General features: G+C 44.6%; 6 protein-coding genes, 1 non-coding gene and 1 pseudogene across 7 annotated transcripts; 1 reads left to right on the plus strand and 7 right to left on the minus strand.

Annotated features, from left to right (window-relative positions):
- Window positions 1–21,218: 21,218 nt before the first annotated feature.
- LOC124678123 (plant UBX domain-containing protein 7-like) lies at window positions 21,219–27,558 on the minus strand. Its single transcript, XM_047214048.1, has 10 exons — window positions 27,454–27,558; window positions 27,219–27,370; window positions 27,003–27,128; window positions 25,352–25,511; window positions 24,157–24,234; window positions 23,991–24,059; window positions 23,243–23,386; window positions 22,980–23,082; window positions 21,836–22,104; window positions 21,219–21,741 (listed from the first exon to the last, which is right to left on the minus strand). The coding sequence occupies exons 1-10, from the start codon at window positions 27,556–27,558 to the stop codon at window positions 21,574–21,576; spliced, it is 1,374 nt and encodes a 457-aa protein (XP_047070004.1). The 3' UTR covers window positions 21,219–21,573.
- A 5,827-nt stretch (window positions 27,559–33,385) lies between these two features.
- On the minus strand, window positions 33,386–35,041 carry LOC124670038 (cytochrome P450 89A2-like). The gene has a single exon (XM_047206558.1). It carries the CDS (start codon window positions 35,039–35,041, stop codon window positions 33,386–33,388), a length of 1,656 nt encoding a protein of 551 aa, XP_047062514.1.
- Window positions 35,042–35,760: 719 nt separating this feature from the next.
- On the minus strand, window positions 35,761–38,436 carry LOC124677306 (peptidyl-tRNA hydrolase, mitochondrial-like). The gene is made up of 8 exons (XM_047213310.1): window positions 38,215–38,436; window positions 38,045–38,129; window positions 37,850–37,917; window positions 37,685–37,735; window positions 37,507–37,580; window positions 36,875–36,933; window positions 36,725–36,801; window positions 35,761–36,115 (listed from the first exon to the last, which is right to left on the minus strand). The coding sequence occupies exons 1-8, from the start codon at window positions 38,380–38,382 to the stop codon at window positions 35,984–35,986; spliced, it is 714 nt and encodes a 237-aa protein (XP_047069266.1). The 5' UTR covers window positions 38,383–38,436; the 3' UTR covers window positions 35,761–35,983.
- Window positions 38,437–40,402: 1,966 nt separating this feature from the next.
- On the minus strand, window positions 40,403–40,476 carry TRNAN-GUU. The gene has a single exon. It is a non-coding gene; the product is annotated as a tRNA-Asn (tRNA).
- Window positions 40,477–46,736: 6,260 nt separating this feature from the next.
- Window positions 46,737–49,749, plus strand: LOC124677799 (probable arabinosyltransferase ARAD1). Its single transcript, XM_047213753.1, has 3 exons — window positions 46,737–47,310; window positions 48,227–48,480; window positions 49,066–49,749. The coding sequence occupies exons 1-3, from the start codon at window positions 46,737–46,739 to the stop codon at window positions 49,597–49,599; spliced, it is 1,362 nt and encodes a 453-aa protein (XP_047069709.1). The 3' UTR covers window positions 49,600–49,749.
- A 117-nt stretch (window positions 49,750–49,866) lies between these two features.
- On the minus strand, window positions 49,867–51,533 carry LOC124671150 (annotated as a pseudogene).
- LOC124675528 (probable phytol kinase, chloroplastic) lies at window positions 51,510–53,338 on the minus strand. The gene is made up of 6 exons (XM_047211606.1): window positions 53,054–53,338; window positions 52,513–52,580; window positions 52,302–52,433; window positions 52,091–52,206; window positions 51,912–52,026; window positions 51,510–51,827 (listed from the first exon to the last, which is right to left on the minus strand). Exons 1-6 carry the CDS (start codon window positions 53,336–53,338, stop codon window positions 51,632–51,634), a joined length of 912 nt encoding a protein of 303 aa, XP_047067562.1. The 3' UTR covers window positions 51,510–51,631.
- Window positions 53,339–55,451: 2,113 nt separating this feature from the next.
- On the minus strand, window positions 55,452–56,873 carry LOC124671151 (cysteine protease 1-like). The gene has a single exon (XM_047207566.1). It carries the CDS (start codon window positions 56,871–56,873, stop codon window positions 55,452–55,454), a length of 1,422 nt encoding a protein of 473 aa, XP_047063522.1.
- Window positions 56,874–70,652: the final 13,779 nt, after the last annotated feature.

Genomic DNA, 70,652 nt, shown 5'->3' on the forward strand with positions numbered 1-70,652 from the left:
CGCCATACCCGTACTCACACAAGGGGATCACCGGCCGCTGCGCGTGGCACTCCCCCGCGATTCTGCTCGTTCGGCGGGGGCACTCCAGTCACATCCGCCCAGAGCATACTCACGGCGGCAGGGGCAGTTCCATCTTCACGGCTATACTATGAGTGAACCGTGTGTGTCAGCATTCAGCAATTGCTGGTTATCTACATGTATGGCTGTGGTTTTCGCTTTCAAAAATAAAATAAAAATACAGAGATGCATGCGGAGCATACTTCGTCAAGAAAACGCGTGAGACATGCATAAAACTATCAGTTCAACGTTAGTGCATCTCCAACGACGCGACGCATTTCGGACACTTAAAATGTCCGCGCGCCCCGTTTGCGTCTCCTGGCGGACGCGCAAATAGTCGCGTGTCCGTTTACGTCTGTGCCTAGCTCCAGCGGAGCGACGCATTTTCGGCGTAGGCCAGATTAAAAAAAAAAAGATTGTAGCCTAAAATTTGCACAAAATTACAGCCCCAAATTGAGGTCTGCAATATGTTCATCACACTTTGCATAAGGTACGGCGCAAAGTGGAGCAAAAGGGCACAACAAGGCCTGAACAGCAATAAAAAAAGTCCAAAAGGAGGCCAAGGTGCTAGGCACATGGCGATGGCGATCAGGCGTCTCGCGCGCAGATTTCGGCGCGCCTCATCATGAACCATGCCCTGGTGTCGTCGTCGACGCCGCTCAAGTCGGCAAGCATGACCCTTGTGTCTTCTGCACGGGTCTTGGCCTCGACGTCCATCCTCCTCGCCTCGGCGTCACACAATTTGGCCTCTGCGTCTGCCTTTTTGGCCTCGGCGTCCATCCTTTGAACCTCAATGACCTCCTTCGCGAGGTTGTGGTATATGGCAGTTACGGCCTCTTTTTCCAGACGCCTCTTCTCGTCCCTAGCAGCCAAGCCGGCAAGATTTCCGGCCATTATCTTCTCCATGCTTTGGGTGAATGCAATGGCCTGCGCCTCCCGGGCTAGATCGGCCTTGGTAGCCTTATAGACTCGGGGACGAGGTGGAAGGGCTATTAGAAGAGGAAATAGAAGTACAATTCTTACTAGAGTTTTCCCGAGAATTTGATATAAATGCCCAGTCTCCCCTACGGGAAGAAGCCATTGCTACATCACTTTGTGCTCGGAATCTCAACGAATTGCTATCTAGTGAATATGGTGCCATCACCCGCGTCGTGGAGCTCGCGCGAGTAGTCCACCGGCACATACATGTGGTTCCTCTCCTTCTTGCGGATGAGAGAAGAGCTAGCCTCATGGTCTTTCTACGTATTGCGGAACGACGAGGACTTGCCCATGACGGCACTCGCTAGACTGCGGAGGAAGATAAATGGCAATGGTGATGGCATGGGCGTGGGCGAAAATTGCTGCAAACACTTTGCTTAAAGAGCAAGGGCACTTGTCTTGCAATCAATGCCTTACGCGGAAGCCCTGCACCACCCAACAATGTTGGCATGAAGAAGTCGAAGCAAGGCCATTAACGTGGTACTGAATGTCGTACCTGCGCCGCCTGCTCACACTGACACGCAAAAGGTGAAGCGGTCGTGGATCATTGGTAGATACTCCATTTCGGCGGAGGACACGCGCACGGTCATAGCCCTGTCCCCAGTGATACAATTCCAGCCTAAATTTGGGCCACGAATAGTCAGGGCCACGGGGCTGGAGCCCCCCCCCGCAATTGTGCGTGAAGGATCGCTGGAGATGCCGTAAGATGAAACCCATTGATCGATATGTACTACAAGAAAATTTCTAAAGTATGCTGCTAGAGAATGATCATCAAATTTAATGAAACATATAAATTCAAAAGAGATAGAACCGGTTGAGGCTATCTGCACTAACATGTAAACATATCGTGCTAGTATGTTTTCCATCTTAGTTTAATAATAAAATTGAATGAAATGATAATAGAAATATAAATAATTGTTGCTTTTAAAAAGAAGGGTAAATAACGACATTTATTTTGTTCTTAAATGATACATAATCCACAATATATATAATAAAAATAATATCTAGCATTGAAATCTTAGTACACGAAAAAACGAAGCCGTTCAGATAGAACGTGCCTTAAGCTCAAGGAGAAAAACACTTTTGGTCGTTGTCGCACCGCCTTCTTCTCGATGATGTACTGCAATAACGTTTAGGAGCCATCTGCCATCAGATACTCCATTCGAACACCACACTCGCTTGGTCCCAGATCGGGCTTCCTGGGTGAGTCACACAGGTGCTGCTTGTAGCACCTCGGGCACCACCCCGTTATTGTTGTAGGCCAAGATGGTGCATGCTAGATCCCATGGGATCCCCGCACACATCTCCTAATCAAACAGGGTGCGTAGCTCCTTGCCCACAAGTCGCTTATCATGCCGGCCATGGACAATGCATGCTAGATCCCATCAGATCCACGCACACATCGCCTAATCAGGTAGGGAGTCATAGAACTGCCCGACCTTGGCCAACACAGGCTGGATCCAATAGATCCTTGCACATGTCGACTAATCAAGCAGGGTGCATAGCCCCTTGCGTATGTGTCGCAGATCCGCCTAGCCCAGACCAACGCAGGCAAGATCCCATCAGATCTACGGATACATCAACAAATCAGGCAGGGTGTATAGGCCCTTTCCGACGAATCGAAAATGGTCGCCGCCCCTCCAACCGTTGATCGGCTATCAAGCTTTGTGGAAAGCCCCGCCGCCCCCATCATCGGCAGGCGCATGAACAGCAGCCTCCGGAGGCGGCGGGGAAAATATGAGTGAAGGAGGGGTCGAGGGAGATCTAGTGGTGTTGTCCCCTGCGCCGCCAGGAGGAGGGCGACGCGATGGGTGCTTTTAGGAGTGATTTCTCTAGACTAGGTCACGCTGTGTTTTATAGAGAGAAATTAATATAGACATTTAATGTTGATTGGAATTAATTAATTGGTACTTAAGGTGATGGTAATGTGTTGATGAGAAAGTGTGCCCGGTTGGCAACAAGGATGTTGGTCTCTTGTGCGTAAAGCAACATATCTTTGCAGAGTGTAAATAATTGCTTCATGTCACTCCCTATCCGGGAAGAAACTGTGAACACGATAGAAAAGGAACTCCATGAAGTTCTAGACAGCCCGTGAAGACTGACGGGCATAGCTTTTCATAAAAAACTGAACCTTTGAAGAAATGGTTATGAAAACTGCATCAGCCTACGGTTTCCTAGTCAACCAAAACAGATGTTAAACTTTTTGCTGTACTCATCCCACATCTTGAACCCTTCCTAGATTTGAACAACACTGAAGAGAAGACTACTAGAGAACCATGGTGAGGGGGATCTAATATGAAGAACCAGATCTTTCTAGAGGCAATGAATAGATGGACTATGGCATAGTCTATGGAGAAGATAACCTAGAAGGAGAAGAAAAGCAGCAAGGACCTAGTTAGAAATAGTTATAAATAATTAACCGAGCTGCACCGAACACTATAGGATAGGCTGACGAGCTATCGTGGTACTTAGTTTAGTCGTACCATTAGTTCTAGAGTTACTTAAATTAGAGTTCGAGTCTTACGGAAATCCACAATGGACTGAAGGAGGATGTTGAAGTGTTTGTACACTTCCGGCTTGTATTAAGTGTGTAATTTTGGACCTGCAATGTTTCAGTTGTACTACTCCGAGGGATGCAATAATTATGAAATGGTAATTTCATAAGTGTTATATCAATGACTTGTGCACTACAAACTGCAGAGGTGTGTTGGGTCACCGCAATCGGTCGGCCGCCGCCTGCAGGTTTTGTCGCCCACTAACGAATTGTCCGGTCACCGCCCATTTGTGTGTGTGTGTGTGTCGCGAGCGTGGTTGCCTCACCTCCGCACTACGCCCACCTAGCCTGACCCCACGGAGGCCAGCCTTCTCTGCACGAGCTCCCCCTGCGAGTGTGTCCTCCCGTCCGCATCAGAAGCTCCTCGCGCGAGCGCCTCCTCCTCCCTCGAGAGATCCTGCTCCGTCATCTTCGCCACTCCTCGCCGCCCCTAGCCGAGTGAGGCCAAGACCTGCGCCTCCCGCTTCACCCTTCGTTCCCTGCAGGGTGAGGTCGGCTCCTCACCTGGCGGCTGCTTGGCTCCGAGCGGCGGGCGCGGCTCCAGCTTGTCGGTGTCACCGGAATTTTGTAGGATTTGGTGTTGGTCCAGCGACGGTTTGGCACCATCCAACCGGAAACTTCACTGACGCCAACGGTTTTCTCTTTTGCAGTGAAGTGAGAAACTATCCCTCGGAATCGGGCTGGATATGTGGGAAAGTAGAAAAAGTTTTACGGGTCGAGCTGGATTTGTTATGGACGTCACTTTTTATCAAAGCAACAAACATGTGGTTATTTTGCAGTTTTGCTAGTTATTGGTATTTGCTAGAGATGGTTGGTATTTGCTAGAGATGATCTAAGGTGCTAGCACCTACCTTTGTGGCTATACTGAGAAGATGTGTGAAAAACCCACAGCTAGACAAAAAACATGTTTAAAATTTCTGAAAAAAATTTGACAACATAGATCTATGTTATATATGCAACACCAAAAAATCTCGGCTTCAAATTGAACATACATTTAGAGAGCCAAAAAAGATAAATCTGGAAATAAATAGTGTAAAATACTATTCACCCAAAGATGGCACTATTCATAGTAAAATTTATCTTTTTTGTTTCTCTAAAAGTAGATTGAGTTTTGAACTGATTTTTTTTTTGAAGTTGTAGATACAATTCATAAGTATGTTGTATAATTTTGTCCAATTTTTTCGCATTTTGTAAATATGTTTTTTATGATCTGATCTTATGATCTCATCTAAGGAGGAGATCCTATATAAGTCTACCCCTAGCTGTGGTGCCCTTGGGCGTGGCAGCCGGGGCCTAATCCGCCGGCCGCGCGATTCAGCACGCAAAGCAGCTTGGGAGCCGGCATGCGGCCGGGTGGGTGTGCATGTCTTGCTCGGTGTGCAGCGGCGCCATCGTCCCGGCCGGCGCTGAAACCCACACGGAGAGGAGACGGAGGCACGCCGCCGACACGGGACATATGCGCGTGCATGCATGGCCGCGCTCATCCATGAATACAGCTGTGCGTCCTACTACACTAGCCTTTAAATTTGGAAAGTACACTTATTATTTTGGCAACATGCATGTCAATATTACAGCAGTGGCAATGGTAAACCTGCACACCTATCACAAGGCACGAAAGTACGTACTGTACTATTTTCTATCTATATATTCTCGTCGACGTACAAGCTACACGTCAATATCTCGGCCTTTTTCCACGAGCAGCGAAAAGGCGACGGCTGTACGTGCAAGTGAGTCAGTAGAGGACGGTGGCATATACTCGTACGCGTACGGGCGGACGTGACGGGAATGCCCCCGCCGAACTGGTGAAATCGTGGGGCAGTACCACGGGACCTGCGAGTGGGTACGGGTACGGCGTCTCGTGGGTGGCTGGACGGGGAGATGGGTGGACCGCTGCCTCGTCGGATTCCGCCAAGCCAGCCCGACGGGACTCGTTTGCCAGGCCAGATCGGCCCACAGGGTACGTAGGGGCACTTCCGTCTTCATGGCCCGCACACCATTAGTGAGCCGTGGTGCTTTCCTGGTCGAGATGTGGTGCAAAGAACCAAGATAAATACTTGACACCCCAAGCGTTGCTGCGAGAATGATAGATGATTTTCAGATATGAAAAAAAATAGTATGGACGGGCTAGTATATAAATATATGAAGTGTTATTTGTTTAGTATATGCAAGAAGATGACAACGACGTGATAAGAGTTCCTTTTTTGAGATCCACATGGTATGAGTTAACCCCCTGAATTTAGGTACTAAAAATCATGTGCATAATTCATAGCACAATAAACAATAATAGAACTATAGCAGAATATGTCTAATTTGTCATGATGAAGTGATTAATTAGTATTGACTTCTCACTTTAGGAAAATATTATGCAAGAAATATATGGATAATTTAGCTGTCCGTATTGCTCCATCCTGTTTTCTTAGCCTGCCCGTTTCTTGCAACACTCATCTCACAATGTCGTCTTGACGAATGGAAGATGATTTTCTTTAACTTGGTTCTCATGGTGAAGCTAGTAACTGAGAGGTACTCTACGATATGTATGTCATTTTCAGCATGTAGCAACAAATGTATATTGTGTAAATATTTGTATTGTACTACTTCCTCCGATCTTTTTTAATTGACTCAAATTTATTATAAAGTTATACTAAATCCAAGTCAATTAAAAGAGACCAGAGCAAGTACGTGAGAATGTAAAATCTTGTCAAGTAAAGAGATAAGGAAATCGCCCAAAGATAGGATATGTTTAGAGACCAAGGGACAACTACTACTGAAATTTGATGTTGATTGGAAAACCAAATGGAGAACCCTCAACAAAAAGCATAGTTCAACGTGACTATTAAATTTCATCAACTTGCATGTCGTTTGTGGATACATAATACTATAAGTATTGGATAACTCGGAAGATGTCAAACAAAAAAAAGGTAACTTTGGCCTTCATATTCTCTAGCAATTGCATTTTTCGTCAGCTCATAAGGTTTAACCATCATGTCAGAGTTAAACCATTGGGGGATCTAGGGATTGATTTCATACAACGTCTTTGATTCCCATGACTAATAATAAGACAAACGAAAGTATGTATATAACATCTACTAAGATTCAGATTACATGTGCTGCAAGAATACTAATCAGAATAGAAACGCCATGGGAGGGGACTCGCCTTTTGTTACTGCTCCACCAGAACAATAATCAGATGTGAACCAAGAATACTAAACAGAATAGAAACGCCATGGGAGGTGACTCGCCTTTGGTTACTGCTCCACCAGAACAATAATCAGATGCTATAATTTTTGCTTGCTTGGACCGTTTGTAAGTTTTGTTGGGTTGGATCGTTCGCGATAGTCTGTGTCCTCGGAATATATCATGAGACAGATCAGGGCGTGCGAACTTATATGATGTCATCCTGCAAACACTACAGGAATGGCTCGCTGGCCGACGGCCGTGGCGTACGCCGACGGCCAAATGTCGGGGCCGTCGGCGTACGTCCGGTCCATGGCAGCAGCCCACCGAGCCCCTCGGCGTATGAATACCCTCGGCGTAGAGAGAGCTACGCCGACGGCCACCCTCGGCGTACGCAAGGCCATCGGCGTAGCATAGAGAGAGCATAGGCATGTGCTCCGGCCTGGACGGCTCGGTCACGGCGTCAGCGAGGCGCCGAGGGCCACCCTCGGCGTAGGGCATCACCCACCTATGCCGACGGCCACCCTCGGCATACATATTTTTTTTCTTTTTTCTTCTCTCTCATTTACTTTATATTATGTTTGTTTTATTTATGTACTAGTATGAATTATGTAAAAATAGTTACTTTTTAAAGGAAAAAATGGTAGATGGCTTATGTAGATCCCACGAGTGACGCTCTTCGTAGACGGGTCGACGGGAGCCAGTAGGCCCAACATCTGCTATCGATGTACATATGTCCTAAAAAAGGAAAAAAGTTCATTGCTAACCCTAACTCAAACCCTAACCCTAACCCTAGGGGTAGATTTGCGGGGTCCCCGCCCTAGGGTTTCCCTAGATACAAACCACCGGAGCGTCCGAATTGGTGGAAACTCCTGCTACGGCTCATCCGGGGCCTATTTCATTCCAAACCTATGGTTTCCATGTGCATATGTCCTAAACAAAGCAAAGCAAATAAAAAAATCGATTGATAAACCCTCGCACGGAAAAAGCTATAGGGGTAGATCTGCAGGGTCCCCGCCCTAGGGTTTCCCAAGATACAGATCACCGGAGCGTTGGAATCGCTGGAAAGCTTGCATTTGTCCCTAACATATGTATAAAACTGTGATGTAAGGTTTGTCTAACCTTGCATGTACCCGCGTTGATGATTTCCGCATACATGGGCTAGCACTTGGTAATATCCGGGATCCGTATGTGGAAACTCTCGCTACGGCTCATCCGGGGCCTATTTCATTCCAAACCTATGGTTTCCATGTGCATATGTCCTAAACAAAGCAAAGCAAATAAAAAATCCATTGGTAAACCCTCGCACGGAAAAAGCTATAGGGGTAGATCTGCAGGGTCCCCGCCCTAGGGTTTCCCAAGATACAGATCACCGGAGCATTGAAATCGCTGGAAAACTTGCATATGCCCATAACATATGTGTACAAGTGTGATGTAAGGTTTGGCTAACCTTGGATGTACCCGTTGTTGACGATTTCCGCATACATGGACTAACACTTGGTAAAATCCAGGATCTGTATGTGGAAACTCCCGCCACGGCTCAAATGGAGCCTATTTTATGGTAAAGTATGCCCAACCTATGGTTTCAATGTACATATGTCCTAAATAAACCAAAAGAAGTAAAAAATTACATTGGTAAACTCTCGCACGGAGAAAGCTATAGGGGTAGATCTGGGGGGTCCCCGCCCTAGGGTTTCCCAAGATACGGATCACCGGAGCGTCAGAATTGTTGGAAAACTTGCATCTGCCCCTAACATATATGTACAAGTGTGATGTAAGGTTTGGCTAACCTTGCATGTACCCGGCGTTGACGATTTCCGCATACATGGGCTAGCACTTGGTAAAATCCAGGATCTGTATGTGGAAACTCCCGCCACGGCACAAACAGAGCCTATTTTATGGTAAAGTATGCCCAACCTATGGTTTCCATGTACATATGTCCTAAAAAAACCAAAGCAAGTAAAAAAGTCCATTGGTAAACCCTCACACGGAGAAAGCTATAGGGGTAGATCTGCGGGGTCTCCGCCCTAGGGTTTTTCAAGATACAGACCATCGGAGCGTTGGAATCGCTGGAAAACTTGCATATGCCCATAACATATGTGTACAAGTGTGATGTAAGGTTTGGCTAACCTTGGATGTACCCGTTGTTGATGATATCCGCATACATGGGCTAACACTTGGTAAAATCCAGGATCTGTATGTGGAAACTCCCGCCACGGCTCAAATGGAGCCTATTTTATGGTAAAGTATGCCCAACCTATGGTTTCCATGTACATATGTCCTAAATAAACCAAAAGAAGTAAAAAATTACATTGGTAAACTCTCGCACGGAGAAAGCTATAGGGGTAGATCTCGCGGGGTCCCCGCCCTAGGGTTTCCCAAGATACAGATCACCGGAGCGTCAGAATTGTTGGAAAACTTGCATCTGCCCCTAACATATATGTACAAGTGTGATGTAAGGTTTGGCTAACCTTGCATGTACCCGGCGTTGACGATTTCCGCATACATGGGCTAGCACTTGGTAAAATCCAGGATCTGTATGTGGAAACTCCCGCCACGGCCCGTTTCACCACATAGTTTGTCGGAACGAGGCCATATTTGGCACGTGCGTGGGCCTTAGGATGGGAAGCAAGGCCCCGGTCGCGGATTTCCAATCCGAACCACGGGCGATGGGTTTTCCATTTTCGGGGTGCCGGAAGGGCTTTTTTTTGTGAAGGAGTTGCATGGTGCGCATTTTAGTATTGCGCGGGACCTCCACGCGGCGCTAGGATACCTCCTACGCACCACCTATCACATGCCATATGCGCGCGGAAGCCATCTGGAAATCCCTCCCGCTTCCTGCGGTGTCCCGCCGAATCCGCTGGAAACTGACCGGATTTGAACTGGGGCGACACTTTCCTTCGCTCAATAAATGGAGGGAAAAATGTTTTTAGGTCTAGGACGCGTCATTTTATGTGCTAAATGTTTTCCGTTTCGCGTGTTGGCGGACGGGTGCACGCGCGCGCCCGGTACGGCCATACCGCATGTCCCGGCGGCCCCGTTTTGCGCAGCTTGGCAAAGCAAACGGAGCCAAAAATTCGAGCGGAGCCGTGTGGCGTCATTTTATGTGTCCTAGTAAACTGAAAAAGACGGAACTGGGATACGGCAATTATCTTGAAAAACCCTTCACGAATAGGGCTATCACGTCCGAGTTTTATGGCTTTTAGGGGAAATGAGTAGGAAACGGCCCGTTTCACCACATAGTTTGTCGGAACGAGGCCATATTTGGCACGTGCGTGGGCCTTAGGATGGGAAGCAATGCCCCGGTCGCGGATTTCCAATCCGAACCACGGGCGACGGGTTTTCCATTTTCGGGGTGCCGGAAGGGCTTTTTTTGTGAAGGAGCTGCATGGTGCGCATTTTAGTATTGCGCGGGACCTCCGCGCGGCGGTAGGATACCTCCTACGCACCATGTATCACATGCCATATGCGCGCGGCAGCCATCTGGGAATCCCTCCCGCTTCCTGCGGTGTCCCGCCGAATCCGCTGGAAACTGACCGGATTTGAACTGGGGCGACACTTTCCTTCGCTCAATAAATGGAGGGAAAAATGTTTTTAGGTCTAGGACGCATCATTTTATGTGCTAAATGTTTTCCGTTTCGCGCGTTGGCGGACGGGTGCACGCGCGCGCCCGGTACGGCCATACCGCATGTCCCGGCGGCCCCGTTTTGCGCAGTTGGCAAAGCAAATGGAGCCAAAAAATCGAGCGGAGCCGCGTGGCGTAATTTTATGTGTCGTAGTAACCACTGCAAAAGACGGAACTGGGATACGGCAATTATCTTGAAAAACCCTTCACGAATAGGGCTATCACGTCCGGAGTTCTATGGCTTTTAGGGGAAATGAGTAGGACACGGCCCGTTTCACCACATAGTTTGTCGGAACGAGGCCATATTTGGCACGTGCGTGGGCCTTAGGATGGGAAGCAAGGCCCCGGTCACGGATTTCCAATCCGAACCACGGGCGACGGGTTTTCCATTTTTGGGGTGCCGGAAGGGCTTTTTTGTGAAGGAGCTGCATGGTGCGCATTTTAGTATTGCGCGGGACCTCCGCGCGGCGGTAGGATACCTCCTACGCACCACCTATCACATGCCATATGAGCGCGGCAGCCATCTGGGAATCCCTCCCGCTTCCTGCGGTGTCCCGCCGAATCCGCTGGAAACTGACCGGATTTGAACTGGGGCGACACTTTTCTTCGCTCAATAAATGGAGGGAAAAATGTTTTTAGGTCTAGGACGCGTCATTTTATGTGCTAAATGTTTTCCGTTTCGCGCGTTGGCGGACGGGTGCACGCGCGCGCCCGGTACGGCCATACCGCATGTCCCGGCGGCCCCGTTTTGCGCAGTTAGCAAAGCAAACGGAGCCAAAAAATCGAGCGGAGCCGCGTGGCATCATTATATGTGTCCTAGTAACCACTGCAAAAGACGGAACTGGGATACGGCAATTATCTTGAAAAACCCTTCACGAATAGGGCTATCACGTCCGGAGTTCTATGGCTTTTAGGGGAAATGAGTAGGAAACGGCCCGTTTCACCACATAGTTTGTCGGAACGAGGCCATATTTGGCACGTGCGTGGGCCTTAGGATGGGAAGCAAGGCCCCGGTCGCGGATTTCCAATCCGAACCACGGCGACGGGTTTTCCATTTTCGGGTGCCTGAAGGGTTTTTTTTGTGAAGGAGCTGCATGGTGCGCATTTTAGTATTGCGCGGGACCTCCGCGCGGCGGCAGGATACCTCCTACGCACCACCTATCACATGCCATATGCGCGCGGCAGCCATCTGGGAATCCCTCCCGCTTCCTGCGGTGTCCCGCCGAATCCGCTGGAAACTGACCGGATTTGAATTGGGGCGACACTTTCCTTCGCTCAATAAATGGAGGGAAAAATGTTTTTAGGTCTAGGACGCGTCATTTTATGTGCTAAATGTTTCTCCGTTTCGCGCGTTGGCGGACGGGTGCACGCGCGCGCCCGGTACGGCCATACCGCATGTCCCGGCGGCCCCGTTTTGCGCGAGACCACCCGCGCGCCCGATAGACATGTCCTATGACCTAAAAATGTAGTACCAATATATTATATTTGTACTACATATTCAATTATTATACTATATTATAATAATAATTGAGAGCAGAAAAATTGAAAAAATGAAAAAAAAATATGGGGATATGCCGAGGGCAGCCGTCGGCATAGCCTGGCCCTCGGCATAGCTAGGGATCGGGATCTGGGAAAAAGCACCTGGTCGACCGCGTTTTTCCCCAATCCCGCTCGCGTTTTTCCTCCTCCCGCTCGCGTTTTTCACCTGAGCTGCCGCCGCCGCCCCTCCTCACCTGAGCTGCCGCCGCCGCCCCTCCTCCTCCTCACCTGAGCCCCGCGCCGCCGCCCCCTCCTCACCTGAGCCACCGCCCGAGCCCCGCGCCCTCCTCCTCGTTTCGACCCGAGCCCCGCGCCCTCCTCCCGTCCCCAACCTCGCCCCCGGCCCTCCTCCCGGCGCCGCCCTCCTCCTTGCCCCGGCCCGGCCTCCTCCCGTCGCCGCCGTCCTCCCGTCCCCCTCCTCCACCTCGCACCCCTATCATCCCCGCCCTCCTCCCGTCCCCCTCCTCCACCTCGCACCCCTGCCGTACCCGGCCTCCTCGCCCTCCTCCCGGCGCCGCCCTCCTCCTCGCCGGCCTCCTCCCGGCGCGGCCCTCCTCCTCGCCGGCCTCGTCCTTGCGCCGCCCTCCTCCACCTCGCACCCCTGCCCAGTACCCGGCCTGCACATGGTAATTAGCCCCTGTTTTTTTTCATTTTTGTTATGCTTTAATTGTTGTATTAGAAATAGAATAGTGGGGATAGAAATAGAATAGTGTAAATAGTAGAAACAAATAGAAAATAGAATTGATTTAAAATAGTAATAGAAATAGAATAGTGGAAATTTGGAAAGAAATAGAAATGTGTAATTGAAATAGAAATGTGAAATGCAAATGTGAATTTCTTCTAATAATATGTATTTGTAATAGGCCATGCCGTGACCGCCTCGTCTTGAGCACCCCGGCGTGACGATCCCGGATCTTGACGCGCTTCTCGACGGTCGCCGACATCGACGATCGGTTGTTCGACTACTTCCTCTACGACCGAGGGTGAGCAAAATTTCCAACTTCTTCTCCGCATTTTATTTATGTCACTAGATTCATTTTCCAAGTCAAGTTGCGTAACCTAGGTGTCACTTCCCGTCCTCAAGCGTTACGCGGATAAATATGCATTAGTGGTCGGCATATTTTCAACCGTAACGCTTGCGGCATTTACGGGACAGTCGGCGGATCCGTAGTTGGGTACGCTCTCCATGCTCTGCTCCGGTCCGAGTCAGAATTTCGGTAGCGCCTCACCGTTGTTCTGCGGATGCACATCCTCTTGTCTTTTTGGCGAGACGTGTATCGGGAGAGCAGCGGGGAGGTGCTGCCGAAATTTTGACTCGGACCGGGGTAGAGCATGGAGAACGTACTCAATCTACGGATCCGGCGGCTGCTAGGAGCCCACCTAGTAGAGATGTAGGTTGATGCATTCATTTTGCCTAGTAAAAAAATTAAAATATGATGCATTTTCCTATTTGATATAAATGCTATGCTTGTCGTTTGGCTTCCGGTAGAGAGCAGAGGATGGCTGATAATGGATGGATGTACACCGGCCGTGTTAGTGCGACTAATAAAACAGATGAGTGGATAAGGAAGACTTGGCATTTAGTGAAGGAGTTGGCGCGTGGTACAAAACAGAATGTTCAGCCACTTTGCCCGTGTAATCGTTGCTTGAAGCATCACTGTCGTGGAAAGGATGACATGTTTAAACACCTTCTGCAATATGGGTATATGCCTCGTTACGTCACGCAGATCGACTTTGATGAGCACGAACGTGACAGAGGTGAGGTGATGCGGCAGCGGCTCAATGGCAATGAGTATGATGGGGTTAGAGACTTTCTAGATGATCTTGTCGATGCCCACATGCCAGAGTCGCCACCTTCACGGGAGGAACCGCCAGAGACGGAGGAACCTCCAGAACCGGAGGAACCAGAGCCAGCCGCGAAGGCCTTCTATGATATGATAGCCGCTGCTAAGATGCCTCTGTACGATGGCGCCGCGATTTCTCAGCTCGATGCCATCTCCCAATGTCTAGCTGACAAGACCCGGTACAACACCACCCGTGACGGATTCGAAGCAAGTCTGAGAACAACTGGTAACATGTTGCCCAAGGGGCATTGTCTGCCTAAAAGCCTGCCCGAGATGAGGCAACTCATGTCGGCGCTCAACATGGATTATCAAAGGATAGACCGTTGTCCAAAAGGCTGCGTTCTCTTCTGGAAACAGTTTGCGGAGGACAAGTACTTGTCCCATTTGTAAGGCCTCTAGGTATGAAGAGGTAACGGGAAAGGATGGTCGGTGAGGCGATCAAAGATCGCAAAGTCGATTCTTCGGTATCTCCCATTCATAAAAAGAATCCAGCGGCTTTACTTGACTGAGGAGACCGCCAAACAGATGACGTGGCACAAAATGGGGACTCGAATAAAGGACAATCAGGGGCGGACGAAGATGGGACATCCATCTGATGGCAATGCATGGAAGAACTTTGATAGAAAATACCCCCAAAGGGCGCAGATGCTCGGAATGTCGAATTGCGATAGCTACGGATGGCTTCAATCCATATGGTATGTCGACCGCCACTTACAGCTTGTTGGCCCGTGTTTGTAATTCCGCTCAATCTCCCTCCCGGAGTCCTAATGACGAGGAAGACCATGTTTCGTCGCTGATCATTCCAGGGCCCCATTACCCGGGGAAGAACTTGAGTGTCTACATGCAGCCGATTGTGGATGATTTGAACCACTCTTGGCACCACGGGACGTTGACGTACGACCGAGCATCGAAGACAAACTTCTGCATGAAAGTTTGGTTGCGGTATACCATGCATGACATGCCCGGGTACGCCCTAACATGCGGATGGTGTACAGCTGGTAAATGGCCATGCCCGAGTGTGCGTGCATCGACTTGAGTTCCTTTGGCTAAATAAGGGTCGCAAGTATGTTGCGTTTGACACGAATCGAAAGTACCTCAAACGGAGGCATCCGTTCAGAGAAGACAAAAAGAACTTCAAGAAAGGCAAAGTTGTGCATGAAGTAACAGAGGTGCCAAAGTTCGATGGTATAGCTGTTGATGCCGAGCTACGTGCTCTCGTGCCGCCGGCATCGGAAGCCGGCCATCAATTTGAGGGATATGGTGTAACGCACAACCGGACTCACGAGGCAGCCTTAACGAAGCTCGAGTATTACAAGGACCTCGAACTTCCCCATAACATCGATGTGATGCACACCGTAAAGAATGTCGCGGAGTCCTTATTTCACACGTGCCTAAACATTCCCGGGAAGTCAAAGGATAATGTCAAGGCTAGAGTCGATGTTGAGAAGCTCCGTGATAGGAAGAAATTACACATGCAACGTCCTACCGGCCGTCGAAAGAATTGGTTCAAGCCGCACGCCGACTTCTCGCCTTGATTCCATCCAAAAGAAGGAGGCATTCAAGTGGCTAAAATACGTCGTGATGTTCCCTGATGGTTATTGTTCGAATATGAGCAATGGAGTCAATCTTTCGACGGGAAAAGTCACCGGGCTCAAGAGTCACGACTATCATATATGGATTGAGCGGCTGATGCCGGTGATGCTTCGAGGGTATCTCCCCGAGAAAATATGGCGAGTGCTTGCGGAGTTGAGCCATTTCTTCCGCACGCTCTGTGCTAGCAGATATGTCCTATGGTTATTGAGAAGCTGCAAGTTCAAGTGCCGGAGTTGCTATGCAATTTGGAGATGATCTTTCCGCCAGGCTTCTTTACTCCGATGGCACATCTCATTGTGCACCTCGCAAACGAGGCACTCTTGGGTGGCCCGAGTGCAGTTTCGGTGGCAGTTTTGTATTGAGAGAGAGTTCAAGTATATTCGGAAGATAACCGGAAACAAAGCCAAGATTGAAGCATGCATAGCTGAGGCAACGTGCCTTCGGGAGATGGCAGATGCCGCAACAACGTACTATCCTGATGAAGTTCTCACTCTGCATAACCCGGTCTCTCGTTACAATGTCGACGTGCCCATGAATGACCCCAAGCTTCAACTATTCCAATGTCCCGGTGGCAAGGCTGGTAAAGGACAAAAATATAGATTGGAGAGGGAAGAGAAGGATTGCATAATGCTCTATGTGCTTATGAACATGAAGGAAGTGGTGGGGGGGGGGGGGGGACGACGATGATGGCGGTCACGATTTCATTAGGTAACATGGTGTACAAATTACTTTGTACCTAGTTTCGATCACCTACATGGTCTCGGTCTAATGCTTATTGTATCCTTTCAGCGAATTCACGGATGAACAGTGGTGGCGAACGACGGATCCCACGGGCGCGGAGTTGGGCACTCTACCGAAAGAGGGTGCTCCCGGAGTAAAAATAAACTTTGTGTCTTGGTTCATGAAAAAAGTAATGTCTAAGCTGTCCCTCTTACCTACCAATATGTGACTTGTCCTCGTTATTCCACGTAACTAATGCACACAACAAATTTTAACCGTGCTTGTAGGGAGCTGATGCAAACGTTGAGATGACGGATGAGTTGAGATGTGTATCCCAAGGTTGTAACCGTGACGTCATGAAGTATGAAAAGTATGACGTGAATGGGTTTCGCTTCCATACGGAGACACACCGGAAGGGCCGGGCGAATCCAAAAACGATAAATACTGGTGTCTTCACTAGAGGATCCGATACCTTTGATTACTACGGAAGGTTAGAGAATGTATACGAGCTGACCTTCAATCGTACAAACAAACAACTCAATCTCGTTGTGTTCAAGTGTCATTGGTTCGACCCAAGAGGTGGACAGAGAATTACCAAGTCCATTGGGTTAGTTGAAGTTAAGCCTTCCACCACCTATACCGGAGCCGATGTCTATATTGTTGCTCACCAAGCCAAGCAAGTTTATTATTTGCCGTACCCATGCCAGAAAGCGGCACTCAACGGCTGGGAAGTCGTATTCCAGGTATCGCCACATGGTAACCTACCGATTCCCTCCGAGGACGATTACAACAACATTGACCCTGTAACATACGAGGGAATTTTCTATCAAGAGGAAGAGGACTTCGGGCACTTTGAGTTAGAATGTGTTCTTGAAGAGGACCTCGAGAACGAGAACGATGCGAAACTCGTGGTGAGTCAGTGGTGGATCTAAAGGACATAGATATGCTCGAGAAGTTACAAGTGGAAGATGATAGCGATGATGAGCCTCCACCCATCTATCAGGCTCCAACTTACTACTCAAAAGATAGTGATAGTGATAGTGCCAAGGAGAAAGAAAATGAGATTGACAATGAGATTGATGACGGCTGGTGAGGGTCTTTTATGTGTTTATGCTTCTTATATATTTTTCAACATGCTTCTTAATTGTTTAGTGTCTTTATGCTTAGTATTTATATATTTTTCAACATGCTTCTTAATTGCATAGTGTCTTTATGCTTAGTATTTATATATTTTTCAACATGCTTCTTAATTGCATAGTGTCTTTATGCTTAGTATTTATATATTTTTCAACATGCTTCTTAATTGTTTAGTGTCTTTATGCTTACTATTTATATATTTTTCAACATGCTTCTTAATTGTTTTCTCTTTCTCAATGCAGGTGATTGAACAATATGAGCGGCGGCAAGGAGGACTCGTCGAGCTTGCTTAAGAAGATGCAACAGCGCAAGAACAATGTTAGAAGGAGTGGGAGGGAACCGCGTCGCAATCCGCGTTACGAGGACGGCGCGGGAGGAGGAGGAGGACGAGGACGAGGACGGGGACGAGGTGGTGGAGCTGGAGGTCGAGCTGGAGGTGGAGGTGGCTTGGGAGGAGCTGGAGGTGGAGCTGGAGGTGGAGGTGGAGGTGGAGGTGGAGGTGGCTGGGGAGGACCGGACTTTGAGCCACCACCCTCGGCTTCAGGCGACGTTGCTTCCGGGTTCTTTTTGGAGGGGCCGTCTACGAGAGGAGGCGGAGACGGAGTCTAGAGCCGAGGAGGACTCTAGCCGCGGGTTTGAGACTCGGAGGAGGATGGGCGGCCGAAGCCACCGAAGATTCGTGGGGAAGCGAGAGTCCCCGACGAGAGGAAGGAGCCTAAGACCCATGAGGCGAAGACCCTTATTATTCCTGCTGGCCCCGAGTAAGTGTACTAATTTGGCAATTTCGATTTTCATGTACTAATGTTTGATTTTCATGTGCTAATGTTTGATTTTCATGTGCGAGCAATTGGACATTTCCTCCGGGGTCAAGGGCGCCAGCCTAGCGAGCATGATTGGAGCTTTGCTTAGGAAGTTCCGGCGGGAAAGTACTATCCCCTCGGCACTCGTCCCCGCCGGCGAGAAGAAGCTAGCCACTACTTGGACGGACTATGAGAGTGCCCCCGTCGTAGGCTTCCCGACGGCTGCTGAGGCCGTGATGAGAAAGTTTTGGGTAAGACATATTTTCGAGAGCTTCGTTCATATTTGATGACCCCAATGTGCTAACTCATGACTCTCACAATTGTTTTTTTGCATGATTGAAGTGTTTTTATCGTGTGGCGCCCGATATTGCCGGGACGGCGAACATGACTTTGCGGGCGACTTGTGAGAGGTTGACACCGCAGGTGTGGTACAACCAAAGGATCACGTCCGCGGGTCACTTCTGGGCACAGAGAGGCGAGAGGGTCCAGAAGCCGGACATTGTCGGTAAGAATGCTAAGGCCGAGTACGAGATGACGGTGGAGGACTACATGTCGGTGAGTAAAATGTCAATGAGATTCTACATTGCTACTAAGTTGCAATTGCATTAGATTGAGTTGAGTATTGCATTTTCAGGTTATCCCCGATTGGGCCGAGCCACATGCCGAGGCATGGGAGGAGATGGTTAGGACGAGGTGGCTCAAGATGGACGAGGACTTTGCAGCCGTGGCGAGGCGGAACGCGGAGAACCGAGGCGACGGTGGCACACACTGTGGGGAAACCTCAGCTACGAGCGCTACAAGGGAAAGACGGTATGTATACATTTTATTTTCCGTCAGGTTCAAAGTTGGTACTCACAACATTTCCTTTCGCGATGCAGAGGGCCGAGTTAGGACCCGACGAGGAGATTTCTGACCTCGAGATATACAACAAGATGCGGCTTAAGAAGCCCGATCTCTCGCAGCCTCAGCCCTCGCTCCCTGAGTACTTCGGCACCTACGCCGAGGACGCCGAGAACTACTGCCTAGTGGCATGCATGGCCTAGCTACGTAGCTGCAGATGGAATGCCGGACGCAGGGTCGTCGTGTTTATTTCAGGCACTGTCGAGAGGGAAAGAATCAGAGATTGAAATGAGCTAGTATTAGCAGTGCCGGCGGTGATCTCTCCGGCGGCGGCGGGAGTAGTGGGTATGGCGTCGCAGCGGGTTCGTCGGTCGGAGATCCACGCCGGCCCCGCGCGCGCGCGCGCTCGTATAAATGCGGCCGGCCCAAACCAACTGGATCTCTCCTAGCTAGCCAGAGCTGCAATAATTCGTGTGGCAGTGGCAAGTGAGTGACACCGTCCAATGCCACGGCAGGCGAGCATCAGAGTGGCAGAGTTGCAGAGCAAATCATAAGCTCCAGACCCACCACCACACCACCACCGCCAGTCAAAGCCGTGCCGGTCAAAACTCCACCGTTCCGACGCTGCCACGGCCACATGACACAACCCGTGCAGTGCAGTGCAGGCACGCGTCGTGGTACCCTTCTCTGTCTACGGCCACCACGGTGCCGTTCAGCGTCTACGCGGTGTGATTGATAATTGACTCAGGTGAACCCTTTCTCGCATGTCTCATCATCATATCCTCCCATCTGGGAGTGAAGTTTAGCTCTTCCTTTACCAATCAGCTCGGCAAGTTTCGGCAGTGTGAGATGCCATGAATGTCAGGGTCTCAAGTTCATGCGATACCTTTGAAAACTGCCTCTTCCCCAAAGGATTTGAGTGGTTAATATAGGGGTAATTGATCTTGACGCTATGATTATAACCCTTATTTGTACATGGTTATGGAAACTGGAGGATGTGGATGGCACTTGGCAACAAATTCTGAAGAAAACAATACCTTAAAAAGAAACTTTATCTCAACTGCTGATAAACTGGGTAATTCTAAGTTTTGGTAAAGATCTGATGGAAGTTAAAACACATCTTCAACACATTATGTGATAGAGTTCTCATTTCTGGTAAGGAAACCAGATTTTAGGAACAAGTGTGGCACAATGGTATAAAATTATCTGTTTTCTTTTCCTTCATTATATAACCTGACATTAGCACAAACGTGAGAGTGAATAAGGTTATTGCATCTACGGGAGCATGTCTTGTGTTCGCAATGGGATAACATGAGTTACAGAGGGAGATGATAAGGTGGTTTGGAAACTCGGGCAAAAAGGTTTTACTACTAAAACCTTATACAACGTTCTTCAGTTCAGACCACCTGCAAAAAAAAAAAATACTGTTGTGGTCCAGGAAACTGCCAGCTAAGATCAAAATTTACTATGGCTAGTAAAGTGGGCGAGAAATTTGATTAAGGACAGCTTGAGAAAGAAAGGTTAGGATGAAGAGACACATTGTATGCTCTGTGCTTTAGATGAAAGCACAGATCATTTGTTTTTCCAATGCCCTATACCTAGTTTGGTTTGGGGCCTTTCCAAAAAAAAAGTTTGGTTTGGGGTGCTTTTCTGTGTGCTTATGATGTGCCGGAGGCGCCTAAAACTGTTGCAGATTTATTATTGTGGGTGGAATCTTTGCATTGTATTGAACCAACTGTGGATTGAATTTATCTAGCTGCAATTTTCTGAGCATTGCGGAAAACCAGGAACAAAGCTTGTTTTAAGAATGTTATGTCACTGGATTGAATATTGGAGTGATTTGTAGAAGTAAAAGCCTTAAATGGAGCTGCTACGAGGCACTAAGAAGATGAAGATGATCAGGAGGGATCTCCAATCGATCGGATGGGTGGACGCCAACATGTCCAAGGACAGACAATGGATAGAGTTTGTCACGAACGACTCAGTCAAGGCTCTGTTTGAGCTGTCAAAATGAAACAGTTGTAGCCGATATGTAATTTTGCTACTTTGCTGCCTATGTCATGCTTGCTGGGACTGAGGCCTATGTATGTATGTATTTAACTTTCTAGCAAAACCATGTTGATCTTTATATCCAAAAAAGAATAGAGAGAACGATGTGCCTGGAAATGCTGAATACTATTTGGAATTGATCACCACACAATGCTCACATCTGGGAATGCACCAGGTGAGGTAAAAATGGAGATGCATTCCTGCACTCGAGTTCATCATGAAATGGAAGCATGGCTAGGCAGATTTAAAAAAACGTAGAGAACATGGTATCACATATTTCTTTGCCCCAAAATTTTTGACGGAGAACAGCACATGGGAAAGTACTACGTTTCAGCATTTGACAAGACCAAAAGGAAAGCACGAGATGTATCAGTACCACTCACTAGTACTCAGTACCGGACTGCAGATGATATGTGCATTAAATAGAACTAACTCCTACAACAAGTCTATAAACAAAACAGGACCGACCGACCTACAGCATTTTTCACACTTGAGCTCGAGCCATAGATCTGTCCTTTGGCCAAGCAAACCACCAGGGGGAAGAAAAGAAAAAGGGAAAAGAGGCAGCGATAAATCAAATCCTCGCAAAAAGAAACTAAACCTGAAGCACATGAAGGAATACAGCCATTTTGCAGGTAGCGAGCATAAGATGATGGGGTGGGCCTAGTCCAACAACAGGTTGATCATCGAGTTGGCCAGCCCGGCCTCTCTGAAGGTCTGCTCGCTCCCGTACTCCAGGTTATTGTTGGACGAGCCGGGGATGGGCTGCGCGAAGTGGAAGGCCCGCTTCTCGCCGTCCTCCACTTGGGAGGAGCAGAATGACCATAGGAGCTGCACACAAAGAAAGCATCAGGGTCAGGTTAAGAGGTAAGAATAACAGAAACTGAGGTTTCAGAGATGAACTGATTGACTTTAGTGGTGTGACCTTGATTGAATCTGTATGGAGAAAATTCCGCTGGATCCTCCGGCCATCGGGGAGCCGGATCGCGACCCTGCAGAGAAGGTCCCTGCTTCCTTTTGGCTCTTCGGGGAGAGGAGGGTACTCAAGCTTGACGCTCAAGCTGGGTTCGTTCTCTTCCTCGTGATTAGGCTTGTCCTCAACGGCGTCTGATCCCCCGGCTCCTTTGTTCTCCTCCAAGGAAGCCGCCACCGCCCTTGCGAGCTCTTCATCTTCATCCTCTGCACCTGTTTTACCTACAGAGATACGTTGCAAACATGAGTTTTGGGTAACCACAAAATGGCTATGTACAACAGGTGTACTGCAGGTATCCAGATGCTTATGGAAGGCTAAAAAGGAAAAAAGCTACATAAGCTGTGTCTGAAATAGAAGGGCATTATAGAATTTGCTTGAAATGGTATAAGTATCTATATCAGCAATCATAAGTTCATAACAACTGTCAAGATGAATACATTTGTATTTGTTACAGATTGATGCCTACCTTATTTCTGCTACACATGCCACTGTTATAAACTAAACGGGGTTATTTGCTGAACAGAAGTCAAACTCGGTATAGCTGAAGTGCAGTCACAAACAAAGCAAATGCTAGTACCCTACTTGTGTCATATAGTGCAGGAACGAAACAGGCATGACTTCTGTGACCTCCAACCAGACATGCCTTTACCTGTAAATATATATATCTGCACGAGAGATCTACCTTTGTTGACATATAGAAAAGCTTAATCTCTCCAAACTGAACGAACACCCTATGGGTGGCTGGATGATACCAAGGTATGGGAAAAACAACCAGCTCATTTGGTAAATCATCAGGATCCATAAAAATGGACATCTATCCAGAAAATCTAAAATTATGATTTTTTTGGAAGCCATGTATCACAACCACAGACGGTATGTCACGAAAAATACTAGCTAACTGCATTCAGAGAGTTGGTACAGAGAAAGCTACAAGATGGATCCAGAAAATAAAAAGAGAACACAGGACACTTCAAAAAATGATGGGCTCTGCATAGTCCACCAAACATGTATTTATAGTTTAAGTGTTTTAAACAAGAGAACATCTGAGCAGTCAACAATAATGGCATGGAGCTAGTTAAATCCACAGAAATAATACCTTCTCTGCTCACAGAAGTTTCCTGATCAATTTTTCTTGGGCGTTTTTGAGGTTGCACAGCATGGTACTCCTTTGGACCTTTCTCCAGGTAAGACATCAAATCCTGTGTACAGCACACATGCAGAAAATAGCAAGGAATGATCACTGGTTAGTGTCATATCAGCATATCAATCTAATACTTGAAAATTCACATTGTCATTAGAAGCAACCGCCAACCTATCACTGCAGAGCAACGTGAGATAAAAGACAGGGTTAGAAAATACCTCCAGCAAACTGTCCGGGTAAACCATTCCATTCCAACCACGCATTTTTTGTCCAGTGATGGGATCAATTAGGAGAATGGCAGGAACAGAGTCCAACTTGTAGTAGGTGCATACTTTCCTCCCCTCACTGGTGTCTTGATAAACCTATATTTAACACAATATAACATATCATCAAAAAACTGAGAAGTGCAAAGACATGGCTTCTCCCAGTAAACCGAATGGTGTTTTGGGGTTGTGCCAAGTCCATCTCGGGGTGAAGTGAATCGTATAACTTGAACTCTTTTATGCCAATATATTTGCTCCCTATGTAAATAGATGTCAATTTAGAAAGCATGCAGTTGAAGCTCCAATACTTTGACCACAAATACACAAAGACAACACTGCTTCACCCCTTCTACAAGAGTTACACTGCTCTTTAAGCACTGAAATGGTTTAATTGGTGAACTTCAACATTTGTTTGTTTATATTTATTCAACCATAGAAGTGTGGAGCATAGAAGCACCACATATATTTAGATTTATGAAATAAGAATTTATTAGAGTTATCATCAAATCACTGCCACATCAGTATATTTTAAAAAATCTCTAGCATATAATTACAAGAAAATAACAGGCAAAGTCTATTGTATTTGTTTGTGCCAAATGGCATTTATCTAATATTGCGATTATACCATATGCTAGACGACATCTAAATTTAGAGGTTCAGATCCAAGACCCAGACATGCAAATAGAACAAAAGTGAGACCAACCTGCCAGAAAATAAAGTTTGACCGGATTGTCTGGGCCACCGCTTCATTTGCCCAAGTGTCTCGATTAAGCTTCAATAGAGAAAGGCTCGGCAGTCAAAACATTAGTAAGGCATAAATGAAGGGTCAACATAAGTCTGCATGAAATATGAACATAAAGACAGCTTACCATATGAGAGCTGAACTCCTCTGTTGACTGCAAATTGATCAACAGCCACTTGTCTAGACAGGAGGCCTCTAACTTCGCCTATATTGATGGGATTCATTTAGTGCAGAAAAAAAAAGTGATAGATAACTTTGAAGCACTAGCAAATTAATATAATGAAGCCCATGAGTGTCACAACTGAATACTAGCTCAAGTGTGATTAAAAAATACAATAAAGTCCATGAGTGTCCCGAAAACTAGATCAAGTGTCGTTAAACAATATATTTGAAACAACACCATCACAAACACCATTATGCTTTCACCGGCTTTTCTTTTTGTCAAACACATCCTAAAAATGTTTGCCTCAATTGTAACAGAGAAAAGAGAGGCAATGTTTTATTGAGTAATTAACCAAATTACCAGATCAAACAAATTGTATAACAGCTAAGGGTGGAATACTGGAGTCAGGCAACAGAGATAGAGGCGTCCATATATTGCACATACCATTCATGATAATAGTTCATAGATCATTAATGCAATTCTCGAAACATGATATGATTATATAAAGCCCAAACAGTGTGTGGATGCAGGTTTGCCGGAAGAGTCAAAACACGGCCATGTCTGAGACAGATGACATTGTCAAACCGAGAATATCTTTCCTACTTACAAGATTTTGAGTCGGTGATCTTCCCTTCAATCTCTTGGGCTACCCTACATCATGGTTCTTGGCCCACTCAGCCCATAAACATGGGATAGATAGCTGGCTAGCTTTCCTAAAGTTGCCGTGTTTTCCTTCCTCATATGAATGAGCAATGTATGCATGATAATATTTCATTTTCCATTCTAACAGTACCATTAATTACCAAACAACATAACTTATCTACTGGAACCCAATAATAGCTAATGAATAGCAGCTGTCTGAAGATCCCTACGAAAACGCTGTTGTTGCAGCAACAATTCGATAAATTTGGATAACTAATTGAGGTAATTTACAGTATGTTACAAGAAAGAAAGATTCATGTCCACAATCATCATCGACTGACCCCAAATCTACAAATACAAATAAAATGTAGTGGTTCTGCAAACAACACTCAATCGTTCAAGATGGGGCTCAAACGAGAGATGGGACAGTGCCCATTATGATACATTAAAATTTTCAATCGTTAGCTAGCACGTGTATTTAGCTAGTACAAATACAATTGCAGGATATGCAGCTGACCTTGTCAAATGGTCCATTGAACATTAACTCAAAAGGTGGGCGATATAAAGAAGCCAGATTATCACGCGAACTAGATGTGGCATTCTGCTCAGAATCCCAAGCTGACTGTCTTGCCTCCTCTTCAAAGTTTCGAAATGCAACCATCGCATTAGGCCGAGTGCTGAAAAGAAGTGATCAAAACATTAAATCGTGTCAGTCAGTCTGACTGAACTTGCATAACAGCATGACACGGTCGTAAGCAGCGCTGTTCAACACCTTATAGCAGTAGTTATAGCTAACTATACATAGGAAGAAAAACTCCGCAAAATCCTATCATAAGTAACAAGCGCAGTTGCAGCTACAACATAAATGGTAATGTTGACATGAGCGCCAGCATTTAAAATAAATACTTAGCACAAAGCATTAAGAATCTTTATGAGCATCACTATTTGATTTGCAACAGTAATACACCATACAAACTAGAGCATTCGGTCAGTATCTGAGGCATCATTGGGAAAATGGAGAATGGGGGCCAGATATATAGATATTTGTCATGCGGAAGATATGAGGTGGATTGGGGGTGCCAGCCTGCCAGGAATTGTAGCTTAGCTGGATAAGCTCAACTGGATGCCAATAACCATGGCCTCCAAAGAGCATGACAGCACTCAAGTACAGAAAAAAATAATAACGTGGTTCCAAATGAAATATTCAGCTTGATGGCCTGGCTTTAATAAGAAGGTAGAAGGATGGGTGGTGTGACCAGCACATGAATATATATGGCGGGACCTTAAGTTTGTCTTATAATAACCATGACACTGCATCCATATAAGCACCATCAATATAGTAAACGAATTGTTCACTACAGTAATTGGATACTTTTATTTGGTCCTGTTTGGCAGACGATGTATTAATTAAGAGTTTGTAGCTAGTAAGTTTTATTATTGCACCGTGCCACTATTTGGCAACACAAGTATTCAACTTTAAGCGAGAATACTAAGTTGTAGCCATGAGCGATGTGTTTGTACGAGCGACATTCCCCAGCGATTCACCAAATAATTTGCTTGTCAACTACTGGAAGCGGAGAGTGTCAAATAGGATAAGCGAGAGAGAAAGATTCAGCTGTTTAATGATGTTAGTATTAAATTAAATGGCTCTAAATATTTGGATAGCCAAAGCAATATTGGTATGGTTCCATTAGCAAGAGAAAAATAATCGTCATCAACTGCACATGGTAAATTTTACTGCCTGTGAGCAAAACTAGGATGCCATGGCATTAATTAGAAAGCCAAAGAACAGTCTTACGACATTTGCAGGCAGTTTGATTTTCAACTTCACCTTAAAAATCAATTCTTTGGGGGAAAGAAAGCTGAACTTAAAGTCAATGGTAGCTTAAGGTTCCTCAAACATGATAAAAATCATAATTTGGGCTCTGATGTGAAGCAGACATGTCCTACTTGATCTAAGCACTTAACACATAATCAACCTTTACCTTATAGTAAGCACAAAGCTATGCCATTTCATGTTTGAGTCCACTTTGTGCTACGAATACACCCCATTAACCACATATCAATTGTAATTTACTGAAACTACACTCCCACGACACATTAATCCCAAGACAAGATCCCTTGCTGACATGCAGAGTTAGCAGAAGGTAGCGAGCAGCATGACTTACACGACCATGGGGGCGTCGCCGTAGAGGGTCTCCCGCCTGACGGGCAGCGGCGCGCGGACGTCGTCCTCGTCCCCCAGCCCCTGCAGCATCCCGTCTTCCAGCGCGGCCGCCGGGGGAGGATGGAATCTACACAGCAACAGCACAAGATAAACGCGGGCAGGCATACCAGTAAACCAACGGCGGCAAACCCTAGAAATGGCGGTCCGGCGGACGTACCTGAACCCCTCCTCGACCTCGGCGGCGGCGGCGGCGGCCGCCAGCGCGGCCGCCTCGGCCGACGCGGCCGCGGCGGCGGGGTGCGCGGCCAGGGCGGCCTCCCCGTCGATGTAGAAGAGCTGCAGCGCCTCCTCCAGATGCCAGCTCGTCATCTGTGCCGCGATGGCGGATCAGGTCAGACGGGGTGGGGTAGGGAGATCGAAGCGATCGGGGGAGGAGAGGGGAGGGGACGGACCTGGAGGAACTGGGTGGCGGTGTGGGGCGTCTGGCCGGCGGCGATCTCGAGGAAGGAGGAGACGAGGGCGTCCTGCTCGGCGGCCGTCGGGGGGGCGCCGGCCATGGCTGGCGGCGGGGTGGCGGGCCCGTGCTGTGTGTGTGTTTGGTCGGCGAGTGTGTGTGGGGTCTGGTGGGGATTGGTGGGGGAGTGGAAAGGAAACGTGGGTGCGAGGTGATGAGGAAGACGAAGTGAGGTGAGCAGGTTGTCGGTTCGGGCCGGGCTGGGGTTGGTGGGGAGAAATGGCCCAGCTTAGGGCTCGTTTGGTTGTGCCGAATCCCGAGCGATTCCGCCTGTTTTCCCTGGGCAAACAAAACCCGGGCCAAATTACCCCGGATAAGCCTACCTGGCCGTTTGGTTGTCGATGGGGGACCAGTACCCGGCCTTTCCCCGTCCTTTCCCCGGGAGAGCCATCCACGAGTCCAGACGTCGGGAACCAATTCCTCGACTCGCGACCGAGAGGCGACGGCGTCCGTGCGGAGCCTCAACCTCCCGTTCTACTTCCTCCGGCGACCGACCAAGCCCCCTGACTCCCGAGCGCTTCGCCTCGGCGGTTCTCCTTCTCCTTCTGCCGAGATCTACTCCACCGAGCTCTACTCCGCCTCCGTCGAAGCTCCTCTCCGCTCCGGCAATGGCGACGGTGGTCTTCCTGCGGAAAGGCGACGGTCTCCTCTACTCCGGCGGACCGGCAGTCCTCAAATACTGGCGAGCACAACCTCCTCTTCCTCCTCCCCCATCCCTTCCATCCACAGTCCTCAAATCTATTGATGCTATACAACAGATCTTGCAAGCAGATGTTCTAGTTTGCTTTGGACTACTCTTGATATCTGTAGGTGCAATTCCTGCAATTGAGATGTCTAGCAAACAAGAAGTAACTTGTTGCTGGCCATATAAATTGTTACAAGTACAAGTAATTCTCACATGTATTAACAGGCAAGAAATGTATATATAAATTGTTAGAAGCATTAGGATTTACTGATTCTCAAAGACCATGTCTCTTCTAATTTCAGAGCATGCACGGTATCAAATTATGCAGCATCTTTTGAGCAGTATATATACACAGTTTTTGTCCTCAATTAGAAACTCTGCAAGCTGCATACAACCGGCTAGCAAATTAATTGACAAATGTACAAGGGCAAGCTGCTGTTTCTTCTTGGTAAATTAATTAGCAAAAAATTCCATTTGTTCAAAAGCTTACTGAAACCATTATTGTGCACTTGTGAAGCTCTGATAGTATTGTGCTAATGTCCACACTTCACAGTCCAAATTTTAGTTATTATACGTACTGGCAGTATCATTGTCTTTAAGTTAAGAAATAGTGTTGCCTTAAATTCCTTTTTGTGATTCACGGAAGCTGCATCTATATGATATGGTGTGGTGCATATAAGCTTAATCTTTATTTTTTTAGCAATTTATCCTGATCATTTTTGTTCTGGTTTATAACTTCATATTGAGATGACATAGATGGTCACTTCCAGAACCTTCAGCTAGCACTTGTTCAGGGACGACGAGCACTTATTCAGGGAGTAGCGGCCCTGCGGCGGCACACGCTCGAGGAGGAGTGACTCAACGGATACATTTAGTCTAATTTATCCATCTCAGGTTGTGTCACCTGGACAATGTTTTGGTGCAGACCTTGAGTTCTTCATTTGGTGAATTACATGCTCTACCGTTGTTGAGTTTTCTGACAGACAACCATTGAGTATATGAAGTATTGTGATGTGGAAACTATTATTTCTTTTCACAGGCATTAGTTGTTCACTTTATTTTTAAATTATGTTTTACTAGTTCTGAATGCTGACACAGTTGTGAAGACAACATTCCAGTTCTTGATATGAAGCAGGAAGAAGACGGCGGCGGAGCAGGGACAGAGCTCCTGCGCATGGCCTCCACGGTCATTGCAGCCATGGCGCGCGTGAGGCACGGAGTTCCTGCGCATGGTCGCAGCGGCCGGAGCTGGATCTGGATCTGGATCGAGAGCAGGAATCGTGTTCACTCCGACAGCCTGTGGAGTGGTAGCGGATTGCGGGGGAGCGGCAGATGGCGGGGAGGACGGGGACAGAGACAAGAAGATTTGAGTTTGAATTTCAAATTGCAGGCCTAATTTGAAAGGGTTTCAATGTGTTTAAGTAGTTTTTTCAAAAACTTAATCGAGAGATCTCGCTCAACACCAAGGGCCCAATCCTTCGAATTTTTTGGTTGAAAGAAGAGATTGCTGCCATGGACTGCTTGCCTTTATAGTTGCAACTTCCTAAATCTACCTTAAATCACCGATGTTTCTTTATAGTTGACAATACCATTTTTCTAGTTCTGTTATTAGCGAGATGACTAAAACTACTAGATGCATCCAGCTGGTAGTAGAGAGAGTTCTTGTCATGGAACGATATGGTTTAGCAACAGTGATCAAGGTAATAAACTGCTGCCATTAGTAAAGCATGAGGTTGTCTAGATCATACTACAAGTTTATTCAGAAGTGCAATTCTATATGTGCACTTTTTTACCCGCTTGCCCATTTCTTGTTTGTTCTTGTATCAACAACTTACATACTGTTTCTTGTAATTCAGCACAAGTCGAGCTACGGTACCCGGTGTTGATGCAGATTAGAGAAATACCAGTGCAATACACTTGACTGTCGCCTTAGTTTTTCAGAAGTGTTGCTGCTTTTGGACATGACTACTTGAGAATTATGAACTTGTGATATTGAGATCAGCCAGGACAGCCCAGCTGCTAGTGTTTCTGTGAGCTGTGAGCTAAACTTGTTCTGTAGTTATAATTGTGCAGGTTTTAAAACTGTAACGTATTTGAGAAATTCATAAGTATTTGTGTATTTCGGATTATGACTTTTCCTTGAAATTTCTGTACTAATTTGTATCGCTGAATTTCTGATTATTTATGAAAAATCGTACTAATTTGTATTGGCTGGAAAGTTAACCGGCAAGTTATCTGAGCTCTTCCTTCCCCTACACCGAGCACCACCCTCCCCCCACTTGCTACCAAACGGCAAACAGGGGAATGGCCAGAATTTCCCCACGCATAGGGGATCCCACGTTCCCCCCTAATTTCCCTCTAGGGAGTTAGTTCCCTGGTTTAATTAGCCCTTGCAACCAAACAAGCCCTTAATGTCCAATTTGTTGTTCTCTGGGCCCAATTACAGTAGTGGTCTTATATAAAGAGGTCACCGAGGCACCAACCGCCAAAGCCAATAAGGAGTTTACCATAAGTTCGCGGTCTCTAACTCAAACAATCGTAATTGTCCAATTTGGTTACGGTCTTTATGTCCCTAGTCACTATCTATCAATGGATACGTATAAGCTTCCCTTGATTCCAAGTAAGAGTGTTTTAAAGAAAGTTAGTTTGCGTGTAAAGTAATACTGAAAAGTAAAATAAAAAGAGAAAAGACAATTGCAATGTAAATAGTAATGAGAACTTTAGTAAGGTGAAATGTTCTCGAAAAATGTAGGATCCACCCTCTAGCATTTGTATTAATTATGATTAGGATAAATCTATGCCTTCCTTCATAACATGTGTGGGGAGTGTTACGTACAGTCAGTATCTCTCCCACCTATTTTTCCCTTCTCTATAACAGCGAGGACCATCTGCTGTACAATTACAACTCATGCTGACAACAAGGATGATGCTGCTGCTGCTGCATGGTTCGTTGGTTTCTTCACCTCCATTGCCTCATGGTGCTCTAGACGCTGAACCCGGATTTTCAGGCCTTCCTTTATTACGTGATGGTACACCTCAAATATCTCTCTTTTTGTTTGATTCATGTTGTTATGGTAATGTTTGAAATGAAAATTTAAGTTCTTTGCAACCATCTTCAACCAAAGTTTAATTTATCCTCCTGTACTGAATGGTAACCATCTTCGCCATTCATTATGTTTATTAATGTTTAATGCGCCGAAGGCGCCTTGATACGAGGCGAAGCCGAGCCGTAGCACTCGCTTCGACATATGTCTTCTTGTAGCACTCTGTTGGAATTTAAAAAAAAATTGTAATTTTGAAAGTGCTACCTCCCTCCTATTAATTCTCCAGAAAACTCATAGCCCGGAAATACAAAGGGAAAAAGCAAAAAGGAGAAATCATTTGTGGTCCCGCCCAATTTTTTGAAAACGTACAGCGCGTGGAAAGGGAAAAAGAAACGTAACGGGTCCGCATATTTGTTAACGGGTCTAGCCGAACGTAAAGGAAAAAACCAAACCCGGAAAACGATTCGCGTCTTTTTCCGGGGACACGTTCCGCGCGCGACACGTGTAGTCGCGAGAGCGCGCGCGCGGGATGGGTTTTTCCCTTCTCAAAGGTCGGTCGTCGTGTAGTGGCACTTAGTGTATACTCCTAGTTGGCTAGCCATGTTATGTTTTGCCCACCAACGAGAGCTTTAGCTAGGAGGTGTTGTACTACAAAAATGCATATGTATCTATTCCTTTTTTTATTTATTTTTCTGTTTATATTGTTTCTTCTGTATATTTTTATTCTTTTCGGACTAGAATTGTTGTAGTTGGTTAAAATAATTGTTTAGTGTGTACTTGTTTTTTTTTGTTCCAAAAAATTAGTTTCACAAAGGCTATTGTTTCCAAGTTTATTTTTCTTGTTCCCTATGATATTCTTTGTTGTTACCTAGTGTATAGTGAGTTGTTCCTTTATTCTAAATTTTTTATTCCTTTAGTTTCAGAAAATTAGTTCCACAAAGGCTATTGTTCCCGGGTTTAATTTTCTTGTTCTCTTTGATATTCTTTGTTGTTCCCTTGTATAGTGAGTTGTTCCTTTGATCTGAGATTTTTTTTTTCGTTCCAAAAATTAAGTCCACAAGACTTTTGTTCCCGGATGTATATTTCTTGTTTCATGCGATGTTTTCTGTTGTTCCCTAGTATATAGCGGGTTGTTTCTTTGTGACGAAATTTTTTGTTACTTATGTTCTAGAAATTTAGTTTCACAAATGATATTGTTCCCGGGTTTATTTTCTTGTTCCCTGTGATGTTCTATGTTGTTCCCTAGTGTATAGTCAGTTGTTCCTTTGTTATGAAAGATTTGTTCCTTTAGTTTCAGGAAATTAGTTCCACAAAGGCTATTGTTCCTAGTTTCATTTTTCTTGTTCCCTCTGATGTTCACTATTGTTCTGTAGTGTATAGTGAGTTGTTCCTTTGTTCAGAAACATTTGTTCCTTTAGTTTCAAAAAAATAGTTCTAGAAAGGATATTGTTCCCGGGTGTATTTTCTTATTCCCTGTGATGCTCTCTGTCGTTCCGTAGTGTATAGTGAGTTGTTCCTTTGTTCTATTAGATTTGTTCCTTTAGTTCGAGAAAATTAGTTCAACAAAGGCTTTTGTTCCCGGGTGTATTTTTCTTGTTCCTTGTAATGTTATCCGGTGTTCCTGGTGTACAGTGAGTTGCTATGAACATTTTGTTCCTTTTATTTTAGCAAATCAGTTTCGCAATTTTTTGTTTTCTAGTTGTATTTCTATTTCCTAATATATAGTGATTTATTACCTCACCCAGAAATTATTTTTCAACATTTTTAGCTAGTGAACTTGCGGCAATCCATTTGAAGGACTAGTACGTGTGACAAAAGGTCTCACAAAAGAGAAAAGATTTGCATGTCCATCCAGCGGACTTACCAGAAAAAAAATCACTAGCTTTAATTTCTCTCAAGCTAGCTAATAGCAAAGTACAAAACAAAAAGGTTCACATGCCCGCCATGCTAATTGTTTCATTCCATTAGTTGTAGCAGATTGTTATACAGTATTATTATATTTGCTAGGTAAAGCTAGCTCAAATTTGCAACTAGCTAGCTCAATCTGTACCCTACCAGCATGACGTCATGGCAGCCACATGAAAATATTTTATTTAATTCAGAAATTCAGTCACCGGCTTTTATATATAGGGACACACAAGTCAGACTGGCCGAACTAGCCGGCATCTCCTGGGCGTGACACGGGCGCGCAGCGGCCGTTCCATGGTCACTGTGAACTCCGGCCTCTCAGACAGATCAACGCCGCCGTCCCCCGCCACAGCCGACCACTCGAATCCCCTGACAAGGTTCGCCACGAAGTACTCCAGGTGCAACAGCGCGAGCGCCATGCCGGGGCAGATTCTCCGGCCGGCCCCGAACGGCATCATCCTGATCTCCCGGCTCCCCGTCAGGTCCACCCCGGCGCCCTCCCCGCCGTCCAGGAACCTCTCCGGCCTGAACTCCTCCGGCTCGCTCCACACCTCCTTGTCCAGCGACACGTCCGCCACCGACAAGTTCACCGACGTGGCTGCCGGCACGCGGAGCCCGTCGAGCGACGCGTCCTCGAACGTTGAAGCGGCGGCGTGTGACAGCAGGAAGTGCGCCGGCGGGTGGCGCCGCAGCCCCTCCAGGACCACCGCCTTAAGATACGGAATCCTCGACAGGTCCTCCTCGGCGACAGCATCCTCCTTGCCTTCGTCGGCCATCGCCGCGTTGATCTCGTCCCGGAGCTTCGTTTGAATGTCAGGCTGCCGGACCAGGTTCGCCATGATCCACTGGAGCGCGGTCACCGTGGTGTCGACGCTTGCCGTGAGGAACTCCGTGCACAGGCTAACGATGTCGGCGTCAGTGAGCGCTCGCTCGCCGCATGCACCCTCTCCTGTCTCCTCCTTGGGGAGCCTGTGCGCGAGGAGCGTGTCGACGTAACAGTACGCCAGGCTGCCGTCGTCTTCATCATGGCCATTAGCCGTCACACTGCCGCTGGCTAGTTCCCTTCGTGCGCTGATCAGCGGCAAAAAGAGCTCCTCCTGCCTCCGCCGGATGGACAGCACCTTCCGCCACCGCCGCCGGAACAGCCGCGTGGTGAGCGCCGGGCAGAACGCGAACACCTGGAAGCCGATATAGGACGAGAAGAGCTCCCGCTGCACGGCCTCGATCGCGCGCACGCGTCCCGCCGGCAGCCTCCGCCCGAAGCACATGTACGTGAGCAGCGAGAACATGGCGAACTGGAGGGACTCCACGACGGTCACCGCCCCACCCTCGCTCCGGGCCGACTCCGCCTCGAGGTCGAGGTCGGAGGCGAGGAGCGCGAGCGCCCAGCGGCGCGCGGGCGCGAAGGTGCACGCGACGCGGTTGGGGTGGAGAACGCCGGCGACGAGGTTTCGGCGGAGGGAGCGCCAGAGCGGGCCGTAGGGGGCGGAGCTGACGGTGCGCTGGGCGGAGGTGAGGACGACGAAGGGCGCGATGGCGGGCGGGCGGCTGGCGAAGGCGGGCCCGCGCTGGACGAGCGCGCGGTGGGCGACGTGCCGGCCGGAGACGAAGATGGCCGGGCGCGGGGAGAGGAAGCCGAGGGTGAGGATGGGCCCGTGGCGGCGGTGCAGGTCCCGGATCGCCGGCTCGAGGCGGGAGCGCGCGCGCCAGAGCCACAGGAGCGGGCCGATTACCGGGACGGCCGGCGGGGACGGCGGCAGAGGGAGGTGGCTGAACGCGCCGTTTCTGGGTTTGGATGGCTTCGAGGCCGGGAGCAGGAGGAGGGAAAGGAGCACGGTGCAGGTGAGGAGCGGGGGCAGGAGGAGGAGGTACGCGACGGCTGCCTCCATTGTCGACAATCAACACCTCGGGTGATCGGCCGGTATATGCTGCCGCAGTGAGCTTGCGAGCTACGCCTATCTATTTGTAGCTGCAGATCGCTGTATGCGTTCGTGTTTTGGCGCGAAGCCGCTGCGGCGCCTATCGATACGACCGTGATCTCGCGAGAGGTGAGAGGTGCCAGGTGGCGGCGCCTGGTGAAGCGGCCGGGGCCAGATGGAAGGCTCGGCCCGGTGCCCACCGCCGATCGAGTCGGCCTGGAGATTTCTGTTCTGTGGTCTCCGTGCAACCAGACGTGGACGAAACGCATGGAAATCAATTACAGTGAGATTTCATCAAAATTCATTGAATTTCAGAGATGTCAGTATAAACCAAGAGTAAATACGTTTCGGTCAAAATATCTCAGTAGTTTCAGTAATACACATGGTTTCAAATAAATTGTATGTTATTTTCAAAAACAAAAAAAAAATCATGAATTTTAGGAGAAAATTTCGGCCCTCTGCCCGAAAGGAAAACCGAATTCACTGATTTCGGTAGTGATTAAAATATTTCTGAAACTGAAATTTAAAACCATGGCTAAACTACAGGAAACCGGCAATTCGTTTCTTCCAGAAAAGAAGGAAACAACGGCAATCCATGGGGCAAGTTATCGGATGTCCCCGAAGGGACACCATGGGGCAAGTTAAATAACATAGCGAGCATGTTCCAGATGAGCACGAGATCAGCTGACTATGTTCTACGTTCATTAACAGGGAAGGTGACAGTCTGAATCTTACAGCCCACTGCAGAACTTTGAAGCTAGCACAGCAACCTTCAGAGTTTCATGGCCATCGACTCAATTGTACATACCCTATGATAATACTGTAAGATCACGTCAGACACCACAGTCCAACTCTCCAACTCCAACAGGATGCTGCATGGGCATTTCCCATGGGAAGCGGTCCGTAGAGTCTCTAGAACTGCTCGTCGTGTGACACCAGGTGCTTATACTTCTGCTCTACATTTGCCAGTCTTGCCGCCTCCGTCAGACCCTTGGTGACCACCATCTTCAGAATGTCAGCGCCCTCTTTTATCGCCGAGTCGATCTAGGTTCACAGCAACAAAAGATGTAAGCATGAGCGTCAGGTTGATGTCAAAAAACAAATATACTTATTGTGCTTCGGCCACAATGGAACTCTGAAGTGTTTCTTAAGATATCTTCAGGCTATGGGGAATACTCCTCAAGCCAGTCACACTATTTTCAGTCTGAACCACAGTATTTTTATGTCTATCTAGAATGGTTGTATTAAATACCACACATTAAGTTGATTAATCGTGATAAGGTGTTTGACATTTGCAGGAAGCATTTTACAACTTTGTCAATGCTTAACTGAAGAATATAGCCAAGGGGGTTGGAGCTAATAGTGTTTGGTTATTCCTGTCCTAGCGAATGAACTGGGTCATCCAAGCATGTTTAGGTGTTCTAAAATTATTTCATCAAGAACCAAAGCACAATTAAGATAAGATATAAAAAAATAAGCACAACACCATGAGACCTTAGGCTCAGCCTTTTTTTTTTTGCTTTTGCTGATTGAAACCTGACACTGTGGTTTCGTATTCAATGGAAATAGAACCCAGGAGCGATCCCTATTTTTCTAAAGAAAAAGCACACCACTGAACTAGAACTCCAGGGGAAAAGCAATGGAGATTTTTACCCGTTCACGGCCAGTCTTATTGAACTTCTGAAGCACAAACGCTTTAGGATCCATCTGACCAGGCGGACGTCCAATTCCTACATAAGCCAAACTATGAATTTGGTCCAGAAAAATGAAAGGAAATCTGAATCCTGCAGCTGTCAAACCTACCAATCCTTAGTCGACCAAATTCTCGGTTCTTGCGAAAATTGTAGATCACACTCTTCAACCTGATAAACTAACAAGGTAAATGTTTCATATCAAGATAAAATTAATCCCTTATCCACAGACATCAGATGGATCTTGGGGAACTAATTGTCTGTGTACACGCACACACACAAAAAAAATCTTAAAGAGGGAACACTCTATGATACTGATTATTTTCAATAACTGTCTAGACTTCACAGGCTATGTAAAACAGCAAGTGAAAACAAGTAAAAGAAACTAAAACGATCATGACAACATGATGCAATGAACAAAAAGGTGTATGCATAAATACAACAACGAACAAGTACTCCTATTAATTATCTACAAACAAAAGAAATGTTCTGCCATCTCTGCTTCATCAAAAGCAAGCACCATAAAGCTACCAGGTCAGCGAGATAGGTCACCTAAGCACATATAAACAAATTAAATTAGAGGACCAGGAGAACTGTCTGACATTTTAAACTGATAAGTTACAGACGCGCCGCTTTTCTATTATGTATTTAAACAAAACATTGGTATACATGGTTTTCCCTTTGTAAACTTTGGATACACATATAAAAAACTTCACAATGCACATAACAGTAAGGTTTACCAACCCATTGTGGCGCCCATATCCTCCTTTAGGTTGTAAACGAAGAACTCCACATGGCAGGTCCGTGTCATCGTATGCCTGACACTCATACAACACAGAAGTCAGATCGCCATGTAAGGTAGAACCAAGGAAGATTAGAACATGATTTAAAAAAAAATGAAGATTAGAACATAAAAGCTTACCACTAGGACACGGTGAAGTGGAAGTTTATAATAGGCAGCAAGTGGACCAGCCTATAATAAGGAGAGAGAAAAAAGAGAGGGCAGTCACCATGACAAGCATTTAAAGTACAGCAAGTTTGAAATCAGAAATTAAAGTTGAAAAGTCTTCCAAAAAGTATTACATACAGATTCACCGCTGAGATTTATATATGTTTGAGGCTTGGCAAGCAAGACGGGGACACCATCAATCATCCCTGCATCAATGGAAAGGAGAGAACCTTCGACTCAGTTCAATCCCTTGCAGTTTGTAAACAGAGTATCTGCTACTCAAAAAGTGAAGAAAAAACATCCTTTCTGGGGGGCATATGGATGGAGCCAAACCTTCACCAAATAGAGATTTGAAGTGAAGTGTGGTCATGGATATGCCCTGAGACTCCGCAAACGCATCTATCATATCAAACCCGACCTGCAAGGTGAACATAGCGCAAGAAAATCCTGAGAATAAAGCCGAGCCACTGAATTCCAAATGAAAGATGAGAAGGCGAACTTACATTGTGTCTGGTGGACTGGTACTTCTCGCCGGGGTTGCCTAGACCAACAAAGAGCCATGGCTGTATCACGGAGCCCGACGAAGATGGAGACGTTGAAAAATTCCGACAGGCAGAGACATAGCGCTTAGAAAGGAAGGGCGAAAATCTTATCCAAAGCTTTCCCCGCATGATTTACTCAATCATAGGCATCCAGACATCCACAGGAGCAAAACCAGATGGCAAACGAATTTGTTCTCTGAATGTCCACTAGAAACGCTGCACCTAACAAAGAGGCCAAAAAATACATATATCATAAGCCATGCGCATCAAACAATATATTATCAGCCTCAGATGACTTGCATTACTGACGTACAAGCATTTGGCAACACACGGCAAACAGAAACTGAATACATGGCATTATTTGGCACTGAAATGATGCATGCTGGCCACATTGAACCGTGTGTTCCACTAAGCGGGCTAATGCAGCTTCTCGAAGAAGAAACAAATACTGTAGAACAATCATGGAAGAAAGCACAATTATAATCGCCGTGTCTTGCTTAAGCATTTCATCAAACAGCTCCAAGGCACATGATGAAGTAACTCGTACATCCCACACGCCCTAATGTCCTATGCATACAATCCACTGAAATAGTCACTGAATTTGTTCACACTATCGGCTCGGATTAGTCCCCGAGTTCTAGATTAGTAATCTCTCAAATGCCAAGCCACCTTACACTTGAAGATTCAGCGCAAGCTATGAAAAGAGAGCAGAGAACGCTTACAAGTCGACAACCGAGGGCGTAATCAGGAAGCCACGGAGGCGGCGAGATCGAACAAGCAGCCAACTTCTCAAGGCCCAGCGGCGCCGGGCAAGTGGTTTGAACCCGGAGCTGCCCGGCGAGGACGCCAACGGCGCTGGTAAGCCCTTCGCTGAAGAGTGGCGACCGTCGCGACGTAGCCGGCGACGGGGGCACCGCCGATGGACCTAATCCTGAGCCTCTGTTCGTCTCGGCGCCCTGTGGATTGTGGGGCGGCCGCCGCCTCTAGCGCCGTCGCGTCGCCTGAGCGGGTACGGCGCCGCTCCTGCGAGTGTGCGTGGTCGTCGTCTCGTCGAGTGGTCGACCGGTACGGCCTGTTTGGCTGTTGCCTTGCTGGGCTGGGCTCATCGCAATATTTGTTTTTTGCTCATTCTACATCTGTTTTTTTTTTTTTTTTTTGAACTGCTCTGTTTATTAATTCCTTCATGAGTCAATCATGATACCATTTAGAGGTCGTTTGGAAGCCAGGCTTTCATTTCGTTTGTAGCATTTTAAAATGAATACATGTATTCATTTCATTTACATTGTAATTTCAGAAATATACACTTGTTTGGTTGTCACAGGAATTGCAAATGACAGTGAATTCAATATTGAATGTGTAGAGGCTTCCATAGAGAATTGCAAATGACAGGTTTCAGCTTGGAATCATGTTTACACATAGAGTCATTTTGCTGGAATTCCTAAATGAAATGACAGCACAATTCTGTGGCAACCAAACAGCCCACCTATGGAATTCCAAAATGAATTCCAGGATTCCAGGCCCAAATGATGGATAACAAACGACCTCTTAGTTTTCGTCGATGACATGCCATGGATTGAAACCGAAGAATCGGCGAAGAAGAAACACCCGTGCGCAACTTGTCGAATTGTTTTTAGCTTACGGATATGTTGCTCAGCGTCCAGAACTCGAATATGAGCTCGAAATGCATCAGTCCAAAGTGTTTCGAACATGAAAGGGTAACGATATTAAAATTACTGCTGCTGTTGGGATTATTAATAAGAATCTGTGGATTTTGTGCTTGCATTAAGGGTTACGCCAGCTAATCTAAGATGAGAAGGTAAAAGTTATCCTTGAAAAGTCTGATGAGAATTACTGACAAAGGCAACAAAAAAAAACTTGTCGAATTGTTTTTAGCTTACGGATATGTTGCTCAGCGTCCAGAACTCGAATATGAGATGATCCTCAGCTCGAATTGCATCAGTCCAAAGTGTTTCGAACATGAAAGGGTAACGATATTAAAATTACTGCTGTTGGGATTATTAATAAGAATCTGTGGATTTTGTGCTTGCATTAAGGGTTACGCCAGCAATCTAAGATGAGAAGGTAAAAGTTATCCTTCAAAAGTCTGATGAGAATTACTGACAAAGGCAAAAAAACGAAAAATAAATTTCGCTAGAAGGAGGGCTTGAACCTCCGACCTTGTGGTTAACAGCCACACGCTCTGGCCAACTGAGCTATTCCAGCTTGGCGATGCTGGTTCAATTTGAACGTATATAACTTATCACAAATAACGCTTTCTCGTTTGACACACGGCATTGTTTTCTATTGTAAAACTTGGTTGGTTACTCGTAAAGCAATCACATGTTATTCACAGCGAGCAAAACCTCCCACACGCATAGGCACACTGTCCAATGTTTGATTTGCTTACCCCGGCCCATCTCATGGGTTTCATCGTTGTAGGCACCGATCAAAGTCAATGAACGAAGAACGCCCTACATGAGTTGCTTGCGATCTAGCTGTCCAAGTAGTCCTCGTGCTCCTACCATAGCCCATCTCCAACATGGTGCATCGCACAAGTCGGTGAAGGCTTCGGAGACATAGTGCTGCAACTCCCTTCCGTTGACGTCCATGGCAAGTGGAATGGATCGGATAAGGAGGCTCTTGAGTGGCTCATCATGAATTCTTTTGGTGGATATGTGTCGATGAACTATGAGACAACACCAAATGGCATGAATATAGTTAACATTTGCTAGTGAACTTACATGTAAATGAAGAAGCGGTGTTGTATCCGGAAAACTTAAAACGGATGCTGAGCTACACGTAGCCCTTTATTTGCAAACACTCAGAATACGTATTTCAAAGTTTCAAAAAAATTGAAATAAAATTTTAGAGATAGCCAATAATGTATACTACGATGGTGTAAAATCTTAATTCAAATTACTTCATATTCTAGGCTACACAAAAATGACAAATTATGACAAATTTTATAGTGAATAGTGCATATTTCAATACTATAAAATTTGTCATATTTTTTTTATCAATTTTGTGTAGCTTAAAATACAGATCAGTTTGCATTAAAATTTTACACTAGTCTAGCATACATCATTAGAATTTTGTTTCAGAATTTTTTTGAAACTTCAAAATGTGAATTTTAAGTGTTTGAAAATAAATAGCTACATGTCGCTTAGCCTCCAAAACGCCACACTCTGTTGTATCCCACCTACATCACATTGTGACAAGGTATAAAGATGGTTTGTATCCTCCTTGCTATGGTGTCGAAGTTTTCTTGATTCCATTTCTATCTTGTCATTTTCTCTACTCTCGAAAGCTCAGGACATTTTTGTTTTATAAAATTAAACCTAGTGTTTTTCATAAAAGAAAGTACTATTTCTTGACACGAGAAAATGAAAAATGTAGTGTTAAGGGAAAGAATGGGACAAAAAACTCTAGGGTGTCATCTCTTCACGAATCTCTTTGTCAAGTATAGGTTGCCGGACTCTCTCATAATCATTTATACTTAATAAAATAATAAAGTTTATGGTGACCCCGATGTGGTATTTTATTCCAATGCTTATATGTATCTCTCCCCTCTTGAAATTAATAAAATGAGTCAAACTAGTGATAGGGAATTTTTCTTAATTTTTAGTGTGTTGGTTTTAATGATGAACCAAGCAATATCTAGTCAGTATAGTCAACTCTACAAGTTCCATTTCAAAAAACGTTTTTTTTACCTGGCTAATTCTCAAATTTTATTGATATCCATTTATATCAAATTGTCTCCAAGGTACTAAAGGAAATGTGCTTATGATTATTCAAATATATTTTCTATTTTTATTGTTGCTGACATCAATTTAAGATAAGAGGTTCCAATGTAACATTATTGTTTAATTAATTTCATGATTTCAATCAATAAATCCAATGGGCAATGAGTACGACATATTTCACCACACCATCAGTGATCACAATACTTGCTCTTATACCACGCCACAACTTGCTATAACAACGTCATTATCCAAGTTTTACGGCTTCCTTTCCACCGTGATACTGCTACCATCAGAGAGTTGATTGTTACAAGCAGACTAATTGCCACCACTGCCCATCCTTGAAGAGATGCATTGCGGAGGCCTTTACGATGCATCCGTAACGGCAATTTGACATGAATATATCATTGATAATGGGGTGGACTGGCTTGAAGAAAAAATGTTTGGTAGCTAGGAGCAGATGTCTATAGGCATCATTCTTTGAAATTCCTAAGGGAGTACGAAAGAGATTAGACTTTTTTCGTAGCAGATTTTTTGGGATAGTGATGGTCTGAAGAAGAAGTACAGACTTACAAAGTGGAATATCATTTGTCGGCCCAAGGACCAAGGTGGTCTAGGCATTGAGGTATTAGAAATTAAGAATAAATGCCTCCTTACTAAATGGCTATATAAAATACTTCATGGAGACGGGGTATGGCATGAGTTAATCATGAACAAATACTTGCATTCAAAAACACTATCTCAGGTTCAAACAAAAGATTCGGACTCACCGTTTTGGAAGGGAAGGGTATAATGAAAGTGAAAGATGATTTCTTCAGTAGAGGTCAATTTCAGGTAGGAAATGGGTTGGAAACTCGATTTTGGGAAGATTCTTGGTTGGGTAATGAACCTCTGTCCATTCAATATCCCTCGTTTTACAATATAGTGCAAAACAAAAATGTCACGGTAGCCTCTGTCCTAACTAATACCCTCCCCTTAATATTCGGTTTAGGAGAAGCCTTAGAGGAAATAAATGGGGACGGTGGCTACACCTTGTTGAGCGGCTCATGCATATCCAGTTAAATGATCAAGAAGATAATTTTACTTGAAAGTTGACAAGCAATGGTGTTTTTACAGTAAAATCACTATATTTAGATCTCATGAATGACAACACTCAATTTTTGCATAAGGATATTTGGAAGTTGAAAGTACCACTAAAAATAAGAATTTTTATGTGGTTTCTTCACTGCAAAGTTATTCTAACAAAAGATAATCTAGCGAGGCGTAATTGGCACGGTAGTTTGAAATGTTGCTTTTGTAATCAAGATGAAACAATGGAACATCTCTTTATATCTTGCCCGCTGGTTAAAATTATGTGGCGCATAATACACATAGCTTTGAATATCACACCTCCCAACAATATTACACATCTCTTCGGTGACCGGCTGTTGGGTGTTGATAAACATGAAAAAATGCAAATCCAAGTTGGAGCTTGTGCACTACTATGGGCTATATGGAACACTAGGAATGACTATGTGTTTAACAAAACAAACAAAATATCTTTTTTGCAGGTTATTCCCCTCACTACACACTGGATCCGTACGTGGTCCTTGCTACAGCCGGAGGAGCGGCGACAAGATATGGCTATTGGGTGCAGCCGTTTGGAGATGGTTGCTCGGGATTTGTTCAACCAGTTCAGCTGGCGACCTGTTTTTAGAGTGACATGTTGATTAGACACATCACGTATCTCTTAGTTTTATTTCGATCGTTGATTCATGTAGCGACCTTATGTGATCCTTGAATTGTAACAGACACGATACCAAATAATGAAATAAATGAGGCCGTATGCATCAATTGATGCAGAGGCTGGGGTATTCTCATTTCGAAAAAAAAGACGGTGGATTATGGATCAAGGTGGGAGAGGGCACTTTCCTCGTGGGGTAGGAAATCTATTCGATTCAAGGGTTCGATATTTTCTATGACACATATAGGATCAAAAATTTTAAACATGATGAGCAACACTATTAGGGATAAGAAAATTTTAAATCCCATGTTTTTTTTGCAACATGGAGAACATGTGTCTCCAATCCAAGGACGCGTTGCAAAGGTAATTGGAGCATGAGTTTTATTTGGTGGGTCTCTATTAATCCACCTTTACATGCAAAATAGCTTGATGTTTGTTGTGCAATTACAAGAGATAACCTTAAGAGTTATAACAAAGATGCCCGAGGACACCATTTAATGGGTATTATTGCTTTTTTTGGTTGACTGCGTAAGGCATGCATTTTGGTACCATATACATGTATGTCAAATTGTACTTGTATGATTTATGGAGGACACTACTTAAGGCTCACAGAATTGTTTTTCCACCAAACGCATGCTATGATGTAATTACTTTATGCTTGCTCTCGGTTACTTTCGAATGCGTCTTTTTTACCGGGAACAATGCACTAATACAATTCAGGTGAAAGCCTTAAAGGTGCACCCATGGAAATATTAGTCATCGATGTTGACATGTGTTTTACTGAAAAAGACTTACCAAGTAGTCAGGGGTGATAGTTTAATCTTACATCATATTTACCAAGAAAGATTGTCTCTTCTAAGAAAAACTATACATATGGCATAAGTGTAAATAAATTTCCACATTAGTTGCAGATATTTGCTGCAAGCTATTATTATTCTCTCAAGCAAACTAAGAACACTACTTTTACTAATATAAAGTAGCATACAAAATATTTCTGGGTAGTCCTTGAGTGTTGTTGAACACCTAGCTAGTGGAATCTTAGCACACACATCTTTAAAATTAATATTATTGAGCATTTTCAAATTTTTGAAAATTTGCATGCTACAACTTCGTAGATAATTTTGTTTATTTTTTGGGAAATTTCTTGGGAGGCCTTCTCTATATCTTTGTAGATTTTAGCTGAATTCTTGAAACAAATAAGCAATAAATTGGAATTACTTGTTTGGGTTTACAAGCTGCACTTGGCACGTCACCCAAGTATTGATTCAGTTTGTATGGTGTTCAAAAGTGAGGCCCTACTCGATGGTCTGGTCTTCGCCATAATTATACAGACAACGTTGCTAGGAGAAACCCTCACCCTTGGAAGTCAACAATTAAACATCATAAAATAGTTGTGTGCAATGGGGGGGGGGGAGATTGTACCTTGACCTTACGAAAATACAATCGAAAAATAATTGTGTGCAATGTGTGTGTGTGTGTGGGGGGGGGGCAGACGCCCCCTCCCTCCCTCTAGTGTTAACATTTTCTAACAAACACCATTTCCTGGAAATGTGGATATTAAATAAGATATTGGTCCATATGATCTTGAGTTTACCTGTATCTTTTACATACTGACATACTATTTTCATGCCATAACATTTACGCACTTTTGTTTTGTGACAGCTTGCTGGGTAGTGCTTTAGTGTTCCGTGGTCTATACACATATCTTTATGGAAAGTCCAAGGAACAACACTCGAAGATAGCATCAGGTATAGCTCTGTGTATTTACCATATGTCTATGTAGAGGTTGCCTAAGGGTGTGATCGAATATTTGGATAAGACTAGAAGGAAATCATGCCCTATGTCGAAGCTTATCAAATCCCTCTGAGATAATCTGTGCTCCTTTATAAAACATTGGGTAGGGATGCAGGAGGACGGGGCAAGGAGATTCTGGTTGTCACACACCCACCTACGGGCAAGGCGGTGTGTGACAAGGAAGGGAACGACGCGGAGGATGGCCCGGAAATCATGACTTAGTTGTGTGTGTGTCGTGCGTGAGCTAGTAAGTGTGCTCCCGATAAACTCGAGATCAGAAGGGAGTTGTAATAAACTAAACCCCTGATATTTATTAAATATTGAAGGGAGTCGTAATAATGTAGTACCTATTCAGTCAGAAGATTTAAAGGCGCACCCATAGAAAGATGAGTCTTCGGTGCTCACATATGTTTCAGGTGGTTCACAAACTTATGTGACTGGTGTAATTTTTATAAGAGATAAACTTGCTTGGCAAATATGATGGAACATCCAACTATTAACCATTATATACTATGGAAGTCTTGTTGGTAATGTACTTATACACTTTCATTTTGCAAAGCTTGTTAGAGTTAAAATTTACCATACAAAGAATTTTCATCGGTTTATAGATTTTTTTTTGTACCTTGTTGATCTAATAATGCCAATACCCAGTGCAAGCTAATATTATTCTATGAAGCAAACCATTCATAAACTGATAAGGAAAATATTTTCTGAAGATTAGTGAATGGTGTTCGCGGTCTAGTTAGATCTCCTTGTCGGTGCATCAATGATGTCTATGTGATTCATGTCTCTACATGTGATTCATGTCTCTACACCTTTTCTATTCTATTGTTGATAGAGTACATTTTACACCTTTGTGATAGCTTCCCATGATCGGGTGGTCGCGCACAAGCAACACTGTCGATGTGAGTAGCTCTTCTGATCAAGGGCTTTGTCGCATGCATGCACGCCCGCAACATACATCAAAAATGCAAATTGAGCAAGACGCCCACCAATTGGAACATGTATCTAGATATAATCTAGTATGTAGATCATCTAAATTTAAACAAATATAAGATAAATTTGATAAGACGGAGGGAGTATATTAAATTGCATACTGGACGAGAATTTGAATATTGAATTGGGATACAAATTCATCATATTCTCCAGTCTCGAGGGGCACCAGTCTCCCTCTCCCAACCCCAATGCCGCCGCCTCCCATCTCCGGCGAGATCCGGCGGGCGGCCATGAAGCGGCTGGCCCTCCTCGCCGTCCCCGCCCTCCTACTCCTATCCCTCTCCTTCCTCCTCCTCAGGCCCTCCTCCCCGCCGCTCCTCCCCTCCATCCCCGACGACCACCTCGCCCGCCTCAGCGTCTACGTCGCCGACCTCCCCCGCGCGCTCAACCACGGCCTACTCGACCTCTACTGGTCGCTGCCGGCCCCCGACTCCCGCATCCCGGCCTCCTCCGACCCGGACCACCCGCCGCCGCGCGGCGGCCACCCGCCCTACCCCGCCAGCCCGCTCATCCGGCAGTACAGCGCCGAGTACTGGCTCCTCGCCTCCCTCCTCCGCCCCTCTGCCCCTGCCTCCGCGGCGGTGAGGGTCGTCGCGGACTGGAGGGAGGCCGACGTCGTCTTCGTGCCCTTCTTCGCCACGCTCTCCGCCGAGATGGAGCTCGGGTGGGGCGCCACCAAGGGCGCCTTCCGCAGGAAGGAGGGGAACGCCGACTACCGACGCCAGCGGGAGGTCGTCGACCGCGTCACCGCTCACCCGGCGTGGCGCCGGTCCGGCGGCCGCGACCACATCTTCGTCCTGACAGGTAATTTTTTTTGTGGGGGGGGGGGGGGGGCAACGGCGATTTCCAGCGAGTGTGTTTGAGTTGATCCAAGCGCAGTTTAATGGGAATGCGCATCGTTATGAAACCATCATCCTTTTTAGGCGTTGCCAGTTGTGTACATTCGTCCACTCTTGTTACTTAGGCTGCGCTGTTCTTGTTGATATTGTTCAGTACTGAACACTAACAGTCAACACCAATCCTCAACAAGACATGGATGGAAACATAGTATCAGTAAGACATGGATACTATTAAAAAAAAACTCAGTACGCAGGATTTATCTAAGTCAAACAAAGAAAATTTGCACCCTGCGATTACTAAGTGTTGAAGCCAATAATTATGCATCTACAGTTCTGAAAATAGTTATTTCAAAGGTTTGTCTAGTCAACACTGCAACTGTGAGGTGTGAGCAGATGAAAGCTCCAAATTATCTTTGTCGATTTTAATATTTAGTGGCTAGATATAGTTTGAGTTTTCTGCATGACGTACTATAGATGCTTCGTGCGTTTTGAGAACCACATGTCTTAGAACACCTGGATAATATCACCAGATAATCCTTAATGAATGAAATCACAAACTAGAAAGAAAATTTACATACTTAGAATTGATATCAGTATAGCTGGTTAAGTTTCTTGGTTCTCATGCTCTCGTTTTCTCAACCTAAGGAAGTAGCTTACCTTGAAATATCACCAATTAATAAACTAATTGTGGATCGTATTAGTTTTGGCTTTTTTTTTACATATTAGCACTTTACTATTTCAGAGGAAATATCTTACTTGTATGCATGTGACACACATCGCATGGTGTGTTGTGTATGTCTTGGTGAAGATTGATTGGCCTAGCAGCTTATTTTTCTTTTGGATGCTCAGGTCATGTTAAATACTGAGGCATTCTTTGACAGACCCTATGGCAATGTGGCATGTCCGGGCGGAGATTGCTCCAGCAATTCTATTGGTGGTTGATTTTGGCAGCTGGTACAAACTCGATTCGAAATATGCAGGAAGCAACTCTTCTAATATGATACAGCACACTCAAGTGTCATTGCTGAAAGATGTTATTGTACCTTACACACATTTGCTCCCCACCCTGCACCTGTCAGAAAACATGGACCGCCCCACTCTTCTGTACTTCAAGGGAGCCAAGCACAGGCACCGGGTTTGTACCTGACTATTCACTTGGGTTTCATCAAAAAATTCATACAAAATGTGAAAATATGTATGTATACTGTTTGTAATTTATTTCTTGAGCCTGTCTTGCACTGTATTATTTTTACCAGCTTTGAGACTCCTGAAGTTTTTTCATCACCTATGTAATATCTGCAACTAGCACTCTAAAAAAATAGAATAAATGATTCATTCTACTAAAAAGATCTAAATATCTGTTATATGTGAGGCTAGCTTCTTCAAACATAAATGTTTGGCTTTTTTTATGTTGTCTATGTTTATTCTGGATAGTATCACCTGAAGCATTGTGCATAAACACAGAAGAGCATTCTGCTGTCAACATGACTTTATCGATTATGCAATGTACATTAGTAGAACTCAGGGCATAATTTTTTGCTTTCTGCTGCCTTTTGTAAAGATTGATTGTGACGACAGAAACACATGATTAAAGCTGTTATACTAAGTTGTCCATATGATTTGTATATCGAGTGAAGTAGCTAAGTTCAGCCTAGGTTATACTGCTTGCAGAATACTAATTAAAACCATCTATATGATTAATTTGTTTATTTGTTTTCAGGGTGGTTTGGTACGTGAAAAATTATGGGACTTGATGGTTAATGAGCCCGATGTTGTCATGGAAGAAGGTTTTCCCAATGCCACAGGGCGCGAACAATCAATTAAAGGGATGCGGACATCGGAGTTCTGCTTGCACCCAGCTGGTGACACCCCAAGTTCATGTCGTCTATTTGATGCTGTTGCCAGTCTTTGCATACCCGTCATTGTTAGCGATGACATCGAGCTTCCTTTCGAAGGGATGATAGACTACACAGAATTCTCCATTTTTGTGTCAGTCGGTAACGCAATGAGACCGAAATGGCTAATGAACTACTTGAGGAATATCACCAAGCAGCAGAGGGATGAATTCCGACGAAACCTGGCTCGAGTCCAGCATATCTTTGAGTACGAAAACAGTCATCATAGTGAAGATGGTGCTGTTCACTACATATGGAAGAAGATTCATCAGAAGTTGCCGATGATTCAAGAAGCGGTTACCCGGGAGATGCGGAAGCCTGAAGGAGCATCAATCCCACTTCGGTGCCATTGTACATGATCACCTCTCTTCTTCATCCACTTCAAGGCGGCTCAATTTTTTTTTGTTAGTTGCAAATGTAACAGTAGGCGGACAACATTTTTGTTTCTCACTATTCAGGAATGGTTTTCCACATTGCGTGATTGTTGTTGTATGAAGTTAGTTTGTTCATTGGAGATATTGTCCATTAGAAAGGAATTGAGAATTCCTGACATTTTTCAGAAGAGAGAAAACTGATTACGATTGATGTGTAATGTGAAAAATGAATGTTTAGCCAGACATGCTGTCCTAATGCATATTTTGAGCTTGAATGGGAAAGATGCAGATGAGGAAACTTCTGGTGATAGTACAAGAAGACCTCAAAATATCTTGTTCATGGGTTAAAGTTGCAGTGTTGCCAAACAACATAAAGGCTACAAACATGGTGGCCAAAGGAACAACGATATTATCAACATCAGCAACCATAGTACACGCCACCATAGTACTCCATCTGTTCCATCTTTGACGTAGATTCTGATGTATCTATACACAAAATTATCTATCCAAATCAGCAACAAGTACAGAGAGAGTAGCTGCTAACGCAACAAGAACCAGTTTACCAAGCGCCTGATCCCAGTTGACATGGATGTAGCCAAGTCATGAAAAGAAGACATCATCCTGGAACAACGAAACAGATAGAATAGATCAGCAAAACATGCGAAAATCTGTCAAAGACAGCAGGAGTGCTTCACAAGAACCCTACTGAGTGGATAGCAGGAACCTAGAAACGAACAACGCGACGCTCCTGACCTAGCTCTTTTGTTGAATGGCAGCTTCAGTGAGCCGAACCTTCTCCCAACAATGTCAGGAAAGCCTGTAAAAAGGACCCAAGCAGGTTCAGAAAATCAGCAAAAAGCGATCTAGCCATTGAGTATAATGGGGTGTTACAGAACATGTAACCATTCCTGATGCCAGAGACTTGCATCTTACCGTCGCGACTGCTCATCATTGACAAGGATACAATCCCGATTGGGGAGTTACGCAAGAAGACTAGAACAATGTTCAGTAGCACGATGACAGAGTAGAGAGGACCTCTCAGCAATACCTTGCCAGCAACCATAGACTATATTACAGAGGTGATGTCTACAAGAAGGACAAATGATCACAAATAAGTATCATTGCTGGCACCATGGTTTTACTCTCATTTTCCTTCACGGGTCACTGATTTTACAAGAACTTCGTCGGAGTAGATTCCAAGTCCGTGGGTCAGAAGCCTTGTACAGTTCAAGAATGGAACTACGGCTTCAGTCGAATTGCTGCAAATAAAGCATGTCTATCTTAGGATATCTAATCTGGTTAGAGTGGCTAGCATTTTGAGCCTGGAAACAGAGAAATGGAGGGCCTGCAGAGTGGCCATTAAGACATGAACAGAACTCCAGATAGTACATGCACAATCTTTCTGCTCAAGTTCTACAGTTCTGCGTTTAATGGTGACAGGTAACAGAAGTGAGCAATCAGAAACCAATATGAGGTAAAACTATAAATAGTATGATACTGTGATGTTTATAAACTAGCGCGCGCAAAGCTTTTAAGTGTTATAGAAAAATAGGTTTGTTACAATGTATATCTATGTTTGATCAATCAAATAATTAGACATTCTTCTATCTATACGGGCTGAAATCAGTCTTTACTTCTCAGCAGTGGACAGTTAATTTGAGAACGCCATTGTCTTGAAGACTATGAAAAAGAAGGTTTGGACTGATCACCAACTCGAAACTAGTGATAGAACTGAAACAGATGATCAAATGTCCTAGGGAGCTTGTTCTCATGAAAGTAGATCGTGAGCAATACTAGGGTTGCAGATTTGTTAGCTACTCATGCGAGATTGGGGAAGATCAACTGTGTTTGGTCTGATTGTAACCCTATTCTTGAGTAATGAAGCTCCCACCTTATACGCAAAAACAAGGTCGACTCATTTTATTTGCTGGTACACCGGTTTTGCTTAGAAGGGAAAAGAAAAGAGAAAACTTCTGGTGCCAGTACAAGAGGAGCTCAATTCATCTTGTTCATAGATTCAAGTTGCAGTGCTGCCAAACAACAGGAAGGCTACACACATGGTGGCCAAAGGAACCGAGATGTTGTCATCTACAACATCATTTACAGGAATACACTCCACCACAGTAGCCGCCAACGCAACGAGAAGCAGTTTACCAAGCGCCTGATCCCAGCTGACTTGAATGTGACCAAGCCAAGAGAAGTAGAACAGCATTCTGCATAAATGGAACCGACGGAATACATCAAAAACACATGCGGAAGTTTGTCAAGACAACATGAATGCATCACAAGAACCCTACAGAGCGGATAGCAGGGACCCAGAAATGAACATCGCGACGCTCCCGGCCCAGCTCTTCTTGCGGTTGAATGGCAGCTTGAGTGAGCCAAATCTTCTTCCAACAATGTCAGCAAAGCCTGTAAAGCCAAGATCCCATCAGGCAAGTGTAATGGGGTTTTATAGAAGAGACTTCCATCTTACCATCACCACCGCTCATCATCGACAGGGAGACGATCCCGATAGGGGAGTCACGCCAGAACACTAGAACAATGATCAGCAGCACGATGACATAATACAGAGGACCTCTCAGCAATTCCCTGCCAGCAACCATAGAATGTATATCAAGGAGGTGCCGTCTTAAAGAAGAATGAAGGATCACAACCAAGTATCATTGCTAGCACGGTGGTATTACTCTCGCTTTCCTTCACGGGTCACCGATTTTACTAGAGCTTCATCGGAGAAGAAACCGAGTCCGTAGGTGAGAAGCCTTGCGCAGTTCAAGAATGGGACTACTGCAGCGAAGAACCGCGCTTCAGTCGAATTGCTGCAAACAGAGCATATCTACCTTAAGATCTCTTGTCTGATTTGAGTATCTGAAGAGTGGAAACAGTTAGAGGGAGGACCTGAAGAGTGGCCATGACGACATGAAGAGAACCCCGGATAGCACATGGACAATCTTTCTGCTCAAGTTCTGTCTTTAATGGTGACAGGTACCAGAAGTTAGCAAGCAGAAAACAAAATGAGGTAGTATAACTATCAACAGCATGATACTGCCCTGTTTTAAAACTAGCAGTGGTTGTGTTCACCTCTTCTTGATGCAAAAAAAAGGCGCAAAGCTTTTTAATGTTATAGAGAAAAAGAGGTTTATTAATGTGCAATGTATGTCTATGTTTGATCAGTCGAATAATTAGACATTGTTTCTATCTATAGTTCTATACTGGCTGAAACCAGTCTTTAACTTTCAGGAGTGGCAGTGGACAGTTAACAGCAAGAAGCTCGATTTGGACCTGTAACTTAATCAAGTTCAGTAAACGCATACCAGCAGTATCTTCCAAGTGGAAGTTAATTAAGTTCGCTATATCCCCATTCAACTGCACATACTAGTATACTAGCATCTGTTTTCGCTACACAATGAATGCGGGAGTTAATGCGAATGCACGAGACCTGTTCGATGAGGCGCCGCTCGGTGAGCGCGTCGAATGCGCGCACGAGGGAGTAGGCACCGGCCGTGACGAGCAGCGTGGCGCCTCCATCCCGCAGCAGCATCGGCGTCTGCGCGGAGGCCGCGAGCGCCCCCGCGACGGCCGGGACGCCGGCGACGAGCCACCGCCTCCGGCGCCCCGTCCGCGTGGGTGCCGCGGCGAGGTCGGGGGCGGAGCGGGACCGAGAGAGCAGCAGGGAGGTCGGGGAGGAGGGGAACGCGAGCGCGCCGCCCGGCCGAGCCGCCATGAGTGCAGCAGGCTAGAGGGAGAGCGAGCGAGCGGCCGCCGCGGGAGGCAAGAAAATTTGTCGGGGCGCGCGTGGCGTGGATGAGGAGCGGTACAGTATACGGGCCCCAGTGTATCTAGCGACTAGAGCCGTGGCTGGCCCACTTGCCGGTGCATGTACGATCGTTGTTAACATAGACATGTGAGACCAATAATTAAAATTCATGTTGCGCCGCAGAACCATCCTGAAATTACTCCCAACAACTTAGAAGCAAAATTAATAGCATCAACCAAGCACTCTGAAATAAACACGTATTTACACCGTATAAATTCACAAATATTGATGAACGATTATCACTGGTCTATACATCGGCCGACATTTCACACTTAACTAGTCAATTAACCACTAATCTACTTTGATCACCCTTGCTATTGTTGTGCATCATGGACCTAAGAGAAAGTAAAAGTCAGATCGAGCACTGGCCGCACTTTTTTGAAATCAAAGTGGAATCATATGGTTGTTATAATTATCTAAGGTTTTGATAGTGTGCGATATGGTATACCCTACTTGGCCTTTCTCGATTCGTGCCGACCTGATTTCTTGTGTGTGCCAATTCCGAACATGTTTTTTTGTCTATGCAAATCAAATACAAACCCTTGAGCAAAGATTATTCCATTAATACGCTCGTACATGAGTTGGATCAAAAGATAGCATTATATACAAAACTTTTATACTTATTTAAGATACGTTGCTTGTTCAAAATTATTGCTTGAATTATAATGACTAAAAATAAAGAAAGTTGCTACAAATGGTGTCATCTTTTATATAAGTTGTAATTTTACCAATGAAAATACATTTACATTAGTTCTGAAATTTAGACCATATTTTGTAATTAAATTTGCGTTAATTTTGTTTTTGGTTTTGTGGGTATATTAGGTGGACTAGTCTATCAAATTCTCTTAAAGCTGATACTTTATTTGGAAAAATCGCATACCTCTACAGATAAAATATGATATTTACAACAATATAGTGTATATGTATAATTTTATGTATGATCATTTAAATTTAATATCCTTTATGTTTTGCTAGATATTTCTAAAGGGGGTGGTCTAGGCAATATCTTGGTAGTGATTCTAGTGCATGGTTAGATGTACTGAAGAAAAAAGTCTTGAGTATATAAGGTGTTATTAAGTAACAGTAAAATGAGTCTAGCTAGGAGCTACCATAGCGATTAGGCATCCCGGTCTGTCAGATCAGCCAATCCAACGCCCGCATTCTCTGCACGCCGCCCAAGTATGAAACATAGCTAGGAGGAAAGGACAGGGGACGATGTGCTCACCTTGAGAGTCGGGGAAGTCGGGAGGCGGTGCACACGAGAAGAGTGAAGTTGATGGCGTAGAGCGACCTGCAACAGTGACGATAAGAGGCAAGTTAGCGGCGGCGACCGATTTGACTTCAGTTCAAATGATGTGCGTGAGACCAGCTTCGATTCAACTCGATGTTGATCCTCTGGTTGATAGAGAATCACGAATTCACGATCCAGTTTCGGCCGAACGCAATACAATTCGGGGGCGTGGTCGTGTGGACTCATGATCGGGTTGTGATTGGTGTACCGGACGGCCCGGCACACATAGGGAGAGTCTGTTAGTGAAGAAGTCGTTGACAAATCATATTATTGACTCAGCGGAGCCGTCAACTCACCATGTAATCCCGTAACAGTGATTCCGTAAGTAAAATCCGTAGATGTAGCATTGCTGCAGCGGTTAACCTTACTTAACGTTGTATTCCAAGTGCTCTTATAGCTCGGATATTTAGCGACCAAACCAGCAGTTCACAGGTGTCCTTGGTTAATCAACCTATAATTGTGTTTCGCCGCAAAAAAAGAACCTATAATTGTGTTCTACTCACTAAACAGTGGGGCATTGGGCTTACTTCCAATTTAGCAGAAATTTTCTACATTAATCTTTACTTTGCACCCAATCATGGCATGATCTAAAGCTCTTGGACGTGTGTAGAATACAGTGTATTGAAATATTTACAAGATCATAGTTCGGAGGTAAAAGAAAAGAAGAAAACGGCGCTTAATTACAAGGATTCTGCTAGATTACTTGCTAAAACTCTTAGAAAAAGAAACCTAGAAGGAAAATATGAAATCAACTAGCTCCGGGATGGACGTCCTCTGTCGCGTCGCCGGAGTCCTGGGCAGCGCCTCCACGGTGTCCGGGCTGCCCTTGCTCTTGGCGCAGGTGCGGCTGCCGGCGTTGCAGACCGGGTAGTCCGACGGGCAGCACACGGCGCGGTCCCGGCAGCAGGTGGCGCCCTTGGCCGGGCAGCACCCCCACGACAGGCACACGTTCCTCACGCCGTACGTGCAGCAGCAGGTGCTCCCCGCCGGGCACGAGCTGTGGCGGTCGCACTTCTCCGCCGGCGACACGGGCGTCGGAGCCGGCGCCGGCTTCGGGTTGGGCCCGTTCTTGACGGGGTACGACGGGTACATGGCGATGCCGCACTTGCCCGTCGTCGCGCTCGCGTTCCGCTCCATCCGGACGTAGCCGCCCTCGCCCCAGCCCGGACCCCACGAGTTGCGCACGATCCAGTACTCCTTGCCGTCCTCCTCCGCGCCATAGCCCACCGCGACGACGGCGTGGTCCAGCTGCGTGCCGCACCGCCCCGTGAAGACGCCGGACTCGTAGAGCTGGAACTCGCGCCCGCCGGCCTCGATGGCCACGCTCACTGGCTGGTGCGCCACGGCCTTCTTCAGCGACAGCTCGTCGTTCGCGGGCACGTCCTCGAACCCGTCGATCGAGACGACCTTGAGGCCCTTCTTGGCGAGGTCGCACTTGCCCTCCCTGCCGGTGTAGGGGTAGTCTTCCTCGGTGTCGAGGCCGCCGTTCCGTGCGATGAACTCGAAGGCGTCGTCCATGATCCCGCCGTGGCACCCGCTATTCCTCCCGTTGCGCGCGCAGTCCACCAGCTCCTGCTCCGACAGCGTCACGAGCTCGCCGGTGACGATTTTGTTGATGCCTTCCACCGCGCAGACCGTCGAGAACGCCCAGCAGCTCCCGCATTGGCCCTGGTTCTTCACGGGCGCCACCGCGCCCTTCTCCCTCCAGTCCACCTTCTCCGGCAAGGCCTCGGCGCCGTCGTGGCGGTAGCGCTCGCCGACGACGTTGCGGCGAGGGGCGTTGGGGACGGTGGCGCCGAGGTAGGCGGCGCGGAACTCGGCGTTGGTGAGGTCGGCGAAGCGGTTCATCCCGAGGCGGAAGCTTTCCTTGCCGGCCGCGGCCCGCGCGTTGTGCGCGTCCACGAAGTCGAGGTTGTCCCGGAACGCGCGGAAGCGGCGGTCGTACTCGCCGCCCAGCGCGTTGTAGAGGCGGCCGTGCCGCGCCAGCCACAGGTCGTACATCTCCCGCGCCTCCGCCTCCGTCCGCCGCGTCAGCCCGTGCTCCGACGCGTCGCCGCCAATGACGCGCGCGGCGGAGATCATCGGTGACGCGACTCCGAAGAGGATGATGAGTAGCAACGCCACCGCGACGGCCGCGCCATGGCTTGCCATGGCCGACGCGCGCGGTTGCTCAACTTCTCTGGCTCGTCTAGATCGTCGTCGTTGTGGTGGCGAGATCGATCGCGCTGCACGTTCGATTGTTTGGTTTCTCTCGTGGTTCTGGTCGTCCTTAAGGCTCGTAATTATATACAAGCCTGGTCTTGCCGGCAGTGGTTATGATCGGTGTACCGGACGAGACCGGCACGGCGAGGGAGTTTGGTGCAACACGATTCGATTTCAAAATTTCAGAACCTACAGCAGCTTTGAGTCTTTGACGTACGGCCGCAAAACTCCCACACTCCGAATGAGATCACGATCACAGTTCGGGTCCAAGTACAACGCTGAGGGTATCTGCTAGAGATGCTCTAACAGATCAGGTAAAAGCACAATGCGCGGAGGTTAAGCGCAAGTTCTTGTCTGGTTTGTCAATCGAGTCTCATACAGCTCCGTTTGCTAGCGATTAGCAACAATGACCGAAGAAAATAAGAAATACACCTACTACAACCGATAACCAACACATCATTGGCACGCGATGGTGGAGAACTGATGCAATTGCAACATCTGCTTTCTAAATATGTCTGTTGGGCGGCCTAGTGCCTTGATCCCTATCCTTAATATGGCTATCCTTACACAGGAGGATCCTGGATTTTTTCAAAGAACTGGGCGCGCCGGAAGACAATTAAAAAAAGTCTCATTCAACTCGAAAAATAAGGTCTCCTCTTTGTTGAAATGAAGGTTAGTATAGTTCATCCCATAAAGCCTCCACTGACCCCGACCAATATTTGTTCATCTATATGCATAACCAGCATACCCTTTTCCATCCAAATTTATTGAACCTCATGAAACAAGTCATCTCAGCCATTTTCTCTCATAGGGACTACCGATCTTTCACATCACTAACTAATTCTATTGCATGCGCAATATTTAGATCTTTCCTCTTCATCCTTTTCTTTATACCAATCTACCATTTTCCTGAAGTTGCCCTTGTTTAATGAACTAAAATTTTCATTATGGCCAAGAAATGCCAAGCCTTGACCAATGAATATTGTGGTTACTATTTACACCACCAATTAATATGATCGGGAAATGCATTGTAACCATGCTTCCAATCACTAAAGCCGGTTTTAGTGAAGACTTTATTACCAAAACGGTGTGCACTTCCAAGTGGCTTAAAAAGAAAGCAATAGAAACAAATGAGACTTATCATGAGACTCACTATATGCTACTATATGTGCAAAAAGTTATAGATAAATCTTGGGAAAATTTAAATGCTATAGATGAAAAAGAAACTCTTATGCTTGCTAATGATAAACAAATTGAAGAAGTTAAAATGCTTAGTGAAGCTAGGGAACCACTCTTGGATCTTGATAAATGTAGCTTGCATTAATTGATTCCTATACTTGAGAAATTTGCTAAAGATCCCACTGTTAATGTCAATCAAGCTGGTTTTGGTTCCTATATTGCTAGCTATGTCATTAAAGAAAAGATTCAAATATACAATAATGAGGCTATGATACCATCTAAGCCTAGGGATGCGTGGATCCCCAAGATCTTAATCCCCAAGATTTAGGACCTAGTGTTTCTGTCATATAAAAAGAGATATATGAGTTACTTAATCTAAAAAATATGAAAACATGCTCTATTGATTTATTACTTGCTGATGATTCAACCAAAAATGTTTTAGGAAAATTAAATGATGTAATGCTTTAATTGCATATGACATATGTGCCTATTGATTTTATTGTTATGGACATGGAGAGAAATACCTCTAGTCCTATAATCCTTCAAATACCTTTTTCTGAGAACAGCGGGAGCTATCATTGATTCTAAGGAAGGAAATGTAAATTTTCAATTCCGACACAAGAAGTGTATGGAACACTTTCTGAGGAAGAAGGAGTTCGCATTCATGCTACCACATATTTTTCATGACACTTGAAACAAGTAAGTAAGCATAGTTATATAGTTATAAAGAAAGACCTTTACGGGAGGAAACATGAGATGTTTTTATTTGGTTTTTATTTTTGCATGCTTGATGTAGCATGCTAGTTTTGTTTTAGTTTACTCTATGGTTTTTAAATAAATTATCAAGTTTTTACCCATTTGGATGTTTAAAGTTGGAAACGTAATATGGAGTTGTTGTTTTCTGCGCTGCACTTTTTAGTGCATAATTTTTATTATTTTTTGGTAACTCCTAAAATACTGATAAATTCACAGTAGCTATAACTTTTCATCCTCTATATGCACGTAAATTTGCTAAAATTCCTGATGTGTCTAGGTCGTGCTAAAAATTTAGTTTTGCTGCAGCAATTTTTTTTGGATAGATTCTGCCTTCCAATGTTAGATCCATTCTTTTGAGTATCAAAATGATTTTACTTGAAAATTTTGATATGCTAGAATGATTAGAAAATTATATGCTCTCTAATTCATGAAGATATAATTTTATTTGTGAGAAAAATAGCAGAAAACATGTTTTCTTTGTACCTCTAATGTCACCCCATAAAAAGAATGGGAAAAAAAGTTTGTGTTGTAGTTTTTCACAGGGAATGGAGACATATCACACTAAGATAATTAAAGTATGATGCATATCATAAGCTTGGGGATTTCCATGAAACCCCACTGAACTCATTTAAAAATTTCTGGTTTAAGCACCACTAAACTCTATTTTTTTAGCAACATAAACTTTTCGCAAAAAATTGAAGCGACGTTGTTTTATTTGTGTCTAGTTTTGTTTTTAAAATAAAAGGAGCAGCATATTGAATCTATATTGAGTCTATATTGAGTCTTCATAATAAATATGCATAAGCTACTAGACCAAACTCTCTTTCTCTGAATGTTCAAAGTAAATTAAGTTACCTGATTATAAAAGAAAAATAAGAATGCCTAAACGTTTAAATGTATGGTATGTCTAGTTTCACATGCTTTATTTAGTGGTGATTTGTTATGTGCCTTATTCAATGCTACTTTTTGCTAGTATACATAGATATTTAATTTTAAGTAACATTGTTTGATGATGAATGAATAGTCTATGGATACTATTGCATGCTTTTAGATCTCTTTCTAGCCAAAAAATTTGAATTCCTGCACAAGCATAGACTTGTTTTCAAGATCAACTCAATCCAATGTCTATCATACCTACCTATATAGCACTTCATATTCTAAGTATAATGTGTGTGTGTGTGTTTGATACGTCCAAAACGTATCTACTTTCCCGAACACTTTTGCTATTGTTTTGCCTCTAATTTATGTGTTTTGGATATAACTAACACGGACTAACGCTGTTTTCAGCAGAATTGCTCTGGTTTCTCGTTTTTGTGCAGAAATTCAACTTTCAGGAAAATCCCCGGAATTTATGTTGAAGGTCTTATTTTTTCAGAAGATTTACGGAGCCAGAAGAGCAAGCCTGGTGGAGGCCCGAGGCCCCCACACACTAGGTCGGCGCGGCCCAGGAGGGGGGCGCGCCGCCCTAGCGTGTGGCCCCCTCGGCTGGCATCCGACGCCCTCCTCTGGACTACTTAAGGGTTTCGATCTAAAAACGCGATAAGAGAAGTCAAAGTCACCAGAAACCATCCAGTACACCGCCACCGTCGCGAAACTCCATCTCGGGACCAGAAACTCCGTTTCGGCACTCCGCCGGGACGGAGAATTGGAGGAGATCATCGCCATCATCACCACCGACGCCTCTCCATCGACCATCAATGTTTCCCCCATCCATGTGTGAGTAATTCCCCCGCTGTAGGCTGAAGGGGATGGTAGGGATTGGATGAGATTGGTCATGTAATAGCATAAGATTGTTAGGGCATGGTGCCCAGTGTCCGTAATTGGTATTTTGATGATATTGTTGCAACTTGTTATGCTTAATGCTTGTCACTAGGGCCCGAGTGCCATGATCTCAGATCTAAACATGTTATTGTTTCATGATGATATGCATTGTTTTATGATCTTACCTGCAAGTTGTATACACATGTCGCTGTCCGGAACCCGAGGCCCCAAAGTGACAGAAATTGGGACAACCGGAGGGGAAGGCGGTGATGTGAGGATCACATGTGTTCACGGAGTGTTAATGCTTTGCTCCGGTACTCTATTAAAAGGAGTACCTTAATTTCCAGTAGATTCCCTAGAGGCCCGGCTGCCACTGGCTGGTTGGACAAAAGATGTTGTGCAAGTTTCTCATTGCGAGCACGTACGACTATATACGGAATACATGCCTATGGATTGCTTAGTACTTAGACACCATTTTATTACTATCTGCAAATGCCCTGCTTTGATTGTTACATGAGTTTCTCTCATCCATGCAACGCCCGTCATCCATCCCTGTGCCTACAGTATTTTAATCCTGTTGTTTACTATAATCACTACTGCTGTCTTTGTTACTCTGCTGCTGTTATTTCACTATCTGCTATCGCTATAAATTGTTACTATCGATAAACTCTTGCGAGCAAGTCTGTTTCCAGGTGCAGTTGAATTGACAACTCCGCTGTTAAGGCTTTCAAGTATTCTTTGTCTCCCCTTGTGTCGAATCAATAAATTGGGTTTTACTTCCCGCGAAGACTGTTGCGATCCCCTATACATGTGGGTCATCAAGAATATTTTCTGGCGCCGTTGCCGGGGAGCATAGCTTTATTTGGAAGTTCACTTGGATTGATATTGTTCGCTGCAAATTCTCCATCATGGGTAAATCTCGCGATTCTAAAGTCGCCATATTACCATCCACTACAAGAAAAGGTACAACTCTGAGTACCTCTGCTACTTTTGATTCACCATCTGTGATAAGTCAACTTGTTTCACCACCGTAAGCTTCACTTGCTGGTACTTCTGCTGAATCTGAAAATTCTTATAATATTGATAATGTTTCTGCTGTGCTTAATGATAGTGGTTCATTGGGATCTTTTCTAGATGCTACAATTGCTAGGTCTAGACAAATTGAAAATACTGAAACTCCTAATGAAAATGCTACTACACCTGTTAATTCACCTGAGTCTGTTGATTATTCTAGTGATGATCCTGATGAGGATTATGTGGAGCTTGATGATGATTTCATTGATAAATGCAATGCTATTACTGATGCAAGAAAAATTAAAAAGTTTCTCGCACAACATACTGTTAGATATAAGCTGTCTCCTGATCATAAATTTGCCACATCTCCTATAAACATTAAGGATAAAGATTATGATTTTTCTCTTGATCTATCTCATATAGCTATTGTTGAGAAAACACCCTTTTGTGGTACTAAAAAAGAAAGTGTTGCAGAACATATGAATGAACTTTCTTCTATGAGTAGCTTGTTTTCTGATGATGTCAAGATGCGTACTTATTTTGTTGCTAAATTTTTTCCTTTCTCATTAAAGGATGATGCTAAAACTTGGTATAATAGTTTGCCTCCTGGTTCTATTAATAGTCCAAGTTGTTTGCTTGATGTTTTCTTTCGGAAATACTTTCCTGCTAGTGCTCAACATGCTGCTTTGCAGAAAATCTATAGCTTTGACCAGGAAGATGGAGAGAAATTGCCTGAAGCATGGGCAAGATTTTGCTCTCTTATCAGAGCTCGACCTGGACATGATTTGGAAAAGCATGATTTACTTGATATATTTTATAGTGGACTAACCGTTGAGTCTAGGGCATATTTGGATAGTTGTGCTGGTTGTGTTTTCAGGAAAAGAACTCCAGACGAAGCTGAAGAATTATTGGCTAAAATAGGTCGGAATCATGATGATTGGACTACACCTGAACCAACTCCGACGCCAATATTGAAGAAGAGGGGTTTGATTAAATTAAATGATGAAGATATGAGGGAAGCCAATAAATCTCTTAAGGAGAAAGGTATTACGTCCGAAGATGTGAAGAAATTTTTTTTAACGAATAAAAAAAATTTCCATTAAAAGATGTGAAGAATTTACCCCCCATAGAAGATTTATGTAAGATAATTCCCCCTTCATCCATGATTGAGGTAAACTCTCTTCAACGCTTTACTAGGGAAGATATTCCGTATTCAAAACCTCCTGCTCAATGCTTAGATGAGTTTGATAATTATATTGTTAAGCAAGAAAATTTTAATATGAGAGTAGAGAATCATTTAATGGAAAATTCTCAAGCTATTAGCAAATTGCATGATATTGTGGAGAGAACCTCCAATGATGTTAAGATGCTTGTTAAATATTTTCATATGGTTCAAACTCAAATTGATCAACTCACTAAAGTGCAAAATGACTTGTTAAAAAATAATTCTAAAGAGAAACATGCTTATGAAGTAACAACTAGAGGCGGTGTTTCCACTCAGGATCCTCTATATCCTGAAGGGCATCCTAAAAGAGTTGAACAAGATTCTCAACGAATTGAACCTAGTGCTCCTTCTAAGAAAAAGAAGAAGAAACATAAAAATGTTGTAGAATCCTCTGAACCTGTTAATGATCCTAATAGTATTTCTATTTCTGATGCTGAAACTGAAAGTGGCAATGAACATGATAATGATAATGATAAGAATGATGTTTCTGATAAAGAAGAAGTTGAAGATCAACCTGAAAAGCATGCTAAAAATAAAAAGTATACTAAAGAAGATTTTACTGCTAAGAAACATGGTAATGAAAGAAAACCTTGGGTACAAAAGCAAATGTCTTTTCCTGCTAAGAAACTAAAATCAAAGGAAGAAGAACACTATAATAAATTTTGCGATTGGATGAAACCTTTATTCTTGCAAATTCCTTTGACTGATGCTATTAAATTGCCTCCTTATTCAAAGTATATGAAAGATATTGTCTCTAACAAAAGGAAAATTCCTAATGAGGAGATTTCCACTATGCTTGCTAATTACTCTTTCAATGGCAAAGTTCCAAAGAAGTTGGGCGACCCAGGTATACCGACTATTCCTTGTTCTATTAAGAATAATTATGTTAGAACTGCTCTATGTGATTTGGGAGCAGGTGTTAGTGTTATGCCTTTTTCTCTTTATAAGAGACTTTATTTAGATAAGTTGATACCGACTGATATATCTTTGCAAATGGCTGATAAATCTACTGGCTATTCCTGTTGGTATATGTGAGGATGTTCCTGTTCAAGTTACTAATAACCGCTTGATATTAAAAGATTTTGTTGTGTTGGAAATGCCCGAAGATGATAATATGTCTATTATTCTTGGGAGACCTTTTCTTAACACCGCAGGGGCTGTTATTGATTGCAATAAAGGAAAAGTTACTTTCAATGTTGATGACAAGGAGCATACCGTTTATTTTCCCAAGAGGATTGATAAAGTATGTGGAGTTAATACCATTTATAATGTGAGAACTATTAAAGTTGGAGCTATTGATTGTCCTATATATGACCTAAAGAAGGATATCAAAATACTATGATTGGATCCATATCAATACAATTCAAGGTAACATGATTGATTTGAGGTTTATTTCTTCTTATGCTATGTAAAATTTATTTGGTGGCAAGACTTGATCAACCTTGTTAACAAATACTTTTTATATGCATAGAGGAGCTAAACAACATTTCTTTCTTCCTCCACTTGTTCTACTTGCTGTAGCACTTTTGTTTTGTAAAGTTCTTTAGTTAATTAGAAATTTCAAAATCTTTTTCTCGCCCAAGAATAATAAATTTAATACCCGTAAATGTGCATTTTTCAAAGTTTTCAAAAATTCACAAAAATTATACCGTTGGTCTTATTTTTCGAAGACGCACCTGGGAACACCTGGGGATGACCAGTGGGGCACCCCAGGGTGGCACCCCACAGGCCGGCGCGACCAGCAAGGGGGGCACGCCACCCTGTTGTGTGGGCCCCTCCTTGCCTCACTTATTCATCTCTTCCTCCCATTCTCTTCTCTCTCCCGAAAAAACCAGCACCAGTTTTCTCTCACTCGTGTTTCTGCTCAAGAGCTCAAGATTTCTCGATCTCTTTGCTCAGCCCGCATTTCGTCCGAAATTTGGCACATTTGCTCTCCGGTATGTGACTCCTCCGATTATCCAAGTAAAATTTTGTTTGGTTGAGTATATCTTGAATATTTTGCTGCTGTAGGTAATATGTTTAGTAAGCTTGCATGCTTGTTCTAAGTTGTAGAAACTAGTTTTGATGCATGTTTAGTACTCTAGCAAGTTCCTATAGTAGTCTCCCTCAATTATATGTCACCAAATCAAGTTTTATATTGTTTGTTGAAAATTTCAGAAAATGGAGTGGAATAGGCATCAACTAAACCAACAAGAATTGGAGGTGCAACAAGTCATGAGAGTTCGCCGCGAAGAGGGAGTATACCCCTCTTACTACCCATGCACAGATTTTATGAGGAGTGCAGGAATCTTGCGAGATGTTCAAGATCTAATTTCCCGTGCAGGGTTGGATGATTTTGTTGTTGATGAACCATGCCAATATGCAAAATTGACTATGTCTGTAGTGCAGGATTTTGAATTCAATTGGTCTCAATCTAACCCCATGGTTCGGTACAAAATTTATAATAAAACTGTCAACTTGCCTTTCAATGATTTTTGTGCAGCCATTAGAGTGCCGCAATGGGGATCGTGCGAGAAGATGAGGGGATCGCCGCAAGAGCTCTTGAATCTCTACAAGATGATTTGTCATGGAAGAAGCTTCTCAGAGGATGGTGGTAAAATCAGTAGTATTCAACTCCCAGCTATTCGTTACTTTGCTTATTTCATCACCAAGTGCGTTCTTACTAGAAAGAATACCAGTAAGTTATCTATCCAAGATTTAGCCTTTCTAGCTGCTGCATTACAAGGTGATAGGACTTATAATTTGGGAGCTTTGATAGCCTATAGACTTGCTACTAATCGTGAGAAGGGAGGAATTTGTGGAGGTCTCATCGCCTCTCGTTTATTAGCTATGCATGGTGTAGAACCTCACCATCTTGATATTCAGCTTTCCGTAGAGAAACTTGACATAGTCTCCATGATCAAACATGAATTTGTTTCTGATTTGTCTAATTTGAGTAACCTGTCTTACAAGATAACATTTTATAAGAAAACTTGGAGAACAACTAAGAAAACTGAAAGACTAGTAGGATTTCCTGCACCTGTTCTGTTTGACTTTGATTCCAGGAAGGATTGGTCAGTCACGGAAGGTGAACTGAATGCATACTTGGAGGGAGATGGCCATCATGCAAGAGATGGCACGGAGGAGGCCGAGGAACACCTTGACTCGTCATCCGATGCAACAAGTTCTTCGCATCAACATTTTGGGCATGTGGAGCCTTCGCCCTTTTCTTCTGCACCGGGACCTTACTACGACTACGCCACGTATGATCCACCGGCGTGGAACACTGACCCTCGCTGGGGTTGAGCTCCACTTAGGCCAAAAGCCTAAGCTTGGGGGGAGGTATACCGGCATCACTCATTCTTTGCATATTATAGTTGCTGGATACTTGTATATACTTGTCTAGTTTCTTTAAGTGGTTTTCTAATAAGAGGGAGATGATATTTGGGGAAGAGCTGCCTGAAAACAGATTCTGGACTGTTACCAAAAAAAATCTCAAAAACAGCCAGAACGTTATTTTGCGAAGCCAGTTTTTGTGCATGTTCCCCAGGTTGTTATCTAACTTTCATTTGTTGAACACTTTTCGATTTGAGCAGCGGAAGAATTTCTTAAAAATCGATTACTGTACTGCTGTCAAGTTTGACGAATTCCTGCTGCTTTGTGTTTATGTGACTCTTCTAGTTTTCATTTTCTTGTTTTTGCTTTGTTTCTTTCCTAAAACACAAAAAGACCAAAAATATTTCTGTTGTTTCTCTTCACGACTTGTTTATTTTGGTTTCTTGCTCTTATTTTGCTTTATTTGCTATCGTTGGTTTGCTATAAGAAAATCCAAAAAGATTTTGCTTTGGTTGCTTGTTTCCTTTTGTTCTTGTTTCCAATTCGAAAACACCAAAAATATTTGCTGTTCTTCTTTGGTTTTGTAAAGTTTATTATGAGTTCAATGGTCTTCGGTGGATGGAGCGTGGTTTTCATTTCATATTATTCAAGCTACACAAGTGAAAGGCAATAATGATGATCTACGACAATTCGACTGTGGTGAGAGGCTGGTATGAACTCTATTTGTTTTCATTTTTGTACATATACTCATCCATGTGAGCATGCTTAGGTTGTTCATGTGAGGTATATGTCATTTAAGAAAGCCTAGTAGTTCATGATCTCTCATGTTTAGCTCCAGTTTATTAATATGAGTAGCATGTCATGAATGTTTGCTTGCATTGTTTTATTCATAAATAGGTATGACATTATGGTATACTCCTCTGAATAATTCATTTGAATCGACTTGGCACATGCTCACGCATGCATATGACTAAACAAAAGTCAATTAAGCCTCGATGATTTACTTTGTCTCAGAGTTCTTGTATCACTTTTATGCCTCCGTTAATTTATTTTGCCGCAAGCATGATTATGACAGTGGATCGCTCTCTTGATTTGTCGCTCCCCGCCTATTGCTAGCCTTCACTTGTACTGAGCGGGAACGCTGCTCGTGCTTCCAAACCCCTGAAAACTAAGTTGTTCCAAAGTGTCCACCATAAATACCTATGCATGGCATTTCAAACCATTCCAAGTAAATTCTCATGCGCTACCTTTAAACCTTCAAAATGCTTCTCAATTTGTGTTAATGTTTTATAGCTCATGAGGAAGTATATGGTGTTTATCTTTCAACCTTGTCATTTACTTTTGACAGACTTTCATAATAAGAGCTGGCAACGGGGTGCCCAGCCCCAATTAATAACTTCATTAATAATTCTCTTCACATGTTTTGCCTTGATTCGTCAGTACGCAACTTAATTTTGCAAATAGACACTCCTTCATGGTATGAGATTGATGGAAGGCACCCGAGGATTCGGTTAGCCATGGCTTGTGTAAGAAAAGGTTGGGGGGAGTGTCACTCATAATAAAACTAAAGTACATGTGTAAACAAAAGAGAAGAGGGATGATCTACCTTGCTAGTAGAAATAACGTCCTTCATGGGAGCCGCTCTTGAAAGTCTGGTTGGCGAGGTAGTTGGTGTACCCATTACCATTCGTGGACAACAACAAACACCTCTCAAAATAATTTTACTCCTGTTTTAAAAATGAAAAGCTCTAGCGCATGTTAATCCCTCGCTTCCTCTCGCGAAGGGTCAATCTTTTACTTTTATGTTGTGTCACCATCCTTTCTTTGAGCACTTTCTTGAGAGCACAACTGTCATTCTTAGTATAATATGCTTGTCCCAAAATATGATTGACTGTGGTATAACTTTGATGCTTTTATCTTTGACAATCTCTATTTCTAGTCTTTCCATGAACTTCAGAGGTGCCTGAGCATTTATGTTTTGCTATTCAAAATACGGGCAAGCGAGATACCACTTTATCATACCCTTTTATGAACATTGAAATCCTGCTGATAGACATGATTCATGATGCTTATTATTAATTCGTTGGTACCTTTCCATGATTGACATAGCTATTAGATGATCTTATCTGCATGTATCTTATTATGAATTGCCTAAGTACTTGTCCATATCATGAGAATATTTACATCATATGAACAAATGTGTTCGTGAAAGTTCTTTTATCGCACTCGCTTGTTAACCGAATTTCTTGAGGACAAGCAATAAGCTAAACTTGGGGGAGTTGATACGTCCAAAACGTATCTACTTTTCCGAACACTTTTGCTATTGTTTTGCCTCTAATTTGTGTGTTTTGGATACAACTAACACGGACTAACGCTGTTTTCAGCAGAATTGCTCTAGTGTCTCGTTTTTGTGCAGAAATTCAACTTTCAGGAAAATCCCCGGAATTTATGTCGAAGGTCTTATTTTTCCAGAAGATTTACGGAGCCAGAAGGGCAAGCCTGGTGGAGGCCCGAGGCCCCCACACACTAGGCCAGCGCGGCCCAGGAGGGGGGCGCGCCGCCCTAGCGTGTGGCCCCCTCGGCTGGCCTCCGACACCCTCCTCTGGACTACTTAAGGGTTTCGATCTAAAAACGCGAGAAGAGAAGTCGAAGTCGCCAGAAACCATCCGAGACGCCGCCACCGTCGCGAAACTCCATCTCGGGACCGTAAACTCCGTTCTGGCACTCCGCCGGGACGGGGAATTGGAGGAGATCATCGCCATCATCACCACCGACGCCTCTCCATCGACCAACAATGTTTCCCCCATCCATGTGTGAGTAATTCCCCCGCTGTAGGCTGAAGGGGATGGTAGGGATTGGATGAGATTGGTCATGTAATAGCATAAGATTGTTAGGGCATAGTGCCTAGTGTCCGTAATTGGTACTTTGATGATATTGTTGCAACTTGTTATGCTTAATGCTTGTCACTAGGGCCCGAGTGCCATGATCTCAGATCTGAACATGTTATTGTTTCATGATGATATGCATTGTTTTATGATCTTACCTGCAAGTTGTATACACATGTCGTTGTCCGGAACCCGAGGCCCCAAAGTGATAGAAATTGGGACAACCGGAGGGGAAGGCGGTGATGTGAGCATCACATGCGTTCACGGAGTGTTAATGCTTTACTTCGGTACTCTATTAAAAGGAGTACCTTAATTTCCAGTAGATTCCCTAGAGACCCGGCTGCCACCGGCTGGTAGAACAAAAGATGTTGTGCAAGTTTCTCATTGCGAGCACGTACGACTATCTACGGAACACATGCCTATGGATTGCTTAGTACTTGGACACCGTTTTATTACTATCTGCAAATGCCCTACTTTGATTGTTACATGAGTTTCTCTCATCCATGCAACGCCCGTCATCCATCCCTGTGCCTACAGTATTTTAATCCTACTGTTTACTATAATCACTACTGATGTCTTTGTTACTCCGCTCGTCGTTATTTCACTACCGCTATCGCTATAAACTGTTACTACTGATAAACTCTTGCGAGCAAGTCTGTTTCCAGGTGCAGCTGAATTGACAACTCCGCTGTTAAGGCTTTCAAGTATTCTTTGTCTCCCCTTGTGTCGAATCAATAAATTAGGTTTTACTTCCCGCGAAGACTGTTGCGATCCCCTATACTTGTGGGTCATCAGTGTTGTGCTTCCAACCTTTTCAAAACATCTTTTTTTGTGTAATTTAAGGCTCATAAAAAGCAAGATGTGGACGGAAAATACCACTATGCATGTTGTGGGTTTGACTGATTATGAGTAATGAGCTAGACCGTAACCGTATTTACCGGGGAAGTCTTTCATCATTGCACCATCAGGGTATTGCACCCTGCGTTGATTGTCATTTCTTTTGTTTTGTTGATGGCTATCTCTTGTGGAAAGAATGGAGGTTAGATCAAGAATAAGTATGCATACACTGTTAGAGAAGAGCAATGGGCCGCTAACCGAAGCCATGCTTAATTATGGTGAAAGTTTCAGCAACGAGCATCCTCAATAGGAACAACGAAACAAGTAAAATAAAAAAAAAGAGTTATGAAAAAAGTGGAAAAATAAAATAAAAGAAAAAGAAAGAAAAAAAGAGTAAGAGAAAAAAAGTGAGAGAGAGTTAGAGAGGATGTTCAACGTTTGTTGTTCATATTGTCCTGCTATGGATATTTTGAGATACCCATATCTTTTGGTCCTTTGCACAGGCGGCATGAACGTACCTCATTGCGATATTTGGTTGAAACATGTATGTTGAAAATTCTTGGTAACCCGAAGTTGAGAAACGAGAGGTGTAGTCCTTAGCATTCAAGAAAATGAGGCAACAGTTACTCATAAGATGTCAAACTCATGACATATAGATATCTTCTTACATGAGATACTTGGTACCCCATCCTTATTATTATTGTTGACATGAATTGCATAGATCAAAATCTTTTTTTATTCTCTTTACTTTTAATT

Source organism: Lolium rigidum, chromosome 7, assembly GCF_022539505.1.
Source record: "Lolium rigidum isolate FL_2022 chromosome 7, APGP_CSIRO_Lrig_0.1, whole genome shotgun sequence".
NCBI classification, from domain to species: domain Eukaryota; kingdom Viridiplantae; phylum Streptophyta; class Magnoliopsida; order Poales; family Poaceae; genus Lolium; species Lolium rigidum.

Coding starts and splice junctions, on each gene's coding strand:
- LOC124671151 (XM_047207566.1), bottom strand. CDS start 56,873: ATGGCAAGCCATGGCGCGGCCGTCGCGGTGGCGTTGCTACTCATCATC.
- LOC124670038 (XM_047206558.1), bottom strand. CDS start 35,041: ATGGAGGCAGCCGTCGCGTACCTCCTCCTCCTGCCCCCGCTCCTCACC.
- LOC124677306 (XM_047213310.1), bottom strand. CDS start 38,382: ATGCGGGGAAAGCTTTGGATAAGATTTTCGCCCTTCCTTTCTAAGCGC. Junction 37,736..37,849: donor TAAATCTCAGCGGTGAATCT/GTATGTAATACT, acceptor TCCTTATTATAG/GCTGGTCCACTTGCTGCCTA. Junction 36,934..37,506: donor GGATATGGGCGCCACAATGG/GTTGGTAAACCT, acceptor TTAGTTTATCAG/GTTGAAGAGTGTGATCTACA.
- LOC124678123 (XM_047214048.1), bottom strand. CDS start 27,558: ATGGCCGGCGCCCCCCCGACGGCCGCCGAGCAGGACGCCCTCGTCTCC. Junction 27,371..27,453: donor CCGCCACCCAGTTCCTCCAG/GTCCGTCCCCTC, acceptor ATCGCGGCACAG/ATGACGAGCTGGCATCTGGA. Junction 27,129..27,218: donor GAGGTCGAGGAGGGGTTCAG/GTACGTCCGCCG, acceptor GTTGCTGTGTAG/ATTCCATCCTCCCCCGGCGG.
- LOC124677799 (XM_047213753.1), top strand. CDS start 46,737: ATGAAGCGGCTGGCCCTCCTCGCCGTCCCCGCCCTCCTACTCCTATCC. Junction 47,311..48,226: donor CCACATCTTCGTCCTGACAG/GTAATTTTTTTT, acceptor ATTCTTTGACAG/ACCCTATGGCAATGTGGCAT. Junction 48,481..49,065: donor GAGCCAAGCACAGGCACCGG/GTTTGTACCTGA, acceptor ATTTGTTTTCAG/GGTGGTTTGGTACGTGAAAA.
- LOC124675528 (XM_047211606.1), bottom strand. CDS start 53,338: ATGGCGGCTCGGCCGGGCGGCGCGCTCGCGTTCCCCTCCTCCCCGACC. Junction 52,434..52,512: donor TCGTCATGGCCACTCTTCAG/GTCCTCCCTCTA, acceptor CTCTGTTTGCAG/CAATTCGACTGAAGCGCGGT. Junction 51,828..51,911: donor GGGTCCCTGCTATCCGCTCT/GTAGGGTTCTTG, acceptor CCATTTATGCAG/AATGCTGTTCTACTTCTCTT.